We start from the raw sequence: 70,875 nt of genomic DNA on the forward strand, positions 1-70,875 counted from the left end.
TCCCGACTGCTCTGCATGGTATGTGTCTCAGTGCTCTCTGCTGCCACCTGGTGGAGGATGGGCTGGGTCACGCTCTCTGTGTTTCCTCCCATTGCGGTAACAGGAGCCAAGTTCCCCATCAAGTGGACGGCGCCGGAGGCCGCGCTGTACGGGCGCTTCTCCATCAAATCCGACGTCTGGTCCTTCGGCATCGTGCTCACTGAGCTGGTCACCAAGGGCATGTCGCCGTATCCAGGTAACGGGCGGCGCTGGGAAATGAGGGTGGAGCCTTGTGAGGTCACAGGTCACCCAATAATGCAGTCAACGCACGTGCTTGTTAACCAGATTTGTATAAATTCTTCGTAAATAGTAGTCGGTTGTACAATTGGCAGAGCCTTGTCCACAGCAGGAAGTTTCTGAATGGCACAATCTCTCTCCCCCTCCTTCTCTCTCTCTCTCTCTCTCTCTCTCTAGGCCTGGTGAACCGTGAGGTGCTGGAACAGGTGCATGGTGGGTATCGTATGTCGTGCCCCCAGGGTTGCCCGGACTCTTTGTACCAGCTGATGATGAACTGCTGGGGGAAGCAGCCAGATGAGAGGCCCACGTTTGCGTACATCCAGACTTTCCTGGAGGACTACTTCACTGCCACGGAGCCGCTCTACCAAGCAGAGGGCAACCTGTAGACTCTCATAGTGTGTGGACAACCTGTAGACTCTCATAGAATGTGAACAACCTGTAGACTGTCATAGTGTGTGGACAACCTGTAGACTCTTAGTGTGTGGACAACCTGTAGACTCTCATAGTGTGTGGACAACCTGTAGACTCTCATAGAATGTGAACAACCTGTAGACTCTCATAGTGTGTGGACAACCTGGTGGCCAGTGGTACCCAACACTGTTCCTGGAGATCTCCCGTCGTGTAGGCTTTCACTCCAACCCTAACAAAGCACACCTGCTTCAACAGCTTAAGTTGATCTGTATTGAGCAGCTAATTAGTAGAGTCAGAGGTGCCAAATTAGAGTTGGAGTGGAAACCTACAGGACGGTAGATCTCCAGGAACAGGGTTGGTTACCTCTGCTGTAGACCCAGAAAGCCCTGTGGAGAATCTATGGTCTCTCACTGCACTATGGACCTCTGTAGAGTTTAACTGCCACATGGATAACCAACCAACCTCTGCAGGCCTGTTGGCTACCTATAGACTCACACTGTCCTCTGAACAGCCTGTAGAGTGTCGTGCTCTTCAGCTACTTCTTCTCAGGGTGCCAGAAGCTTTTTCAAAAATGGTGCATGCAAGTAAAAACACCTGCCACAAACTATTTATAAACGTGTATGTATAGGGGTTAGATGCTTCTTGTTGTGTAGTCGTCTCTTATAAACTGTCAGGCGTGGGATTTTATGCTGACCCTGAGCAGATCTCAGCTGGTACATTGGCACAATGTTTTATGCCTCTGAATGAAAGAATTCTTTTCGGTGCTCGGGAGTGCCAGGAGTATGTCTGTGGAGGGCCACATTCGACCCCTGGGGTACCGGCTAAAAAGACCTGCCGTAGAATCTCACATCGCTGTAGAATTCCTTTAGGAACGGTGAAGGTGTGCCATGTTGAAAGAAGTAATTAGAGAAGCTCGGTTACTTCCAGTAAGGGGATGTGTCACCGTCTGCTTGGACTCTGTGGTTATGACCTCACTGGAGCGAGGGAAATGGGATCTTTTGAGGATGGATTCTGGGAACTTCAGGCGCACTCAAACGGGAGTGTACATCGCCTCCTTACAGTCTGGGTCCATCCAGCGGGGGGGGCGGGGGGGGAGAGAGGGAGAGGAGAGAATGTGTGCTGTGCTTTCTCTTTCTGCGGCGTCTTTGGAAAGACAGTTTCTGATGAACGTGCTTTCATTAATGCCATTTTATTGTTTGTGTATTTTTTACGTACCCTCAAATCCGATACAGGTGACATTGGGTTTCTGGATATCCGGTGTGCCTGTATGCAGTTGTGTTATGTATATATCAGGCCTTGTGTGCACTCAAATGTGACACAGGTAACAAATTGGGTTTCTGGATATCCGGTGTGTGCAGTGCGGTTATTATTATTTGCTCTGTTGGGGTTCTGTGCATTTAGTCTGCGGCTGCATTTCTCCTTGCTGTCGCGCTCAGTGTTCCAGCCGACCTGATGAGCAGCTCCGCTGCAGGTGTGTGGCGTGTCCCCCGCACGCTTATTATGGGATGTTGGTTGTCTGTGGAGCGTTGGTGACCGAGGACGACGCACGGTGGGAGGGACTGCGTTCAGATCCAGTTCAAAATCCAATCCCACCTCCCTCATGATATGATTCCGCTGAATTTCAAAAAAGGCCTATCCATGTCTGATCTTATCATTCTGCAGATCTCACATAGGTGTTGTCTTCATCGCTATGGTTACTAGTCAGGAAAGGCGTTTTTACACTTGTAAAAACAATCGTTTTTTTAAGGACAAAATGCTGTAATTCTCAACGGCTGCTAATTTTTAAACCCGTTTTTAAAAAATCGTATCTTGTAATAAGAGAGGACCAATTCTCAACACCATTTCTTTGCTGCTGTCATGTGGAGTGGGAAATGTTGCTCAGCATCCAGCAATGAACTGACTTTTTTTGGAACTATGTTTTGGGTTGCCATGACAGCATTGTCACAACAAATGCTAATGATCCAAGGCTAACTACGAGGAAACCACTATAATTCAGAAAGACTTATCGCTTCACATGAGATCTGGAGTTCATGTTGTGTTTTTTCAGTCCTTTCTCTCTGGTGCATCACTCAACTAACATTTTCACAGCACAGCAACCGAAGCCAGTCCCCAAACTGGCAAATAGACAAACTTTTTAATTTTATGTTAAATGAGTGAATTTACTCAAACCCATGGATATTTTTTTTTGTTTGTTTTGATCAGGGAAATTCTTGAATAAAAACAAAATGCTCCGTGATCAGTTGTAGTATAGTCCTTTGAAACTGAATGGTCACATTTAAGGATATTCAAAGTCCCTGTCATCTAATTTCATGATCCTTTTTGAAGTAGAATGACTCCAAACAGACATGATTATTTAGAATTCATGATTATCACTACCTCTGTTTACAGACAGCCTGCGGCATGCATGTTGCTCAACATTTGTGGTGAAGAAAGTGTCCCTTGTGCGTTGTTGTGTGTTTGTTCAGGAGATGGGTTACATCTAAAACATACGCACAAACATTCAGGGCGTTCGTGTGTCCGGCTGAGAGTGCACTTTCTCACAGAATCTGTATTTCAGTCTCAGGGCTGAACTCAATTTTACTCCGTATTTATAGTTTACACCAGGCCGTGGGGTGTACACTATAATGAATGTAACACCGTAAGAGATATTCATTCAGAAGAGAGAGCCATTTCCTGTGTTAGTAGAGGAGATCCTGTACGCAGGGCCGCTTCTCTGTAATGTCCGTGTTTTTACTTGCAGGCCGGGCTGTTGGCTCTGCAGTGGAATGAAGGCCAGCCTGTTTAGCAGAACAGGTTCTTCTCTCTCGCTTACAGCCCTGCCAGTGCTCTAAATACTAAATGTATTTTCTGGGAAAAAACATGTTTTTATCTAAATGTTTTTTCATTTTAAAAAAAAGGGTGTGTGTGTGTGTGGGGGGGGAAGAGGTTACAAGAAAATCCTCTCATCCACAAAAATGTATCAACCACAAAATAATTTATGGACAGAAATTGGTGACACGGCACCCTCTCGTGGCATGCTTTGAGTAGTTTTTTGTCTGATGCCTTTTTCCCACTTTGTTTTTCTAGTATAACCTAAAGAAAATACTGTTGTGACTGCAGGTTCCCAGGGGTGGAACAGGGAAGGTTCTAGAAGGCTAAAACTGTGCGGTCTGCACATGCTCAGAAACCCCGCCCTGGCTTTGATCCGCCTCCTGATTTATTCTCTCCGTTAGTACAGAATGTGGGGTAGTCCCAGAGTTTGTGTATCATTATATATTAGTACAGAATGTGCGGTAGCCACAGAGTTTGTGTATCATTATATATTAGTACAGAATGTGGGGTAGTCCCAGAGGTTGTGTATCATTACATATTAGTACAGAATGTGGGGTATTCTCAGAGGTTGTGTATCATTATATATTAGTACAGAATGTGGGGTATTCTCAGAGGTTGTGTATCACCGTTTTCAGACACAGAGCTACACAAATGGTCACACAAGACTGTTGTTCATGGTTTAATAATTTAATCAAAACACCAGGAATTGATACTCAATTGTATAGCACACATTAAATTAAGTTTACAAATATATAACACATTAACAACAAACTATCAATAGATAATGAATGTTTTGTTTACTTTTCACATTATGTAAATATAGTTTGTGTTTAGCTAGCACGCCGTGAACATGGTACTGTAGGAAACACAAGTGCCTTTATGTTGGGAAGTACAGTCTGAGGATTAGACAGAAGGGCTGCCGTTGGGATCTGTGCTGGAACGTGTCGACACAGGCAGGGTTTGAGTCAGCTCAGTCTTCATCGTGCCTGTAGGCGAGTAAAACACCATGTTTAAGACCACGCCCACATTGCACACCTGCTTTTATGCAGGTGTGCAATGTGCAGTGTGTACAGCTGGATAATGATACTATTATATTTACACTATGTATATACATATTACAATATAACTACATGGAACACCTTTCACAGAATCATGCAGCTCAAAGAAGGTTCTGCAGGTGTGTGTGTGCGTGCGTGCGTACGTGCGTGCGTGTGTGTATACACATCAAAAAATGCATTCCACCACAGTAAGCTTCCATTTATGAATGAAAGGACAGTGCTGTGACTCGGTCCAGTCCAGTGGTCCGTAAGAACCCATCCTCCTCCAGTACAGCACAGCACGCACCTGCATACTGTAGACCTGCGCTCACCTGAGCAGGAGCTTGTACCTGCCCAGCGCCTCCTGGGCCACGTACTGGATGAAGGCGGGGTCGTCCACCTGCAGCTCAGCAGGTACGCTCAGGGTGAGCAGGGGGGAGCTCAGGATGTTCACCTCCACCGTGCTGTCATCACCGGCCTCTGGCTGGGGAACCACCTGGGAACGAGTCATCAGTGATATCACTGTTCATTATCTCAACTGCATTATCACTACACCATTATCACCGTCCATTATCTCAACACCATTATCACTGTCCATTATCTCAACACCATCATCACTGTCCATTATCTCAATGCCATTATCACTGTCCATTATCTCAACATCATTATCACTGTCCATTATCTCAACACCATCATCACTGTCCATTATCTCAATGCCATCATCACTGTCCATTATCTCAACACCATCATCACTCCATTATCTCAATGCCATTATCACTGTCCATTATCTCAACACCGTTATCACCACCACCTCTTATCATTTTCATTATCCGCTCTCAAGTGCCATAGTTTACGGACTCCTTGTTGAATGAAACAGGAACTCAGTTTGGGAACCCCAGAAGCCAGAAACAGGACCTCACTGTGGAGATGCTGAATGAGAAACAGGAACTCACAGCTTAGAAGCCCCCCAATGGGAGGAACAGGAACTCACTGTGGAGATGCTGAATCAGAAACAGGAACTCACAGCTTAGAAGCCCCCCGATGGGAGGAACAGGAACTCACTGTGGAGATGCTGAAGAAGTTCTCCGGCTCCCCAGTGCTGTTGAGGGCGAGCTCTGCGACCCAGCCGAAGCTGGAGGCCATGTTGCTGAGCCAGCTGACGGTGTCCTCCGTGTGGTGCTTCACGATCTGCAGCACCTCCTCGTACTGCTGGCTGGCCACCTGGAGCAGCTGGGACACCTCGCTCAGCTCCACCTGCAGGTCGCGCACACTGGGGCACTCTGGGGGGGTTGGGGGGGGGGGGGGAGGAGATTATATAGTATATCTGTCACAGAGGTGGAAAGTACCGGGGTCAGAAAGTAAATATCATGGTGTGTTTCTTCTGCCCATGAACTCGTTAGTTCTGCCTCCAGGCTGAAGAATTGTGCTAATTAGCAAATCCAGGTGATTGGAGCAGGATACCTGGGAGGACTTTTACTTTCTGATCCTGGATTTGCCCCCTCTGGTACCCATCAAGATTACCTCAAACTCTATAATGCAGAAACGTCCATGACGATCACTGTGTTTTTAAACCTGGGTTTAGCCTGAGTACACGCAGATTTCAGCAGAAGTGGTGTGGAGGACTGTGCTGTGCTATGCTGCGCACACGGTAGGCTGGGTGATGTAAGCAGGCTTACCCTCCAGCAGTTTTCCCTGGCAGGGCACACACCGGCTGCTCAGCTGCCAGCACTCGGACGTCTGTCTGCGCAGATCTGCGCACAGCTGTCTGCTCCGGGACGGGACCCAGCGAGGGAACGCCTTTTTATCTAACGCCGAAGGGAGAAACACGTGAGACCTCCTGCTTAATTATTATTATTATTATTATTATTATTATAATTATTATTATTATTATTATTATTAATAATCATCATTATGACCATACCATTTTGCACGGCCGTTTCCTGGAAGGTCTGGTGAATGTCGTCGAACACCTGCGTGACGGCCGAGCTGAACTCCTGGAGCACGCTCCTGCTGAAATTGAAGAAGGTCTCCAGCACCTCGTCCAGCCCGACGCCCTGGAAGAAGTCCGAGGAATCCGGCTCTCCCCGTGCCTGAGCGAGGTGCTCAACGCTGCCCCCGCTGGTCTCCGGAGAGAAGACCGCACGGAACACCTAACGGTAACAACAACAATAACAATCACATCATTCATGTAATCATGTAATTATATATACTTTCTGGATCCAAAGGACACACTATTTTATTCAGGAACCGGAGAGTGCAGTAAACAGAAAGGCAGTACAGGCGGGGGTGACAGGGTAATTATACAGAGAACCGAACCGAGGGAGGAACACACACCACAGGAAAAAAATAAAGGAGGAGACACAAAGGGCTGTGTTGAGCTGGAGGCCGAAGGGAAATTATGGGTTGTTTTTAAAAGTCTGTGCAATCAAAATCATTTTTTTAAATGGTAAAGTACACAAAGAACCAAAGAAAATGTGCTGTGATATCAAGCCTATTTTATTCAGCTGTAATTTTAAATTCCTTTTTTTTTTCCTATGTTGAAAAGCAACAAAGTTCTTACATTGCCTGCTATGGAAGCTATTGGTATTGGTTGACAGGAGACAGGAGACTCAAAAAGTGTAGCCCAACATGCCATTTACATTTTAACCAATCCGCTGTTTGACCTTTTAGTAGGCTGCCAATCAGAAGTGAACTTGAAGAGAAGTGTGGAAATGAGACACTGAGTCACTTCCTATTTATACTTTTTTAAAAATTGGGTGCATATCTTTATCTTATGGCAAAATTAACCCTTAAAGAAAAGTTTTGGGAAGTCTCACTTCTGAACTAGATGTTTAATCTCAGTGAGACATTTACCTGGTTAGATAAAGGTGTTATATAGTGAGAGTGAGCGAGGTACCTGGGCGAACTCCTGATGCATGCTGGTCGCCAGCGCCACGCTCCGGTCGTACAGGCTGCCCACCCGACGCAGGAGCCTGCCGAAGGAGTCCTCCACCTGCAGCACCTCCACGTCCAGGTCCTCAGCGCTGCCGTTCACCAGCAGGACCTCCTGATTGGCCAGGGAGGTCATCTTCTGGAAAAACTGCTCCACCTGATTGGAGGAGAGGAGGTGTCGGGGGCTCCGTTAACCACTTTAATTGGCTGCAGTTTAATTAATTAGGCCTGCCCGCATGCATTGTGGATTTTATTTTCATCCAGTTCAGTTTTTACTACTTCTTATTTCTTGTGTTGTGTGTTAAATGCTCTTTATTTCACACTTATGACTTGTTTTATGACCTGTTTTATGACTTGACTTATTCTTCATAATTGTTATTATATGATCTTTTAAGCACATTGGACTATAGTTCTTTGTAAGAACAGAGCAATTAAAATTAATACCAGTCCCAGGGGCAATAGGCTTCACACAGTACTCTAATGCTCCCAAATTTTAATGCTTTCAAAAGAATTTCCTCCCAAATTTGGGTAAACTCTGATGTAACTCTCTAGTTAATGCCTCACAGCCTCCATGCATTGCAAAGCATGCTGTTACTGACGCACAGGTGATTATATTACCCCCATAACAGGATTGCCAGCCTTCCCTCGCTTGAATATGAGGCATGTCACATGCACAGGTTTGTCTGTGTATTTAATTACATTTGCAGCATAAGTCAGTAAATGTATCGCAACCTAATTTGGTTTTTCAGTTAGTAGCTTGGCCTTCCAGTCCCCTGCTTTGTCATGGAAATTCGTTAACAGTGGGGGCTGCTTTGTCATGCACCCTGGTGGAAATTCCAGTGTGGTTCCAGACTGGTTTTAAACTGGTCCAGCTGGTTTGAAGCTGATTTGGAGATGGCCATGCTGGCAACAATATGGTTGAGATAGCAATCATGCTGGCAAGACCATGTCCAGCTGGTGGGCCAGCTTGGTGCAGACAGCAGACCATCACTAAACTCTAGATGGTATCCAGCTGGAGCAGAAGCTGCTTCCAGCTAGATTTCATATGAGGCTGGTAGCTGGTCTGTCCACCAGGGAACCTTCTTCTACAGCTTACAAAGCCGCATTAATTAATCAAAGAATTATCTGTGTACATTTTGTCGGCATGGTAACAGGCGGGAGGTGCAGGAGGAGGTCCCGCACCTTGTAGGTGAAGGCGGAGAAGCCGCGTCTGCAGGTGGAGGTGTAGAAGGCCTTGCAGACTTCCTCCAGGCAGGGCCGACACTCCTCCCAGGAGGACTTCAGTGACTCCTGGCAGTGCTGCTCCGCCTCCCCCAGCTTCTGCTCCACCTCTTTGGCCAACTGTGCTGCCCCCTGGAGGATGGGAGGAACCAATGCATTGCCTCTTATAGGGATCCCACACGTTATCCAAAATTCAAAGGGCTTCTCAAGCCCTTTTAAGGTCACATTTCCCAAACAATACTAAAATGACTTGAGCACCTTTAAAAAGTGTAACAAACCACACAAAGAACAAGGGCATAACTTTAGTTTGAATATTGGGGGGAGGGGGGATGTTGAAATGCAAAGACCCTGAGAAATGCAACCCTCTAGGTGGAGTCTGGGGGCAATTTTTGAAAGAAATTCTGTGAAGACCAGCTGTAAATTATCACTTCTGGTGAATTCTAAAAATACTTCAAGCTGCAGATTAATACATCACCATCACATGAAATCCCCATCTTCAACATGTGAAATTATTTTCCTAATCATCATACTGTACTTGGGGGGGGGGGGGGGGGGGGGGGGGGTTGTAACCCCCAATGTCCCTCATTAATTGTGCCCTTGCTAAAGAATGAAGCAGAAGCAGAATGTTGATTCTGATCCAGGATCCGCTTCTGAGGATCAGCTGACCTTTTTCTTCTCGCTGCTGTGCTTCAGGGTCTTCATGAGGTGATCGTGCTTCTCCTCGTTCCTCTCCATGATCTCCTTCATCTGTTTCACTCCCATCAGCGCTCTCCTCATCTCCTCCTCCACGTACCTCCCACCCTCCAGAGACAGCTCTGTGTGGGAGGAGAGACCAACCAAGGGGGGGGAGTGTCAATGTCCCCTCTCACACTGATCAGAAATATCTTTCATTTACAGCAGGGGTCTCAATCTTCAGTTGTGGAGAGCTGCATTGTCTGGCTGGTTTTACAGTGTATTTCACCCCATAGGATAAAGGAGTTTGGATAAAGAGTCCACACACCTTGATCTCTAGGCATTAATTGGTTGCTGATTGAAAGGAAACCACAAATGCCTGCAGACACTGTGGCCCTCCAGGACTGAAGTTTGACACCCCTGATGGTTTGTCTATGGGAGGTGAAGTTCTGTCAGAGATGGGGCCTGGTGGTTTTTCTATGGGAGATTAGGTGCTGTCTGAAATGGGCCCTGGCAGTTTCTCTATGGGAGATTAAGTGCTGTCAGAGATGGGCTCTGGTGGTTTCTCTATAGGAGATAAAGTGCTGTCAGAGATGGGCCCTGGTGGTTTCTCTGTGGGAGATTTAAGTGCTGTCTGAAATGGCAGTTTCTCTATAGGAGATTAAGTGCTGTCAGAGATGGGCCCTGGTGGTTTCTCTGTGGGAGATTTAAGTGCTGTCTGAAACGGGCCCTGGCAGTTTCTCTATGGGAGATTGAGTGCTGTCTGAAACGGGCCCTGGCAGTTTCTCTATGGGAGATTAAGTGCTGTCTGAAATGGGCTCTGGCAGTTTCTCTGTGGGAGAGCTGGCTCACCTTTCAGGGTGTCCTGTGAAAGAGTCTGGCCATAGTCAGTCTCCTCGGCTCCATGCAGTACCCCCAAGGATGCCAGGAGCACCAGGCAGGCCAACGCAGTGTTCATCTTCACCTCTCTCTTCTCTCAAATGCTCAAGAAATCTTCAGGGAGCCAGAAACCTGGGTTCAAGAACCATGCAGAAAAGCATTTTTATTATTTTGCAATCACACAAGTACAGAACATGTATATGTATCATTATCAAATCGCAGTGATGATGAGTGATGAACAGTGTGTGTGTGTGTATGTGTGTTTGTGTGTGTGTGCATATGTGTGTGTGTGTGTGTGTGTACGTGCATGAAATAAGCTTAATCATGGTGTAACTTTTTTGACCTTATACAAAAAGTCAGAATTGAGTGCAGGTATATAATTACACAGTGAGGTCAAAAAAGAGATATTGGCTATTGATGTCAGATGGTTTACTATCATCCTATTAGCACCCGTGACAGCACTCTGTACCTAGTATTACACCATTTCAGGTTGCTTGTTTTCTGTTAGATGTTCTAACTAAATATTCTTCATAGGTATCTTGCTGATGTTAAATTCATCCAGTGGTAAGTACTTGATTTTATGCTTCCAAAAATAAGAAAGCTCCCAAAAATGTATATTTTTAAAGTATTATCAAAATGTGAAGGTGTATGCATTGCAGGTGATGCAGAGGTAGAAACCATATAAGAAATGAGGTGATGAAATACATAAATGCAAATATATATTTTGGATAGATGTATCTTAATTTCTGCACATCCCTGCCAGAAACCATGCTGTGTCTATGGCAACAGGCTGCTGTAGCATATGATCACTGATGTAACATGTTCATGTAACATTCATGTAACATTCAGGTGATCATGTTGTATTCATGTTGTGTATATTTTCAGACCTGGAGGCTGCAGATAAGGTGCTTTAGGATTCGGAGCAGATGATTGGCTGTGATTCAGGCCACCTGTGATCTGGTACACAAACAGGATGAGCACGTTTACGGCCATGTTCAAATCAGCACACTCGCCTACTACTGAGTATGCAACTTGTATACTCAATAGTAGGCAAGTGCACTGGTTCAAACACAGCCCAAATGAAGGTGATCATTCTCACACTGCAAAAACCAAAAAATAAGTCAGTCTTAACAAAGCACTTTAGTCTTATATTTAGACTTAAAAATCTTATCTCTATTTCGTTTTCTTTAAAAAAAAAAAAACTTAAAACAAGGTAATATTTGAGATAGATAAATAATGTTTTAAGTCTCATTACTAGACAAACACTTCTTAAAACAGACTTTTTTGCAGTGCAGACAGAGACCCTTGATGTTGTCACACCATTTTCAATGATACATTAACTGAAGCAATTTATGCTGAGCTTTGTTCAAACATACAATGGCAATCTCAGCTACCAACGTTTTGTTCTCAGAAAATTCTGGAGAGTTAAGGTAAATGCTCCCAGTGTATGCATTTGCACAGGTTCCTTGATGTCCTTGGAGCCGAGTCATTATGCCTCAATGAGAACTTGGAATGGTCTAACAACCAGTACTCAATTCTGTGTGTCTGATCACCTTCTGACCACAAGCCCAAATTGTTTGATAACACTGCACACAATTGGCTGTTATTTTGGTAACATACACCTGGTTTCCCATAGGTCAGACACAGCGGTGGCTGATTATACTGTAAAGTCCATGACATCAGTATGAGATAAACAGGATCTGCATGTTGCTCAATGAAACTACATCGACTTCAAAGGATGTTACAGTAGATATACAATACCTTTGTGTTGCTGACAAGTTTTACGATCACCATTAATCTCTCTTGTGAACAGCCCGACCGCATAGTTTTTTAATCCTTCTCAAACCAGTTTTAAATCAACAAAAGTGGCATAGATCCTTCTGCACTCTGTAGAAGGCTGAATGCATTGCATGAAAAGCCAGCGGTATTCTCTAATTGCAATGGAGCAGCTTCAACCTTTTCGGAACGATACACCTGTCTGCTGACCACCTGTGGCAGCAAACTGTAGGGCGCACCTTCTGTGCTAACTGAAATGGGTCTCAGATCCTCCTGTGGCAGTTATTGCTGGGCTAATTTTAAATGACCACCGGAGGTCGGCAGGTCGTTTTCCGGAGCACTCACCTGGAGCGGGAGAACTCGACGCGTTGACAGGAGAGACAGCCTGTGTGGGTTTGAGAGCGTCGAGCCCTTCGCCACAGAACGGCCTATTTATAGCCTGCAGTTCGGCGCTGATCCCATTAGCGCATTTGAGCTATTGTGACCATTAATCCGGCCGTCAACACACCCTGCCGCTTTTATCACTGCTTTAAATCACCGATCTATCACCTCAACTTGGCGTATGTATCGCAGATCACTGATTTATTCAAGTGTGTGTGTCTCTGTGTGTATGCGTGTGTGTGTGTGTGTGTGTGTATGTATGCGCGTGCACATACATTTGTTTCTGTGCTTGAGTGTGTGCGTGTGTGCGTGTGTGTATGTATGCGCGTGCACATACATTTGTTTCTGTGCTTGAGTGTGTGCGTGTGTGTGTGTGTGTATGTGAGTATTTGTGTCTGTCACTCAACCCATTTTTGGCGTTATGAGGTCTCTGTCACATGACGGTCTTCCCAGAGTGCCCTCTGAGCGACTCCGGCTTGACGGATAAATCTCTCAGTAAATATTCATTAAACAACTTTCATTCACTTCTGTGCCACAGTACGGAGTAGGGCACAGAAATGCCGTCCGCCGCAGTGAAGCTGTTATTTAGCGCACAGACACCGTCTGCTCTGGCCTGGCCTGCTGCAGCAGGTGACTCTACAATAAGCTTAATGTCAGCTGGCCCGACTCCTCCAGCCCAGCTGAGCCTCAAATTACCGTCCGTCTCGCCAGCCGCGGTCTGTGGTTCTGGAAACGCAGGAACCGGGGTCAGTGCTAACCTGCAGCCAGAGCAACCGGGGTCAGTGCTAACCTGGAGCCAGAGGAACCGGGGTCAGTGCTAACCTGGAGCCAGAGGAACCGGGGTCAGTGCTAACCTGGAGCCAGAGGAACCGGGGTCAGTGCTAACCTGGAGCCAGAGGAACCGGGGTCAGTGCTAACCTGGAGCCAGTGGAACTGGGGTCAGTGCCAATATCAGGTTAACTAGCTTGTGAGGCCCTCCATTGTGGGAAGTTGTGTCAAGCACCGTAAAGTTTTCTGTCTTTAGGATACTGCTCACACAAATAACATAACATAATGACGAGTACAGGCCATTCAGCCCAACGATGCTCGCCATTTTCCCGACTAAATTAGTGCTCTGACTACCTACAGACTAGATAGTATCTAACACTGTAAAAGACACGCCCATCTTTAACTGCAACTCAGACACGCCCATCTTCATGACGCTTGTATTATGTGAACAGATTAAAGTACTGAAACGTGTTTCTGCTGGTCTCAGGAGGATGTTCTGGTCTGAGAGAGTGACGTGGCAGCCTGTCTCTCACGCGGGGGGGGGGCTGCCCCACCCCAGCAGAAACAGCCAGAAGGGCAGTTAGCAGAAGGGCAGTTAGCGATGTCTGGCTGCTCCCCAGCCTCCTGCACTGCTCTACAGCTCTTTAGCCTAACAGGCTTGTTCACTAACAGGATTAAGATGCCCTGGCAGAGATGCGGCCATGAAAAAACACTCCGGAATTAGACGGCAGCCATTATTCACAGGGCTGTGAACGGATGCGGGTCATCCTGAGGAGAGGGCTCTGAGTCAGCACAGCGGGGCGGTGTGATGAGTTACTGGAGGGGATTGATGAGTGAGGAGAGGGGTTAGATGAGTAAGAGGATGGATTTGATTAGTTAGTGGAGGGGCTTGATGAGTAAGAGGATGGGTTTGATGAGTTGGTGTAGGGGTTTGATGAGTAAGGGGATGGCTTTGATTAGTTAGTGGAGGGGTTTGATTAGTTAGTGGAGGGGTTTTGATGAGTTGGTGTAGGGGTTTGATGAGTAAGGGGATGGGTTTGATGAGTTAGTGGAGGGGTTTGATGAGTAAGGAGATGGGTTTTGATGAGTTAGTGGAGGAGTTTGATGAGTAAGGGAATGGGTTTGATTAGTTAGAGGAGGGGCTTGATGAGTAAGGGAATGGGTTTGATTAGTTAGAGGAGGGGTTTGATGAGTAAGGGAATGGGTTTTGATGAGTTAGTGGAGGGGTTTGATGGGTAAGGGGATGGGTTTTATGAGTAAATGGAAGGGTGTTATGGGTAAGTGGAGAGGAGGTAAGGGATTTGGTTGCCAGATGCCTGAGATTGGATAAGAATTATTTGTATATTATAAAACTGTGTTTGCCAACAATTTTAATGACCTTTTTAAGGTATAACAATTTTGTCTGCAGTTTTAATAAATGACCACCACATGAAGCACTGAGACAGTCAGCCAAAAATGAGGTTGAGCTGCACTTCACACCAATGGCCAGAGGGTGGAGACAAATAACCAGCTCATGTCAGATCAGTGACATAAAGGCAACGTCAATACCAGGAAATCCAATCAATTAAAAAATCATTGAAGGCCAATTTCAGATATGGGTTTCATTAAAGACCTGATCGATCTGTAGCGGTCAAAAATGAATAATGGACAAAACGGCCAGGATCAGATTAGGACTGTGGACATGGATGACAAACAGGAATAACATAATCAGGTTATGGAAGAGAGTGGAGTTAAATTAGACAAAAGCATCTTTATTTCATATAATGCTATTTATAGCCAGGCTGGCAAAATAGCGTCATTGAGGACATTTTCCGGAGATTTTTTTTTTTTTTATAGTAAAAACCTTTAAAATGATTCCCCCTTAACTGGTGATACATTTTAAGTTGAAATGTTTAAAATATGGATGATAACAGAGATTACTAGCATGAACTGTAATTGTTTTTTTTTTTTTATCTCAATGGTATTCTACTAATGTGCTCTTGAAGAAGGAATTAAATCTGACATTCGATCAGCTGTGCTGGAGCGGGACAAATGACAGAGGTAACCTACCCTGTTCCTGGAAATCTACCTTCCTGTAAGTTTGCATTTCAACCCCAACAAAGCACACCTCATTCAACAGCTAGAGCAGGGCTGCCCAACTGTGTTCCTGAAAAACTACCATCCTGTAGGTTTTCACTTCAACCCTAATTTGGCACACCTGACACTGCTAATTAGCAGCTCAATAAAGATCTCTAGTTGTTGAATTGAAGTGTGCTTTCTTAGAGTTGAAGACCTACAGGACAGTAGATCTCCAGGAACGGGGTTGGTTACCGCTGGCATATGAGATGCCTATTTTGGGAGGGACCCTGAAGGGTTGAACAGTAAGTCACCACTCTTAAAGCTACAGGCTGAGCAAATCGTTTCTGGGTCTCTGTGTTCTACGGAACGTCATCCCCACCTGGTGGCCACTCAAAGTACTGCATCTCCACAGGCGATCTGTGGGTGTAGGGGGCTGCGTTGTCTCTTCGGCTCATGATTAAAAGAAAGTCATTTTGATGACTTCTCTGTGTGGAATTTTTTTTTCTTGACCTAGCTGATGTGAGCAACCACCGCAGAACCACCGTTCTGAGTGAATTTATCTCTCTGACCCTGCTGAAATTAAACTTTCAAAAGCGTCACTGTACAGAGTAGAAAACTGTAGACCAGTCTTTTTAAACTGCCTTTATCGAGAAGCCAGATTCTTTTAAATAAATGGTGCATATTGGCTGAAGATTTTCTACAAACTATTATTATAAAACCATGTATAAAAAAGGTGTGTGTGTAAAAGCTTGTGCTTTCTTAACACACAGGTCTTATCCTTCTGTCGCCAGTGGGATACCTCCCATTAAACCTGCTGACACTGCACAAATGCAGATTTGGACATAGTCATCATTTTTGATGCATTTGAATAACACTTCTGTTTTTTATTATTATTATTATTATTATTATTATTACTATTATTACTATTATTCTCAATTATCAAAGGGCCAAGAGTCACCCCTGGGGTCTGATGTACACTCAGCTTTTGTTAAATTATGATCTTATCAACGTTACATCTGACACTAGTGTTTTTGCTGGGTGAATGCTGTGTTTTGTTTATGCTGTGGGTTTAGCCAGGGAGAACAGGCTGATAAAGATGGAGTTCCAGGAGCCTATCATCGTTATGGTGACAGTGTAGTATAATGGGTGAAGGGTTGCTCTTGTAACCTAAAGGTCACAGGTTCAATTCCTGGTGTAGGACACTGTTGTTGTGCCCTTGAGAAAGGTACTTAACCTGCATTGCTCCAGTGTAGATCCAGCTGTATAAATGGATGCAGTGTAAATGCTGTGTGAAAAGTTGTGTAAGTCACTCTGAATAAGAACATCTGCTAAATGCCTGTAATGTAATTTACTAAACAGGCTTTTAATCAGAGGTTCCCGGACTGTGGACCAGGACCCACAGGGGTTTATTTCAGCTACATCCTGCATATTCCTGTGAAAACAAGACTAACTTACCATGTACGATTCACACCCAGCACTGCGTCCCTTACCGCGCACACATGCTCATTTCTCTCCATATTTGGACATACTTTAGGCTACATTTTTAATAAGGGTTGGGTCACAGAAAATGCCTTCTCACATTTGAGTGGGATGGCTGTTCAAGTTCAGGCTTGACAGAAAAAGGTTTTCTATACCTGCAGGCTGTCCACTGGGAACCTGTGTACAGATCACAAGCTCACCGGAGAACCTGTGTATAGATCACAAGCACACCTGGAAAGCTGTGTATAGATCATAAGCACCCCTCTCTAACAATGCAAATCATTATAGACATATTTGCCACATCATATTCACAGCTGGTAGGTAACTTTTCCAATTTATAGTCCTGGGAAGTACTTAGAGGATATCTGTTACATAAAGTTACAAAAGGTCTATTTCCTCCCACAAAAAAAGCATCCAGAAGTCTTGGGCCTGGATGATATATTGTTGTCAAACTCATGTGCTTGCTTTTTGGGGGTTCTTGATTTTTTGCTTTTTGCTCTTTTGCCCTGTTTCTTGCCTCTCTGTAAACAGTGCTATAGAAATAGAATTGATCAGATTTGTTTTCCTAAAACATTTTTAGAGAGTTGTAGTAATACATTCAATTATTATATATTTGACCATGAAGTGATTTAAATGTAATGTATTTATGAATCATTAACTTTTTTTATCCTGTTTAGCCTTGCACACAGTATGAACACAAGAAGCAATTTTAAACATTCCTTTTTGTACAATTGTTTTTATTAGTCTTTTGCATGTATACAAATTTGTTCAATCGCAAAAGATTTAGTTTCAGCACAATGGGCTGTTGTAGAAGTCAAACTGACTTCATTTAATTCAAAATATGGAGCCGGCTGTAGGCATGATCTCTCTGTGCAATCATTTAGGGCCACAACCAACCCAGGCTACAGAATTGAAGTTCTAAGATATTTTTGTGAGACATTCCAAACAGTAATATTACACGTTACTGTTTGGAGAAAAAATATATATTTATTGAAGACACATACTGACATTTACCCAAAGCTATATGAACTTATATGAACCTGAAACAAAATACATCCAACCCAGCACAAATACAGCTGAATCGCTTCTCCGCCAATATGAACAAGATGCATTGGAATGATGAGAACATATTAAGAACAGATGGGTGAGTTATTGGATTTTGGACATTATTAAGGTTACACGCCTTCTCTACTGAGTTGAATTAACGGTATCTGACCTAGTACATGTTATGACATCCTAATTTTACATGCTGCGTCATAGAAAAGTTCTCTTTCATCAACAGACACTGTCACGGCTCAGATGGTTTCTTGTGGGTATCCTCTCTGGACCAATTAGACTGGACTAATTTACTGAGTCAGCAGCCGTTTGAATTTGAGCCAGCCTTGACCGTAGGGCTGGGCGTCCATATTGATTTTATCTCCTGTTGCTTAGAAACCTGATTCTGCTGCGTTTGGAATAATGCTTGGTTCGCACTTCTAGAAACTGTTTGAAGTCTGGATTTGTACACTGATTATACACACATAAAATTAAAGACAGACCTAGGTTCCATACAAATTCAGTGATTACAGAAAAAAATAATTCAGATAATTAATTCTGTGAACTCACCCTGAATACCCTAATGTATTACCTTGGTTCTTCTGTTAATGATGTGTGCATATACAAGCTGAAAAGAAAATGTTTCTCAGTGAAAATAAATCCATGGAAAAGTATTCGTTGATCACACAAAGCATCTCTTAATTAGTTCTAAACTAACTAAGTTTCCAGGACATTTTCCTGGAAACTTCAAATAAAATTCAACCTATTATTAGATTAACCTTAAATATAATTGCAAGTTTAAATACTGTCCCTTTTATCACAGAGTTTACCACAAATATATAATTATACTTCATATCCTGATTAGAGTAACACCTTCTTCAGTCTTAATCTCTGGGCTGAAGTCAAAGCAGAATACTCAAAGATTTCTTCTACCTCAAAGGTGCAAGCAAGGGTGTTGTTGTTGGTGTTGTTACTGGTGTGATAAGTAGATGATGTAATTAATTTCCCTGCTACCCCCAACTATTGTACCCTACTTTTCACTCCAACAGTATCTGTGAATTTGAAGGTGTTCCTTCTCATTGAGGTTGTTTGCGTCTGAATGGCAACAAGGCTTATCTCAAACTGCTTTTAACTGAAATATGAAAATACCTTTTAAATTGTAATATTTTATTTTGTATTTTATAATGTAATACTTATATCTTATAACATAATACTTTTATCATTAATTAATTTTATTTATTTATTTGCTTATTAATACTCCCAGCTGCCTAACTGGTTTTCGATGTCACCCATTGGATTGCTGGATTAGTCACGTGATACCGTCAGAGTTGTCCTCTCTCACTCTCCCTCTCCCAACTTTGTGCCCCTCCCACCTCTCGTATTGGGAAGTGACGTCAAAATATCTAAGGAACAAACTAGAAATACGTGAAGAATTTCCGGAGACGCATACCGTCTGTTTCAAACGCACTAGAAAGATAGTGATAAGGGAAAAAAACACAGCGGTCATAGGAATACAAGCCCGTCAGACAAAGGAAAAACGAAATCGAGCTATTGGTAGCTCAAGTGGAGGTAAGACTATTATCTGAACGAAACTACGACTGACCTTTTTGCTGTTTATACTTAGCTGGTTGGCTACCAAACATTAGCGAGCTACTGTTTTGTATCGTAGCTAAGGTTGCTTGATGCCGCTAGTTAGCGCGATGGGCAGCGAACTAGCACTATCCAGCTAGCTAGCGAACGCTCCATAGCAGACACTGATGTAGCTAGCTTGTAATCCATTGAATGCGCATACATTGATTATGGGAGATGGACATAGACTACACCGCTGCTGTTATGTGTTTTAGTCAAAGCCAGCACTGATATGTGATCTAGCTATCTGGCTAGTTATCTACACCAGCCAATGCTACTGATTGTTTATGGTTAGTCGCTGTAGGCTATGTATGGCGCTTTGCCGTTAGCTACCGCATCATGCACATATCGTTAGACTAGCTCTTCTGTTGGATAACGTTGCATTAACGATAACGCACTAGGCCATCAAATGGCCTTAGACTATACTTGTCGTTTTTGTTAGCTAATTACCTAGGTTAGCATCGTTTGCTAGCCTTGCTGAAGCGGCTACCAGGCGAACTTACATAACGTTACCACATCATAGCTACACAATTGGTTGCAAATTAGATAAGTTAGCTAGGTCACGTTAAGCAAGCACTATTTGTTTGTTGAATAGTTGAATCGAAATTATTTCTTGACCTTTGTGTTGTGTCCCGTTTTAATCGCAGTTGGAAATAGTGTGACCACAGCGTTACTTAACTCACACGGTGAATCTTCATAACATATTGGGTATTACGCATCAACAGCTAGCGCTGGAAACGCGTTGAACCAGCTAGAATATTTATCAAAATTAATAGTCAAGCTTGAGTATATTCATAACCATTCATAATAATACACCACTGTTTTGACGGCAGTTCTTCTTGAGAGTTGAGTTAACATCTTTGTCTACCCACCACTCGCTATCGTGCCCTAAAATTGAGTAGTTGACTGATGTGGGACAGGGTTTTTCAGAATGTCTTCAATGTGCATGTTTGTCATCCACGCAACCAATTATAATCTTTTATTTTAAATGGCCGATAGCTGAATTAGATATGCTAAGTACTTTTTCTTACCTTCAAATCTGACTGAAATAGCATTATTAAATGTCATACAGGTGACTGCACAGAAAAGCAGCTTGCAGTCAAAATGGCTAGCCATAAATTTGCCATGTAGCTACCCCAGCGTGTGCCCTACCGAGTTGTAACTCCCTTTTATAATTTATTCAAATGTTATTCATATTTTATGTGCGAATTTGTTAATTTGGTTTTGAGCAGGTCTTTCCCCAACCCCCCTTCTATTGTATTTGTCCTAATGTATTTCTTATTTATCATTTGGTAGCCTATAAAGAGGCGCCAAACCAGAAACTTTAGATGGAAAAACTAGTGAAATGCATTAATCCGATAGTTCAGTTGGAATGGTCAGTGACTATTTTGCATCTGACAGGCAACACACATTACTCAGATAGGAAAGCAACACTGTTTATAAACTGTTTATTTACAGATCCATGTTTATGGTGATGTAAAAATGGATTACTAGGAAATCAAGGAGTGACACACTGTTTTGGCATCCATGTACCTGGTATTTATGGAACGCAATGAAGTGTGGCACAGCTGAATAATGTTTCCTGGCGTTTTCAGGAGGTGCGTGCGATGGGAAAGGTACTTGGTTTATGGGGCATTGTGAGACTTGAAGTCCAACCCAATCTGCATGGTTTTGGAAGTCAATACTCTTTTGTGCATGCCAAATGTGGAGCACTGCCATCTTTTTTTTTTTTTCCATGAGTTGAGTGATTTGGTGGCCATACTGTGTGTGATCTGTGACTTGAGGCAAAACAAACTGTATGCATATCAGGCCGTCCACTGAGTCACCACACGTCGCTGAGTTTTAGACCTTTGCCGAAGGGAAAGCAGCTACTTCTCCAGGAACAGGTACTTCTGATTGGTTCACAGGTGGTGTTTTTTCCCCCCGCTTTTGCGTTTTGGATACATGGTGGAGCGGCTGGGTGTTATTCTGGGCTGTAGAAAGTTAGCAGTGCTATTTTTACTCAGTCGAGTGGTAATCGGTGAAGAACGTCTCTGCGGTTGTGCTGATCGTTGCCAGGCCCAGCCGGCATTACAGTCAGCCCGTGGTTCTGTTGGTTCTTGGTTCTGCTGGGTCTCTGTTCCGCTTGGTCTCGCTTCTGCTGGGTCCCGGTTCTGCTGGTCCTTATTCTACTGAGTCCTGGTTCTGCTGGGTGCTGGGTCCTGGTTCTCTCTCTCTAGCAGGCCGTGCGGAGAGGTGGACCGTTCCGCTCTTCCTGGCCCATAGTTTATTACATGGATCGGAAATTCCATACTACTCAGCCCAGTTCCAAAATGATTTCAGCCGAAGCGATTGCAGACATGCAGGCAGCCAGCCAAAGGCAACATCCACTGAGGGAACATGTGCGAAACCCAGTGATGCCGAACGCTGTTTAGGCCTGTGTGTGCTTTTATATGCTTCAGAGTTCCACTGGCACATTCAGAACGACAGAATTACATGTGTGGGTGGGGGCGTTCAGCAAGCTTTGGTATGACACCAAGATGACCGGCCTGACACATTATGTTTGTTAAGACTTTACAGGGACCGTTAAAAACATTTTGGGGTTTCTCCCTGTGCCAGTTTGCCAAATATGTGTGCCCAAAATGGGTGTAGAAATGTCCACCGTAGACTGTTTAGTTTATTATTGCTTCCATGATAGGGCGGCAGTGTAGCACAGTGGGTAAGGAACTGGGCTTGTAACCGAAAGGTCGCAGGTACGATTCCCGGGTAGGACACTGCCGTTGTACCCTTGAGCATGGTACTTAACCGAAATTGCTTCAGTGTATATCCAGCTGTATAAATGGATACAATGTAAAATGCTATGTAAAAGTTGTGTAAGTCGCTCTGGATAAGAGCGTCTGCTAAATGCCTGTAATGTAGGCTAAATGTAATGATAACATGGTGTGGGTCACGGATCCCTGGTTAGATACAGTGGTTTCTGTTCTGGTTTCTTGAGAAGTCTCGGACCGGGGAAGGCCGGGATACACTGGCTTCTCCGTGGGAATGGGAGCAGGTTTGGTGGGAATGTTGTGAGGGCACAGGTTGGGGTTAGGGTCTGGATAAGAGCACCTGCTAAATGCTTGCAATAATAATGATGATGCTGTTAAAGAGAGGGGCTTCTACGCTGAACAGGAGTGGGTTTGGTGGGAACGTTGTGAGGACACGGTTAATGAGAGAGGGGCTTCTACACTGAACAGGAGTGGGTTTGGTGGTAACGTTGTGAGGACACGGTTAATGAGGGAGGGGCTTCTACGCTGAACGGGAGTGGGTTTGGTGGGAACGTTGTGAGGACACGGTTAATGAGGGAGGCTTCTACACTGGTCACAATGTGCTGTTCATACGGCCTCAGCCTCCCCCTCTCTGACCTTTACCAGGGACTGACCAGCAGCAGAGCGCCCTCTGGTGGAGGGCCCCGGCAGTCATTAGCAGACCTGTTATCCTGTTACAGCAAGTAGGTCAAACCATCACATGAGCAGCTGATGATGTGTTAGGTCTGAGCAGAATGCTGGGGGTCAGACTGAGTTAGTGTACTTCACAGAGCACGCAGAGTTAGTGTACTTCACACAGCACACAGAGTTAGTGTACTTCACAGAGCACGCAGAGTTAGTGTACATCACAGAGCACACAGAGTTAGTGTGCATCACAGTGCGTCCATTACTGTTGGATTCTGCATTTTTCAGGCTGAAAAAATGTGTGCTGTGTTTTGGAAAGTGCGGGTATGCCGATCGGTTCATATTTTGAGACGTGTCTGTATTGATTCACCAAACCGGTTAATGCATGAACACATTTGATGGGCTCTTGTGCTGGAATAACGATGTAATGCTGGTGTAACAGAATAATGCTGGAGTAACAGAGTGTAAAGCTTGAGTAACGGAGTGTAATGCTGGAGTAATGGAGTCTAATGCTGGAGTAACAGTGTAAAGCTGGAGTAACAGAGTGTAAAGCTGGAGTAACAGAGTGTAATGCTGGAGTAATGGAGTGTAGTGCTGGAGTAATTGAGTGTAATGCTGGGGTAACAGAGTGTAAAGCTGGAGTAACGTAGTGTAATGCTGTAGTAATGGAGTGTAGTGCTGGAGTAATGGAGTGTAATGCTGGGGTAACAGAGTGTAAAGCTTGAGTAACAGTGTAATGCTGGAGTAATGGAGTGTAATGCTGGGGTAACAGAGTCTAATGCTGGAGTAACAGAGTGTAAAGCTGGAGTAACAGAGTGTAATGCTGGGGTAACAGCGTATAAAGCTGGAGTAACAGAGTGTAATGCTGGAGTAATGGAGTGTAATGCTGGAGTGTAATTCTGGGGTAATGCTTGGCCTCATGGTTACTGTGTGAGTTGGTGCACTCGCTGTGGTGTGTAGCTGTAATGTGTGTGATGCCCCAGTCCTGCTCTCAGCTGATTGAGGGAATGTGTGTGGTTGATGGTTTCTGGGAGCCTGCGCTCAGCTGATTGAGGGAATGTGTGTGGTTGATGGTTTCTGGGAGAGGGAGCCCCTGTTCTTTGTCTTGCCCTTGTCAGGTATGATACGGTCGCTCTTTAGTGCTGATCTGCAGCTGATGTTTCTGGCGATGATGAGAAGGGAAGTGTTCGGGATATTCGATACGAATGTCGGTGCAAAAATGATGATCAGCTCGACGTTCTGTGCTCTTTTTGGGGGGTGAAATGCTAAAACGGACATCTTACCCACGAGTCCTAGCGGTCGGCTGGGTTCATTTCCTGTCGTAGCCACAGACGGGCCTCTAAGGTCAGCTGACCTACCTGTCTCAGGTGTGTCTGGGTGGCTGACAGGCTGAACATCTGTGAGTCAGTAACAGACCACACCATGAATGAGAAGCGGTTTACCATGTTCTTGGATTGCCACAAACAATCCAAGCCTACATCCATACAGCCTACATTTTTTAAGGTTTGAAAATGTGCATACAAATTTCAGAAAAGTCAAGTCAAAGCCCATTAATGTAATGGGACAGTGAGGAGAATTAATTTGTTTTACAAGATGCCCGTGGTGCATCTGTAGTGTTGGCTGGCTGTTTGCAAGCTCAGTACAGTTGTGACCGCAGTAGGTAGGGCCTAATCTTTCAACCATGAATGGAAACTGAAAGTTTTATGATTATCTCAAGAGAAGAAATGTAGGCCTTGTGTGCCAGAAAAGCCCTTTCTCAGGGATTGACCCTGTGGAGTCGGCCGTTTTGTAGTTCATGAATCGCCACCTGTTCTACAATAGTTTCACAAGATGGACAGATATTCAACAGAGCTTGTTCTTTTCAGAAAATTTGAACAGAACGAGGTCTGTTCAGTATTTTCTTAATTTGTCAAAGTTTCTTTTGGCAATCATTTTGGTCCCCATTGTATGAAAACTAACTCATTTGTTCAGGTTTAACACAGACTTCACAGAAGCAAAACTCATAACCAGATGGTCTGGCATGGTAGACTACACACACACAAATACTCTAGTGACTGTTAGCCTATGAAAGCTCAACTTAGTCACTTTTGTACTCAGTTTCTGGAAGACACAGTTTATTATGCTAGAACAGCCATTCTGTCGATACATTGTCTTTTCTTGGAGAAAGTGACAGCATTTGGTACTCGATGAAGCTTGCAAATATGAGATTTTATTTGTTTTTTTTTTTGTTTTTTTGCATGCTTTGTAAGCAAACACTAATTGTACGGTTAGCTGTCAGTTTTTTGTATCTAAACTAATTAATGAGTGTCCTAACAACAAAAGATATATGTGAATGTGTATTTCTGTGAACCTAGCTGTCCAAACTGTAGAGAAGCCTGACAGAAGCACATGCATGCCTAGAAACTGTTGGGGAAAGACAAACAAAAAAAAGTAAAAAAAAACCCAGCCTCTCAGTGAAAGTGCTGTGGGCCCCAGTGTGGTGTAAACCACAACCACAGCCACAGCCATGAAGCATCCTGTAGCCCCACATCCTTAACGGCTCTGCAGGAGGTGCTTATGTTTCAGAGTCATCACTGTGAGACCTCCGTTAAGGTCTGAGTTAATAACCTCATTGCTCTTAGCTTGTTGGAGTTAGCTCTTAGCTTGTTGGAGTTAGCTCTTAGCTCGTTGGAGTTAGCTCTTAGCTCGTTGGAGTTAGCACTTAGCTTGTTGGAGTTAGCTCTTAGCTCGTTGGAGTTAGCTCTTAGCTCGTTGGAGTTAGCTCTTAGCTTGTTGGAGTTAGCTCTTAGCTTGTTGGAGTTAGCACTTAGCTCGTTGGAGTTAGCTCTTAGCTCGTTGGAGTTAGCTCTTAGCTCGTTGGAGTTAACTCTTAGCTTGTTGGAGTTAGCACTTAGCGTGTGTGGCGTGAAATGTGTGGAGATGAGTGGGAAGCAGTCGAGGCTGATCCCAGCTCTCTCATTGGCCGATTCAGAGCCATTTCTGAACTGTTCACCACAGGTACATACTCCCTCATAATGTTAGTATAGGCCTAATGTTTTGTCACATTGGTGTCGGCTTGCTGTAATTGCATGTTGTAGTCCCTTTGATTATGTCGCCTTGTACTGCTGCAGAATTAGATTTTAAGGTTAAAATTAGGGTTGGAAAATGGTAAGTGTTGGGGTTGAGGCAAGGTTAGGATCATGTTTAGGAGCTTAGGAAAGGGTTGGGGGGGAGGGGCTAGTCTTTGGTTTTGGATGCTCCCAAATGTTTTGCCAAAAAAAAGGGATGGGGGGTCAGAGCTGAGCAAGAGGGAGTGACCCCTGCGGCTCGATGGGGGGCCTGCAGGTGCACCTGGTGGGCTGCCCGAAAAGTGTCTGTCTGTCTGTCAGTTTGTCTGTCCGTCCGACCGCGGTGGGGGGATTTGGAGTTGAGCGCATGCTTGTCTTGTCCGTCTTCCTGGTCAATTGCCAGCCAAAAATAAGTCTTAAACTGAGCCTGACTCACTCTGGAGAAAGGTGAGAAGCTGAGGAAAGCGGGAAGGTAAAAAGGTGCGTTTCCTGTGTGCGTGCTGCAGTGATAGTCCCTCTGGCCTGCGGGGTATGAGCAGAATGTGAGTTTTATGGGTGGAGTTGTCTCCAGGGCATCACCACAGGACTGCAGAGGATTCTGGGAAATTACACACATCAGGTGTGGCTCCATTCCTGGAGGGCAAATGTGTACCTGGTTTCTTTTATTTTAGGTCTCTCTTTCTAAATGGCTGTATGTACTAATGCTGATCCACTCCTGTAATCAGTCCACTGTGAAAAATACATACATAAGTAAATAAAAATATTTACCAAGGATAGTGTCTACATGTGTAGTCAGCAGCTTGGCTTTATCCAAAAACTGTGGGATTGTGTGAATGGTTTGGGCTTATGAAATATTTAGGAGCAGACGTTGGCTTATCATCCCGAAATGGAGTGGCCCTCATTGTGTACCCCTGGGATACTTGCGGTTGGGATGGAAATGAACTGGGACACTTATCAAACTTGACATGCTTTCCGTTTGAGGTTTGCATTTTTTTCCCAGTATGTAAATGTTCATGTACCTGTCTAGTAAAAGAAAAAACTCCTCTCTTTCTCATGCTGACTTGCCTGTGAGCCCTTCTGCGTGCTTCAGCCAATATTTCCATAGTGCAGTATGTATGCAGGAATCTTGTATGAAGGGATTGGGCAGTTTTGAAGCGTGCAGCGCTCATTCGTTAGCTAGCTCCTTTGAATGACGCGCAGCACGATTTGACTTTTGTCGTTCTCAGTGTAACAAGCTGCTTTGGCGGCCCTAAAGCTTTGCTGTATGATATCTTTGCTATTTGCTGTTCTTGATGGAAAGTGTCGTTCCTGTTGCCCGATAGATTAGGAGAAGCGTTAGCGCCCGTGCTGTACGCTAACGTGCTCTATGCTAACGTGCTAACCGCGGAGGCCTGGTTCCGCTTCTCCCTGGCTATGCACAGGCATTGACTTTGAGTGCATTAGGGGTTGGGGGGTGAGGAGGCACAGTTGGCCCACTTAACCCCCCCCCGCCCCCCCCCCCCGGCACTCACTTATCAGCTGAGCCTTGAGCCTCTTACATGCCCCCCCTGACCACTCCTCCTCCCAGGCGATTGGCCCGGGAGCAGACTCCCGCCCCCACAGGAACGCTTAGGGGCAGCGGTATGTCCCGCCGACCCGCGACCATCGCCATCGACACCTCGGCAGGCCCCCCGGTGTCATTGCCGTGACGATGAGCGCCCCGCCGGTATCTATGGCAACGGGACGGCCCATGTGGGGGTCCCCTCTGGATCCGGTAACTCCACTCCTGGTTTATTAACCTGACGGTTCTGTGTCTTTTTTTTTTGGCTGAGTCAGCTTAACCCCCGACCCCCGCTGGTCTTTAAGAAAATTAGCCGGGGAATTTGCCTTCTTGGAAGTGGTTTTACTGGAAGTCGGTCCTTCTGCGTGGGTGTGCTGTAGATTTTCCCACCTTTGCATGTCCTGTCAGAATGGAAGGTTCTGGATCTCCGCATCAGTGTGAGAGATGCGGGTCTGTCTTGCCTTTTGAATTTCAGCGTTTTTTCCCTCTTCTCCAGCGGTCACGTTTTGCTGGAAAGGTGAGAGAGAACACCACTCTCGCGTTCAGTGTTTCCAGCACCCAGGAGGCCCGGAGGTTGTCTGTTGCAGTTTAGCTTCCTGTCAGGGCAGGAAGTGGACAAAGTGCGAGCAGGAAGCTGAATTCAGGTATGGCACAGTGAAGTGCGGTTGCCGGGTGACGGGTTTCCGTGGTAATGGTGCTGTCCAGGCCCAAGCCTATCAGGCCAATGAGAAGGATGTAGTGTGTCACTGAATTGTCAGTTCTGCTGCCACCTGCTGGTTTAGGTGCAGCACTGCTGCCTCCTGCTGGTTGAGGTGCGGCACTGCTGCCTCCTGCTGGTTGAGGTGCGGCAGTGCCCCACACTGTTAAATACCTGCTGTGTGAGGTGTGTAGAATGCTCCTGTCTGCTGTCTGTGCTTTTTGCCTTTTTATGGACACCGGAGGGTGAGGTCTGGCCTCTTTTCTCTTTTCGGTTTGTGTATATAATTAGCTGAGGTGCTTTTTGGCTATTTACAGCGTGATCAGGAGCTGGTCACATTGCCACAGCAAGACTGCAGTACAGTAGGAGTTCCTGTTTTGTTTGTTCCTCTTTGAGTGCCAAATAAAAGTGTAAAAAAAGGAATTCATGTATTTGTTAAAGTCTTACAGTATCAGGGGCTGCTCCACTTACAAATTGTGGTCATCGTTAGCCTGATGAACAGTGTGTGTGTGTGCAGATACACACTCGTGCGCAGGGCACACACACACACACGCTTATGCGTGAGCGTACGTGCATGCGCATAGGCGCGCGTGTATATGCGCACGCGCATTGCACACACTCACACTTGCATCCACACGCTAGCTGTCCTGGCCTAAGTTTGTGGTGGAGTTGTGAGCTACTGCTTGAGCTGGCTGTGGCCTGTCTGCCGGTTTGTGGCTCTTGGCCGTCTCTGTTCTGTATGGAGAAGCGCGCTGAGTAGCCTGAGTCTCCTCAACTGCTTTACACTTCAGAGTGTTTGGAAAATCTCTGGCTGTTTACAGTTCTCGGGTAAATGCCTGTGGCTTTCTTTGTCTTTGTCTTTGAAATGGTTCCCTCCGCCTGGGAACCGGTTCTAGAGCTTTTCAAGTTTAACGGAAATGCAAACTCAAATTCAAACGTTTCCGTGTGTGAGTTTGAGAGGGAGCCTCCGCTGTGGAGCTCGGGACGGGGCAGTGGCGGCGGCCATGTTGATTCACGGAGTTCAGTTTGTGGGTCAGAACAGTGTTCGGGTTCTGAATCGGACCGTGTTCGGGTTATAAATCAAGGGTAAAATACTGAGGGTAAAGCCACACCTCCTCAGACGAGAATCGACTTTGTAATCACCTCCATTCATTTCAATGGGAGCTGAGTTTTTGCCTGCGCAAGGCATGCTGGGATAGCTGGCGATGCGAGGCAATTGGGTGGAATGATGGGTAAGACTGGGAGCATGGTATAACCAATCAGATTAAAGATCCGATGTGTAAACGTGTCTCAGATTTCACATTTTAATTTCCCCTTTCTCCATTCCACATAGTTCTGTTAAGGAGGACTCGTTAATTAGCCTATTGCTGGGTGGGGATTTCCAAAATGTACGATCGATATGCATGGTGAGGAACACCGTTTGAAAAACCGAACACGCCCACGAGCAGCCGATTGTGGGAGGGGAGAGCGATGCCAGGCAGACTCATGGGAGGATATGTGGCTTCACCTTCGTGCAATAAGCTTCTGAGTCTATATTTAGTCGTTGCATATTCAGTCTGGCCTTGAAGGACCCCCAGGGTGCCCGGGAACCCCGGGTGAAAGCCCCATATTTAAACTAAATTTGGAGTACCTGGGAGAGCACTCCTGAGACACAGGCTGGTCTGTGTGAGGGTCTGACTGTGTTAGGAAGCATTTCACTGGTGCCTGTGCTGACTGAGACACAGGCTGGTCTGTGTGAGGGTCTGACTGTGTTAGGAAGCTTTTCACTGGTGCCTGTGCTGACTGAGACACAGGCTGGTCTGTGTGAGGGTCTGACTGTGTTAGGAAGCTTTTCACTGGTGCCTGTGCTGACTGAGACACAGGCTGGTCTGTGTGAGGACCCCGTTTCTGTGATCATTACAGGATTACATTATTTTGATTTGGCAGATGCTTTTATCCAAAGCTACGTACAATAAACGTGTACCAAAGGTCATTGGAACAACTACTAAACACAGGTCAATAAGGTGCAATAGGTGCAATTGTACAGTTATTCATAGCCATAAACACATTAAGGCCAGTTCACACCGGAAACATTACTCAGACCTCACATATGCTAAGTCATAAGGAGGATGGGTTTCCACAAGCTGATTTTTTAATTTTTGAATTGTTTTAATGATGGGCTCGTACGGTCCCTGCCTTGCTTCTCACACTGTGTCTTGTTTGTTTTGCAGGTTTGCAGCGTGGTTATCGAAGGATCGGGACAGCCATGGTGGAGTATTACCACATTTTAGGAGTGCAAAGAAACGCCTCTCAGGAAGACATCAAAAAAGCGTGAGAACCGTCTCCCAGCTACTCTGCCACGCTTACGGTTTTCAACCAGGCCTGGAAAACAAATATTATCATTTAAAGCCCTCAGTCTCAGCGAAACACAAGACTGAGATAAACCTTGTATTCTTTAATGACTTTATATGGCGGAGTTGCCTTTGGACAGCTCAGTTATGTGCTTGTGCAGTCATATGGGTGGGGTTGTGTGTGGTAAATTACTTACTGTTTGTCTCTAAGGGTACTATAAAGGCTTATCTTTAAAGTGTCTGTGGATATACACCTTCACGTGTACCACACACACACACCTGCACCTCTGCCAGTGTCTGTTACCCAGCATGCACTGCAGTCCCCACCCCAGTCTGTTACCCAGAATGGCTCAGCCACCACCCCATTGTCTGTTACCCAGCATACCCCCCACCCTATTGTCTGTGCTTCCCAGCATCCCTTGCAGTACTGGGCCTCTCTGTCCTGCTGATTCAGCTCTTCTGTTGAGCTGAAACTGCATGCTTCACTCTTCACAGACCTGTGGAAAAGCAGGCTGATTTGACCTCTGTACATCATGCAGTACGCAGAGGTCAGAGGTCACAGGTCACTCACAGACTGTGTGCTCAGCAGAGCTTAACTAAAGCTCATTTCAGGCTGAGGTCTGTCTGTAGAACAGGGGGACTTTTCAGTGGAAATGAGTAAAAGGGCAAAATTTATTACTCACGTCAGGAAGGGTTTCTCCTGAGTCAGATACCTGTAGGGTATTCACACCCAGGCTTAATACAGCACTGGATACTGGCCAGGCTGGATGGGCTGAGTGGCCTGTTCTTCCTATTGTATATTATGTCAGGGCTGCCCAACCTTCTTCCTGGAGATCTGCCATCCTGTAGGTTTTCGCTCCAACCCTAATGAAGGACTCTTCACTCTTTCAACAGCTAGAGATCTTGTTGAGCTGCTGATTAGTAGAATCAGGTGAGCCAAATTACAGTTGGAGCGAAAACCTGCAGGACAGTAGATCTCCAGAAGCAGGGCTGGGCGGCCTGTATCAGTGGTATGACCTCCTCTGTGATGCTCCTCTCTCTCTCTCTCTCTCTCTCTCCCTCCCTCCCTCCCTCCCTCCACCTCTCCCCCTCTCTCTCTCACTCCTTTGCTCTCTCTTTCTCTCTCAGGTACAGAAAACTGGCTCTAAAATGGCATCCAGACAAGAACCCGGAGAATAAAGAGGAGGCTGAGAGGAAGTTTAAAGAGCTGTCCGAAGCATATGAAGTCCTGTCAGATGGTACGCCCCGCCCACTGTTTCCCATGCTAATGAAAGCCCCGCCCACTGTTCCCCATGCGAATGAAAGCCCCGCCCACTGTTCCCCATGCGAATGAAAGCCCCGCCCACTGTTCCCCATGCGAATGAAAGCCCCGCCCACTGTTCCCCATGCGAATGAAAGCCCCGCCCGTTGTCCCCCATGCGAATGAAAGCCCCGCCCACTGTTCCCCATGCGAATGAAAGCCCCGCCCACTGTTCCCCATGCGAATGAAAGCCCTGCCCACTGTTCCCCATGCGAATGAAAGCCCCGCCCACTGTTCCCCATGCGAATGAAAGCCCCGCCCACTGTTTCTCATGCTAATTAAAGCCCCGCCCACTGTCCCCCATGCTAAGGAAAGTCCTGCCCCCCCCCCCCCCCCCCCCCCCGTGCTAAACCAGGCCTCTCAAACTGAACTCCTGTCCCAGCATTTAAGTGCTTAAAGGTCATAGTTTGGGTAAAGAGACCCAAATGCTTTTCTTTTCTCTTTTGAATTGGTAAGGAAATCACCTGCAGATGCTGCGGCCCTCCAGGACTGGAGTTTGAGATTCCTGGCTTAAGTCCTCTGGGCAACACTAAACACACTTCCTGCTTTAAAGGACCCTAAAAAGCCCCTCTCTGTGCACTTATGTATTCGGGTGTCTAGTTAGCTGCCTGTGCTTTGCTCATGAATTGGTCTGCTCTGATGCGGATTAGATTGTGGAATGAGATTTTTCCTCCGATACACTTAATCCTTTCTTATCTGTATACTTTCATAATGAACTGCAAGATAAAGAAGACCTTAAAAACAGAATCACAGAGAAGCTATTCATTAAATATTTATAAGTTGTGCATGACTTTTTTTTTGCGTGAAAAAATGCTTAGAGTGGGAGAACAACGTCTGTCCTTTCAGACTGAGAGAGAGAGGGGGGGTGTCTGTAAGATGAAATTCTTACTTGTGGTATTTCCTCAGGTCATGAGATCTCTTAGCAACCGAAGCTAGCCAGGCGCTGGAATGTTGGGGTCGTGTGTAATAAGTGTGAGTCTCTAAGGTTCACTGCTCTGTTTGCTTAAAACCCCAGACTGTGTGAGTGAAACTGGGGAAAGGATTAGTCAGTTTAAGGTGACTGAATTAGTTTCCCCGTTTTAGCCTCTGCAGGGGGGGTGGGGGGGCTGTGTGTAAATCCCCCTGACTGTCTGCTAACGATTCAGCGCTCAGACGTGTTTCTACAAAATACCCACAAATCCCTGCTCCAGCTGCCGCGGGGTTAAACCCGCGCGGTGGCTGCCGTCCGCGTCCCTGTCGAACCGGCGTCGGGGTGATGGGGCAGCTCTTAAATGCTTACTGCGCGATCCGAGCTGACCTGTGTGCTGCACTGAAACCGTCGGAGTGGTGAAAGATAATAACCGCGCTGAGAGGCGCTTCGCTTGCTCTGATGCGGCCGCACCGCCCGCCGGTGGAATTTACCGGAACAATGTGCCGCTTCAGCCTTGGAGAAACCGAGAGTCTCGCGTCTGTCTGTGTATCTCATTTTTCTCTCTCTCTTTCTGTCTCTCTCTCCTCTCTTTCTCTCCTTAGTCTCTCTCCCTCCCTCTCTTTTTCTTTCTTTCCCTCTCTCTCTCTCTCCCACACTCTCCCTCCCACTCTGTCTCTCTCTCTCTCTCTCTCGTGTGGTATGTAGTTCTGCTTTTGCTAAAGGGATCCTCTCATTCTCTTCTTCGCTCCAAACTGCTCACTTTTTCTGTTACTAGCATTATGTATAAGATCTGAGGGGTTTACCGGCGCGTTGGAGCAGTGCATTATGGGATTTCCGTCTCTCCCATTCAGTTGGGGTGCTGATTGTTCTGTGAGTCCGGAGGTTAGGGTTAGAGGCTGCTGACTGGCACTGCTGTGTGTTTGGATGTGCCTTTGTGCCTTTGGGGGGTTGGGGGGGGGGGTGGGGGGGGCGGGGGTGGGTGACCTGGACTACTGAGTGCAGAATAGTTTTGTTTTTTTCTTTCTCAGCATTTTGAATTCATCATAACGCCCCCCTCCCCAGTGAAGGTGTCCCCTGAAGTGCGTGTGCTCCTGCTGGCGGGCTGCGTGGGCGCTGTGTGTCTCTGATGCGTTGGGCTTTCTGCTGAGTCGTCAGAGCTCTGATCTCTCTTTGTCTTCTGCCCCTCTGCAGCCCAGAAGCGGGACGTGTACGACCGATACGGCAAAGAGGGCCTCAGCGAGGGAGGGGGAGGTGAGCGCTCGGCCTTTACACTGTCCATTACGTGTATTACATCAGCACGCACCTACACACACGTGTATTACATCAGCACGCACGCGCACACACCTACACACGTGTATTACATCAGCACGCACACGCACACACCTACACACACGTGTATTACATCAGCACGCACGCGCACACACCTACACACACGTGTATTACATCAGCACGCACGCGCACACACCTACACACACGTGTATTACATCAGCACGCACCTACACACACGTGTATTACATCAGCACGCACGCGCACACACCTACACACATGTATTACATCAGCACGCACGCGCACACACCTACACACACGTGTATTACATCAGCACGCACGCGCACGCACCTACACACGTGTGTTACATCAGCACACACGCGCACGCACCTACACACACACACGTATTACATCAGCACGCACGCGCACACACCTACACACACGTGTATTACATCAGCACGCACGCGCTCACACCTACACACACGTGTATTACATCAGCACGCACGCGCACACACCTACACACACGTGTATTACATCAGCACGCACGCGCACACACCTACACACACGTGTGTTACATCAGCACGCACGCGCACACACCTACACACATACACAAACTCACATCTGCGTCAGGATACTGCCCACTTCGTAGGGGACTTTGAAGACTAATATAGTTTATTGAAAGTTCGTAAATAAACGGTTTAGAATTTCTAAACCGTTCTGGTGGTGTGCAGATCCATGTAAGGCTTTTAACAGTTTGCTGTGTTTGCCTGCTTACCTGCCAGCTCGCACACCTGTCTTAATGGGCTGATAAGTATAAACTCTCCTCAGAAATACTGCTGGCCAGCACTGCCCTGTATCAGTGCCCCAGTGAGCACAGTCCTGTGTTACAGGAACAGTTAGAGCCATACATTTTAGCAGAGAATATTACAGCTCATATTCCAAATTATCCACAGGGCTACAGGAACTGTTAGAGCCATACATTTGAAACGGGAATATTCCAGAGTACCCAGGAGAGATGACACAGAAAAGTCAGGACTTTGTTTTCACTGTAAACCTTGTTTTATGCAGGATTGTGTTTTTTGTTTCTGGTTAATTGGCATTTTCAGTTTTGCGCTGTATCCAGTAGAGAGGTATGCTCGGCCACTGAGGCTGCTGGTTGATGAAATTCCTCAGATCACAGCCTGATCTCCAGGCACCTGAGAATGACTCTGATTGGCTGCTGCTGCAGAATCCCGTTCGGTGTGATGCAGCGTGGGTATGGGAGAGTTGGGTTTTCGGACGGAGGGGTGAACTCACGCTTTTCTTCCTCGATGTTTTGCTTTTTCAGGCGGGCATTACGACGGCCACTTTGGCGGAGTCTTCACATTCCGCAATCCCGAGGACGTCTTCAGGGAATTCTTCGGGGGACGAGACCCATTCGCTGAGTTCTTTGGTAAGTGTCTCCAAGTGCTGCACAGCCTGCTTTACAGCAGGAATGCTGAACTCCGGTCCTGGAGGGCCGCAGTGCCTGCAGGTTTAACTCCAGTCCTGGAGGGCCGCAGTGTCTGCAGGTTTAACTCCAGTCCTGGAGGGCCGCAGCATTTGCAGGTTTAACTCCAGTCCTGGAGGGGGCGCTGTGTCTGCAGGTTTAACTCCAGTCCTGGAGGGCCGCAGCGTTTGCAGGTTTAACTCCAGTCCTGGAGGGGGCGCTGTGTCTGCAGGTTTAACTCCAGTCCTGGAGGGGGCGCAGTGTCTACAAGTTTAACTCCAGTCCTGGAGGGCCGCAGCGTTTGCAGGTTTAACTCCAGTCCTGGAGGGGGCGCTGTGTCTGCAGGTTTAACTCCAGTCCTGGAGGGCCGCAGTGTCTGCAGGTTTAACTCCAGTCCTGGAGGGCCGCAGTGTTTGCAGGTTTAACTCCAGTCCTGGAGGGCCGCAGTGTCTGCAGGTTTAACTCCAGTCCTGGATGGGGCGCTGTGTTCATTTTCGTTGAAGGACAGAATGCTGTTTTACAGACAGCTCTGTACAGTGCTGCACATTAAACACCCAAATCCGTGCGCATAAACCCCTGGGATGAAGAGACATGCAGTTGGGAGCTTTGAGAACGTCCTCTAAGCCTTAAACTTGTGATGTTTTCCTCTGAACGTGGAAAGGCAAATGGCTGCTAACTGGAGCGGGGAGTTAAACAGAGCGGATTTAGAGGCTTTTAGACGGAGAAGTTTCCCCAGGAGAGGCTGAGCAGGAGAAGTAGGAGGAGGTGGTGAACACAGCCCTTTCTTCAGTGCTTTGACTCTGTTCTTTCCTTCCTCAGTTCTGGGATGAACCAATTTTTTATCTTTTTTTTGCCTTTTTTCCTGTCTTTTTTCCCCGATTTGAAACATGAAGTCTGGGAGAGTCAGGGGTACTGCTCAGTCTGTCTCAGTCTAAACCATCAGGGAAAATTACCCGGATTAAAAAAATTAAAAAAAAATTTTTTTTAAATTAATGCACTACGCATGCTGTCATTTATCTCATTAGCTGTACAATACCAGCTGGAATATCAGAAGGCACAAGCTTTAGCTCAAAGTAGCCCAAAATGAAGGCACCAGAAATATTATTAAAATTATTATAAAAATGTTTTTGTATTATTATTACGAAACAGTAGCTCCAGCAATAAATCCTTACAGAATTAATTGTTTAAAAAGTCACCATGGGAGTGAGTGACTGAGCCAGGCTGTTTTTGGGTCTGGACCCTCAGTCAGAGCGCTGGGGTGTAGAGTGACTGAGCCGGGCTGTTTTGGGTTCTCGACCCTCAGTCAGAGCGCTGGGGTGTAGAGTGACTGAGCTGGGCTGTTTTTGGGTCTGGACCCTCAGTCAGAGCGCTGGGGTGTAGAGTGACTGAGTCGGGCTGTTTTTGGGTCTGGACCCTCAGTCAGAGCGCTGGGGTGTAGAGTATCGCCCCTGGGTGACTCATCTCCTTGTGATCTCCTGTGAGACGCTCCTGTGGGCGGCAGGCCCGTCACGGGCTCTGTTTTTAACCGCCTCTCTCCCCACACGGCAAAGGTCTGGAACCGGCGCAAAGGCTGGCTGTCCGTGTTTGTGTGGAGAGCTTGTGAGTCCTGCGTTTAAGGACATTTAGCGATTGAATTCAGATCCTCCTCTTAATCTGCGTTGGGTCCAGCCTGGGGACTTGGGCGTGGTCAGTGATGACAGGCAAGCGTTCTCTCCTCCATTTCTGACGGAAAGGTCGGAGTCCGCCAGCTCTGTGCCGTTTCCCAGCCGGGCCGGGGTTTAAGGAGGTGGGGGTTGGGGGGGGGGGGGGTAGTAGTTGGCGGTGCTGGTGTTGTTTATACGGCCGGGAGGGTACACAGCACAAAAACGCTTTCTATATTTACCCTGTATAATGTGCAGCTGCCGTGTGTCAGTCTGGGGTCTCCCACGGTTACGCGTTGCCGGGGGCGCTGACGGACAGCTGCCAGCGTGTGTGCCACATCTGATGCCAGTGCCAGGGTTCTGAAAAGGGCGGGATTTAGGTCTGGGCTTCTCTAATCTGATTGGACGGCCCAGTGCAGGTGCACTGATGTTCAGCTACCGAGTTTTTTCCAGCAGTGAAATCCTGTCACAGACAGTAAGGATAGGAGAAGAGAGGGCTTTTCACTGGGGGAGATACAGTAACATACTGGACTGGGCTGGGCTGGATTGGACTGGGCTGGACTGGCTCGGCTGGCTGGCTAAGTTTTGATGGCGGTCTCTGTTTAGAGGAAAACTGAGTTTATTTTCTGTTTTGAGGCCCCACCTACCCTCCTGTGATTCGCTGATTGGAAAGATAGCTGGTTCTTGGGTTCGGCAGAAGCCGGGAGCTTGGAGGTGCTGGCTAACCACTGTCAGGAGGGCTCCAGAGAAGGGCTGTTTGACTGCTTCTCTTGGAGCTGCAGGGATAAATAACAGGGTTGGAACAGTAACAGTGTCCCTTTACACATAGAAAACAGAGTTCCTCCAAGCACTGAACACACTGTCAATGACCAATAGGACAACGGCGATGGTGATTAGTGGATACTTTCTGACTGTACTTCCTGGATCCTTGGTAGAGTTAACAGGGGAAATTAAATTGGGGCAAGACAGTAGTGATTGCAAATTACTTTTGGAAAGCACTGAGTGGAGCTCCACGAATCTTTGAGTATGTTCATAACTGCCCTGTGGGAAATACCAGGAAGCAGAAAGTATCCACACAAACTTGGAAGCCTTCCTGAATGAGCTCAGCTGCTCAGCTATTGGTTGCTATTCTATTGGTGGAAACCTATGAGTGGAAACTCCTGACCTGGTACCTGATCAGGTCTGAAGGTTTTTATAATTCATGGTTGTGAAACTAAACAATTCCCTTCATTTTATTCTGACAGCATTGGGTGTCTTTTAAAATGACAGGACTGCTTAGGAAGTTCTGTCTCTCTCTGTCACACACTCATATTCTCTCCCTCTCGCTCTCTCTCTCTCTCTCTCTCTCTCTCTCTCTCTCTCTCTCTCTCAGGCGGGGGGGGCGACCCCTTTGAGGACCCCTTCTTTGGCGGTGGGCGGCGGCACCATCACCAGCGGGGCGTGAGCCGGAACCGGGTGCCGGGGACTTTCTTCCCCGGGTTCGGCGGCTTCCCGCCGTTCGGCGCGGGGTTTGGCGGGTTCGACACAGGTCAGAGTGCTTACCCGAGTCCAGGCCCTCCTCGGCCTAGTCTGCAGTCACGGTTAGCTTGTCTCGCTTAGCGTGTCTGTGGTCTACATTAGCCATGGTTAGCGTGGCGTATCTGTGGTCTACATTAGCCATGCTTAGCGTGGCGTGTCTGTGGTCTGCGTTAGCAATGCTTAGCTTAGCGTGTCTGTGGTCTACATTAGCAATGCCTAGCGTAGCGTATCTGTGGTGTACATTAGCAGTGCTTAGCGTAGCGTATCTGTGCTCTCTATTAGCAATGCTTAGCTTAGCGTGTCTGTGGTCTACATTAGCAGTGCTTAGCGTAGCGTACCTGTGGTCTGCATTAGCAGTGCCTAGCGTAGCGTATCTGTGGTCTGCATTAGCAATGCTTAGCTTAGCGTGTCTGTGGTCTACATTAGCAATGCCTAGCGTAGCATATCTGTGGTCTACATTAGCAGTGCTTAGCGTAGCGTATCTGTGCTCTCTATTAGCAATGCTTAGCTTAGCGTATCTGTGGTCTACATTAGCAATGCTTAGCTTAGCGTGTCTGTGGTCTACATTAGCAATGCCTAGCGTAGCGTATCTGTGGTCTACATTAGCCATGCTTAGCGTGGCGTGTCTGTGGTCTGCGTTAGCAATGCTTAGCTTAGCGTGTCTGTGGTCTACATTAGCAATGCCTAGCGTAACGTATCTGTGGTCTACATTAGCAGTGCTTAGCGTAGCGTATCTGTGCTCTTTATTAGCAATGCTTAGCTTGGCGTGTCTGTGGTCTACATTAGCAGTGCTTAGCTTGGCGTGTCTGATTAGCGACTGAAGCTATGGTGAACACTCTTCCCCGCACAGGATTCCCCAGCTTTGGTCACATGGGAGGGATGGGCCAGTTGGGGGGCGGCGGCTTTACCTCGTTCTCCTCCACGTCATTCGGGGGCGGCGGCGGCGGCGGCGGGGGTGGGATGGGGAACTTCCGCTCCGTCTCCACCTCCACCAAAATTATAAACGGCAGGAAGATCACCACAAAAAGGTACTTCTTCCCCGTTCTGTAAGGGTTGTATTTATTTATTTTTAATGGCAGTGGGGCGGGGGGATTGGTGCCTGGTTATATAATAAAAAAATTTTCTTTTTTATTTGGTTGACAGGGACAATACGCATTGATCAGAATCACTGTTCTGTGAATTTAAATGTGCCAGATTTAGCCACATGGCTAAGTAGCATCTGCTGTTTCTGAGCAGCCTGATGTTAACTAAATAACGTGTCTTTGCTCTTAAATAACGTGTCTTAGCTCTTAAATAACGTGTCTTAGCTCTTAAATAACGTGTCTTAGCTCTTAAATAACGTGTCTTGGCTCTTAAATAACGTGTCTTTGCTCTTAAATAACGTGTCTTTGCTCTTAAATAACGTGTCTTAGCTCTTAAATAACGTGTCTTTGCTCTTAAATAACGTGTCTTAGCTCTTAAATAACGTGTCTTAGCTCTTAAATAACGTGTCTTTGCTCTTAAATAACGTGTCTTTGCTCTTAAATAACGTGTCGTAGCTCTTAAATAACGTGTCTTAGCTCTTAAATAACGTGTCTTAGCTCTTAAATAACGTGTCTTTGCTCTTAAATAACGTGTCTTAGCTCTTAAATAACGTGTCTTTGCTCTGTTTGTCTTCTTCCTCGGCAGAATCATCGAGAACGGACAGGAACGCGTGGAAGTGGAAGAAGACGGACAGTTAAAATCTTTAACCGTTAATGGTAAGGAGCAGCTGCTCAGACTGGACAACAAGTAAAAAAACAAAAAAACAAACAAAAAAATTCAAAAACAAAATGGCGGCCCAAAACAAGTGTTGGAAAAAAAAACAGATGTTGAGATGTTTCTTGTGTCCAAATTTCTCTTTCCTCTACACATTCGTAGGTCAAGTTATTTTCCGACATTTTCATTTTGTTGTATTTATGAACGGGAGCAGGGCGATCGTCGTAGGCGCTGGCGTTTTTTTAGTCTTGTTTACTTCAGTTTCGGGACCATTATGTTGGTAGGACCAGAGAAGTTGTTGTCTGTGTTTGTAAAAGGAGCAAAAAAAACATTCTTTTGTCTGTTAGCACTTTGCTGTACTGCATTCTGCCCAGATGCACATGGCCTTTCTTTGTTTTTTCTTTTTTCTTTCTTTTTTTTGCAAAACCAGACTGTACACTTAAATAAAGCATGGAATTGCTTTGTCACTTGGATTTTAAATTGCCAGACTGGAATACTCTAACCCTTGCTTAATATTCAGTTCACCAGTTTCTAACCTTTGCCATTTTTTTTGTTTTGTTTTTGTAAATGCCAGTACCTAATAGAATAATAGTATTAATATGCATTTTCCCGTTTTTTTTGTTGTTTTTGTGTGTTATTTTTCCATTCTGCATGAATGCCAATAATAGCTGTTTATATTCTTAATGTTGTTGCGTTAGACTTAAAAATAAATTAAAAAAAACGAAAAAACAAAACAACAACAGAAATATAAAAAAAAAATGAAAATGAGATCTATTGCCAGGGGGAGTTTTTGTGTACTTTGTAAAATGATTTGGGGGTAACAATAAATCTGAGATTTCATCCTGTTTTTTGGGGATGTTGGAGTCTTGGCGTCTGTGTGGTGATTCTGGGTGGCGGGTTTGTTGCCGGTGGCGCACCGTTAATGCACCGCCGCGCTCGGGGCTCGCGTCTGCACACGCTCACCTCATCGCTATGGAAACACGCTTGCAAGCATCACCAGCGGCCGCACCTTTGACCTTCCCGTCGACCTTGAGCCCGCTCAAGGTCGTCCGCGCCTGCTCACCCGCGCAGCCTCGCTCCCGCTTGGCGGATAATCCTCCATCTTCAGCGTCTGAGTCGCCCCTTCACTCCGCACTATAACCCTCCGGTCTGCTCCGGGCTAAACATAGCATTCACCGCTAAGCTAACAGCGTGTGTGTGTGTGTGTGTGTGTGACCATGTGTGTGTGTGTGTGTCTGTGTGAGTGAGTGTGTGTGTGTGTGTGTGTGTGTGTGTGTGTGTGTGTGTGTGTGTGTGTGTGTGAGTGTGTGTGTGTGTGTGTGTGTGTGTGTGTGACCGTGTGAGTGTGTGTGTGTGTGTGTGTGTGTGTGTGTGTGTGAGTGTGAGTGTGAGTGTGAGTGTGAGTGTGAGTGTGAGTGTGAGTGTGAGTGTGAGTGTGAGTGTGAGTGTGTGTGTGTGTGAGTGTGAGTGTGAGTGTGAGTGTGAGTGTGAGTGTGAGTGTGAGTGTGAGTGTGAGTGTGAGTGTGTGTGAGTGTGTGTGTGAGTGAGTGAGAGTGTGTGTGTGAGTGTGTGAGTGTGTGTGTGTGTGAGTGTGTGTGAGTGTGAGTGTGAGAGTGTGTGAGTGTGAGTGAGTGAGTGAGTGAGTGAGTGTGAGTGTGTGAGTGTGAGTGTGTGTGTGTGTGTGTGTGTGTGAGAGTGTGAGTGTGTGTGTGTGAGAGTGTGTGTGTGTGTGACCGTGTGTGTGTGTGTGAGTGTGTGTGACCGTGTGTGTGCGTGAGTGACCGTGTGTGAGTGTGTGTGTGTGTGTGTGTGTGTGACCGTGTGTGTGTGACCGTGTGTGTGTGACCGTGTGTGTGTGTGAGTGACTGAGTGTGAGTGTGAGTGTGAGTGTGAGTGTGAGTGTGAGTGTGAGTGACCGTGTGCGTGAGTGTGTGTGCGTGAGTGTGTGTGTGTGTGTGTGAGAGTGTGTGTGAGAGTGTGTGTGAGAGTGTGTGTGAAAGGGTTGGTCCCTACTGGGTCATCGTTAAAGGTGTCTCTCTCTCTCTAATTGTCAGAGCGGGTCTGTGTGAGACAGGCAGATGTGAGGTTGACACGGTAAATCTTAGCAGTCCTTTGTGTCATTTTGCTGCAGGTTTTACCAAAACTGTCATTGGGTTTTGTTGTCACGTTTACAAATGGTGTAAAGTGTGTTCGGACATCTCGATTGCAGCTGTCCTCAGTCGTTATTTATATCTGAACTCTTCTTGTCCAGTGCTTCTGAGCGATCGGGGAACGTGGGAAACCCACTGAGCCAGTGTGATTTGAGAAATGTGAAAATGAGTTTTTTTGCCAGCAGAATCCAGGCTGACCCTTGCTTTGGTGAAAGGGCCACATTCCTGGTCCTGTGGGGATCGGTCTAGTGTTCCAGGTTCTCCCTGAAAATCATGGATAATATTTACATCCTTGAAAGTAACAGAAAGAGCCCAAATATCAATTGTCCTTGAAGAGACAAAAATGAGCGAAACAATACAAAATTCACTTCCCTCAAACTCACAAGCCCTTCTCAGAAACTATCGTGCGTATGAAGCGCTTGGTGAGAGATAATTTCTTAAATATTGCCACTTAATTTTGATATTCTATATGCCGCCATGTAGAAATTTACGTGTGCCTCAAACAGTGCGTCTCACCCCCCTGTCCTGAATACAGCTGCAGTGGTTCCTGTTTGTGTCTGCATGTGTGAGGATGTGGTGGGTTTTTTTCTTCTTTTTTCTGTAGACCATTTCTGTGGTCTCTGCACATGTGTGTGTGTGTGTGTGTGTCAGTGGACCACTATCTGCTACAGAGGAAGTTTTTATCCGATTTGTGGATCTCCCAGATAATCCAGCAGAGAGATCTGATTGGTCCACAACTCCACATCCAGCCAGCGGTCTCCTCCAGTCCGCTCCCGCTACGCGCTAAACCTTCGTCGCCCTCTCGCTGAGAACGGCCTTCCTTCCTCATCGTCACCAAATCATCTGATCTGCCGCATGCCGCGGGAATTCGGCCTAATGGTTCCGTATGCTTTTAATTCCTCTGCTCTCTTTACGTATGCGCTGCTAATTCAGCACTAGTCCTACAGAGAGGTTAATTAATGACAATAGAGCCTTTAGACCACTTTATTATAACCATAACCCAGTCAAACAGGATAAATATGGAACAAAATATTTATCAAAAATGTTTATTAATGTCTATGCAATGCATGGATAACTAAATTATAGAAGCACCTTTTATATTAAATATTTAAGGGAGAGTATGCTGAAGTCCCCTTACTTTCACGCGCGAGTTCTAAACGTTTTCCCGTAGTACAATGGCCCCCTCTTCTGGCCACTGTGTGCTCTTGCATTAGTAGGTAATGTGTTCATTTATTTGACGCTCCAGTTGTCAGGTCGGTTGGAGCAAAGAAACGGGAAAACGAATGTTTTGGTTTGAACATAATTGTATAAGCAATACGTTAAAAATTAAGTGTTGAAAACGTGGCCTCATACATCGGGTGTATAGAAATCTGACTTGTCAAAAGTAGTGCTTATGCGCATTAACAAGGCCCAAGATATCCACTGATGGTTCGTTCAGTGGTGGTGTAGAGCAGGGGCTAGAATCAGTAGTGACCAGAGAGCCCCAGCTTTAGAACTCAGTCACCTCACTGAATCCAACAAGAAAAACAAATACCTCCAAAAGATGTTAATCTACACATGATTATAGTTACCAGTCATGTTTAAAAAAAAAAAAAAAAAAAATCTAAGAATATCATTTATATAGAAAATTATTTTTATTACTTTTATTCTTAAATACAGATGCTCTGACTTGTATTGCAGTCCTGTCTGCATTCTCTAGTTCAAGTGAATCGTTTCTGCATCCCGGCACTTATTCATTTATTTATTTATTTATTTATTTATTTTTGTTTGTGCTGAATTAGTCTTTATTGCTCAGGTAATTGCTTTGTAATTATAAATCAAATATTCATGGGCGAAACGAAGGTCCTCTGACAACGCGAGCGCAGCCGAGACTGTTCTCGTCAAGGTTGAACTGAGAATAAATTGCTCGTACGTTTCTTTTTTTTCCGTTCGAAGACTTGATCTTCTCTCCCTCTGCTTTCAGTCCTGAATAAATGCCGTTATAGAACCTCTTAAAAAGACTCCCGCGTAAGAGCGAGCGCAAAGGTGGCGCGTGTTTCTCAGCGAGTGAAAGAGCCGAACAGCCCGTTCCGTTTGCGTTCCGCTGCGTTTTTTTAAAATTCCAAGGCCAGTGTGTTCGGCTGCCGCGTCCTTGATAACGACCTGCGTGTTCGCTCCATTGTCCCCGCTCGTGCAGCGAAGTGAGAACCGTATCAATTCACCCGGCCAATCGAGACGACCCCTGGTAACCACAGCTAAATCCCTAAATCCCAGCATTGCTGCAATGTTATTTATTTTATTTTTATTTTGAAGAGTTGTGGGACTTTGTGTCCCTTCTGGTCCATTTAGTTTAGCGAGCCCCTTCTGTCATTTTTAGAAAATTCTTGTCGCATTTATTTGTGAAAAAACTTGTAGCTGGAGAAGTGACAACCTTGTCAGCTGCCCACGCTGAGCCTTATAAAAATGTACCACACAGTGGAAATGACTCCAGTCCCCTCTCCCTGCTTGCTCTAATGATAATTTAAGAGGCGTTTAGTTTAAAGCCCTTCAAACTGCGCATTAAATAAAAAATTTTTAAACTCACAAAAATCAGCTGAAATCAGATTTGCATGCCACCATAGCTGTTTGCTATCTGCTAACTAATACAAATGAGCCTGTGAGTAGAGCAGTTTGTTGGTAAAGCGGACAGGGATTCTCTATGGCAAAGGTGTTGCACAGAGATTCAAAGAGGCAGTTTTGGTGGGAGAGAATTCTTCTATTTGCCTCATACTATGGAAGGAGACGATGAGACTAAAACATTTATTGGATATTATGTCAGGTTCTTTATGACATCATGAAGGACCTGGACCCAATAGCTCAGAGCCTGGTTATAAATTGACTTCCACACACAGGAACTGATGGAAATGCTTTTCCTGATATAAACAAATTAGCCTTTACAGTGACTTTACATGTGCCCCATTGGTCTTAGTGAAAATTCATGCATGATACTTTGAATCATAGCAATGATTTATTCTCCTCACCAGCCATATACATATATAAAGTAGCCAAGAGAATCAGAATTAATATAAAAATTTTAAAAATGTTTAATTCAACACGTTTACAGTATACGTTATGTTTTACTTTGACTTCCCTGGCGTTTTTATATCAAACACAGCTTACACATCACACTGTAAATTGCATATTGCAATGTACCATTTTTAAGCAGTCAAATACTCTAAACAATATAGAGACACGGGGAAAGAAATAAGAAATTGTACAATACAAACAGAAGTGTGGATCTGAAATGAGATTTCCTGTCATATGCAGTCCTTAGGAAAAAGGAGTTGAGCATAATTCTAAATATTCTAAATATATTGAATATAGGATCCAGGAAATCAGAAAAATGGGGGAGGGCCTTTTAAATCGAACGGCTTCAGCCGGAAAGCATCTGGACCCCCTCTTTCTGCTCTGCTACTTTAATTACTGCACACAACGCCCCCCCCCCCCCCATCACCCCCCCCCCCCCTCCATAACCACCCCCCCCCCCCCCCCACACACACACATACTCGGCTCTAATTCAATATAAATGTAAATGCCTGAGTGAGAGAGAAGAAAGAAAAATCTCATGTTTATTTACATGACTAACCACAATAAAGCACGGCGTATGAAATATGAATGGAATATGAATTTAAGACGCGACATGTAAAGGACGACGGCAGCTCGAGAACACACGCTCAAGAAACAAAGCTATTGTTATTATTATTATTATTATAATTATTATAATTATTATTATTATTATTATTATTTATCATTACTACTATTATTATTATTATTAGTAGTAGTAGTAGTAGTAGTATTGTTATTATTATTATTTATTCCTGTTATTGTTATTATTTTTAGTATTTATTTAGTATTTAGTATTTATAATCATTATTATTATTATTATTGCTATTGTCATTATTATTGTGTGCAGGCGCACAACACCATTTTCACATTAGCGCACTTAGTGTCTAAAGGAGGTCTAATTTCAGCGCACAACTAATCCAAAGAACTATGCTCCTCTCATTCAGCAAGTAGCTGCTTTCAGTGATTCAATTGCTGCGTTTACTGTCTATTTTAACAAGCGCTAGTGAACACATTCCTCTTTTTAGAAGTTGCTCATCCTGCACTAACAAACTGTTCGTGTTTGACATGCTTTCTATGCACATTTCTGGAGACAAATTTTCTAATAAAGGTATGGTATTGAAATCATTTATGAATTTTGTTATTGTAATATTTTCATAGGTTAACACAATTAATTCCCCGTGGGCATCGTTTATGGCGAAAAAAAAACAAAACCCATGCTTTAACATTCTCTTGAAAATGTGGCCATGTTGTATGTTTTCAGAGTAACAAAAAACAAAACTTCCCCTGAACCATTTGGCACGTGCGAGGTAAGTCTGAGATTCGGACGATGTTCCTGAGCCTCTATGGCAGCGCTTGCTGGTGGTGGCAGTTTCATAAAGTCGAAAATTGGTATAGCGATTAGACTGTTATGCACAACTCACCGTTTTGAATCGATCAGAGTGTCTTTCTACCCAGCGCAAATTATTGTAAGTGGTGCACATAAGTGGGTGATTGACAAGGCACGGTAGCGTCAGCATTACGGGTTTTCAGGGGTCATCCGTAGAGGGGTCACTCTCAAACCCTCGAAAGGACGGCAGTCCCGCCAGCAGCCTCATCTCCTGCCAGGACGTAAATAGATTACATTTGGTCAAATCCTCCAAACGACCCATTTTTTAAGGTTTGTCAGACAAGAAACATCTGGTGATTGTGTGAATTTATTTCGCCGCTGATACTAAGAATAAGAGAAATTAGGAAAAAGAATAGAAAGATTGGTCTCGCCCAAACTCTCGATTTTTGTGTTTCATCTGTCTGGCTCAGTGCTGGGCGGGACTTCTGTCCTTTCCAAAGTGGCCTTCGCGAGGCGACTGTTTTTCATGACTTCCCACTCTCTCATTTCTAGTCTCCGCCTTTCCTCCATCTCCATGGTTTCATTGTTACCTCGCCCCTCCCCTCCCTCCCCCCCCCCCCCCCCCAGGCGTGGAGCGTAGAGAAGCCCTGGAGGACGAAGAGGGCCGGAACCGCAGGCTGAACACCCAGCCTGGCCCCGCCTCCTCCCTCACGCCCCGCCCACAGAGCCCCGCCCACAACCCCACAGAGGAAGAGGAGGAGCCGGCCCAAGCCAGAGGTGTGAACTCTCACCTTTGCAGTGCAGAGGAGCGAAAGGACAGGAGAAACGGAAAAGAAGGAGAAAAAAGAGAAGTGGGTGAAGGAGAGAGAGGGAACAGGAATGAAAGCAGGAAGAGAGGGATAGTGGAGGAAGCAGGTAAAGAGAGAGATAGTAGGTCCAGTAGGAGCAGGGCCAAACACACATGCATACACATACATACACAGTGCAGTCCATAAGTATTTGGACACTGACACTATTTATAATGTTTTGACTCTGTACTTAAGCTGTATGAAGTGAAACAATAAATATGAGGTTAAAGTGCAGACTGTCAGATTTGCCTTAAGGGCTTTTACATCCATATTGGTTTATCTGAGTAGGAATTGCAGCCCTATGTATTGCTTGCATAAAATTATTATTATTTGATGAAACTAAGGTGAGAATTTTCTGACTGTACATTATAGCGCACAGTAAGTTCATTCTCATCTCAGGTGCGTTGTAAAATGTGTTATTTCTGCTGTGGCAGAGTCTATGCAGATCTACACCAGATAAAAGGCAGTTGTATCGGAGTTGATTATTATTATGTTTTTTTTTTTTACGCTGAGCATTTTGTTGCTTGTTGTCGCTAGGACACAGCGACACCAAGAGGAAGAAGTCCAGGCCGAAGCTGGAGTCCAAAAAGAAGAGGTCCCCCAGAGTGCCGCAGTGGAGCGGGTCAAGGTTTTAATAGCCAATCACGGGCAGCGAGCTGAGGAACGGGAGGTTTAAATATTAATAAAGATACAGCTTTTAGTGGAATCACTCTCGGTGTGCAGTTTCTCTCCACAGCCACTCTTCTCTGCGGTGCCATCTCTCTACAGTGTGGATCTTTCTTTTCAGAAATCCTACAGACATTGCATCAGGATTATCACAAAGTATTTGGAACACGCAACTGTCAAGCGTGCACACACACACACACTCTGTCCCTGGTGCATAGGCTAAATAATAAAAAATATTAAGTACCTATATTAGAAGGTTGTGGGTTCAAATCTCGGCTTGGTGCCTTTCTGTGTGGAGTTTGCCTGTTCTCCCTGTGTCCGCGTGGGTTTCCTCCAGGTACTCCGGTTTCCTCCCACACTATAAAGACATGCTTATTGGAGACTCTAAGTTGCCCATAGGTATGAGTGTGTGAGTGTGTGGGTGTGTGTGCCCTGTGATAGATTGGTGGCCTGTCCAGGGTGTTTTCCTGCCTCTCGCCCAATGCATTCTGGGATAGGCTCCAACACACCCCGTGACCCTGCTCAGGATAAGCGGGTATAGATAATGGATGGATTGATGGAAGTACATATATTAACAAAAGATAGACTTATATAGATAAGCCAAGAATAAAAAATAAACAGCATCAAGCTCATCTACTGAAGCAGTTTCAGGTGTCTCCGCTTGTGGCCATTGCTGCAGCTTTCTACCTGCCAGGGCTTGGCAGATCAGCACTACAGAGCTCCCCTTGTGGACAGCTGAAGTGAGGTGAGGATTAGCTGTTAAGCAAATGCAACAAAATTGGTGAACGGTGAATTTTGTGTAGGAACAAAGTCAGGTAAAAGTCACCCTTTAAATTAATAGTAAATGTTTATTTGCAGCATTTCAGCTTTAACTTGGTGACTTAAAAAAAAAACGTACATGACAAAGGTCTCCTTGGAGACTGTTGTAGATGTTTTCAGTCGTACCTGACAATGACAGGCATGTTTTTTTTAAAAATCTTTCATTCCCAAAACGAGCCCGTCTCCAGAGGCCAGGGCTAGACGGTGGTAAACAGTTTCCTTCTGAAAGTGCTATTTCTGTAGAACAGAACACAACAAGTTCAAAGAGCGCTGGAGTGGGAGTTTGAACAGTCTGAAATGAAAGAGCTCTGTCTCGTGAGCTTTTTCTGCAGCTGGGGGTTGATGCGAGGTGTGAGAATTTTGACAATGCCTTCACAGTACAAAAAAAAAGAAAAAACACGAAACAGTCAAATGACTGTCTGTGCAATCTTCCCATACCCCTGCCCTCAAAATCCGCAGTCTCTGCACACGATTCATTTTCCCTGTCCCCTATGGTGAGTGCAGAGGACCTGGGTTTCATCTCAGGATTAAATGAAGTTATCCTCTTTAAGCGAGGACCACCATCTCATTAAAACTGGTGATTTTTTAAACCCGTTTCCAACAGCATCAACAAGCTTTATTTGAGAGACTTGTAAACACTGAAATAAACACAGGAATGTTTTTAAATCTGGATGTAATTTTTAGCGTGGGTTTCACCAGGGACTGCTCATTTGTGCGTGAGCCCCAATCTGTCAGAAGAGTTAGAAGCTGCGCAAGTTTAAGAGATGTCACGCTAAAACTTCAGTGATTGAACATACGACGTGCCACGATGACTTCTCAAATATGGTGCAATTTATTCCGTTATCTAAAATTGTGAGCTTGTGTTCTGAGATCACATGAGGCAGGCTGAGTGTGTTTGAATCCAGAGAGAAATTAATGAGCTATCCCATGGTTGGCAGGGCAGGCAGGATTGTGTGTCAGAGAGAACTCCGCCCACACAGCCATTCGCTTGGATGGTTTCGGAGAGAGCGGTTCTTAATTATAAAATATAACCCAAAATAACTTTTAATATCTTAACTGCTGTAAATCAGATTCCATCCATCTGAATAAAAATAAAAAAAAGACACTGAAAATGTGTGCTTTCTTCCCACGTTGACACAAGACCATTTTGCTGTCTGAAACACGTTTTTCATCATAAATTTCTTTAAAAAGATTTCTGTTTGTGTATTTCACCATGATTGCTACGTAAACACAATCTCCTATCTGAATAGGAATAAATAAAGGTCATTTGAACTTTGTTGATTTAAACTGAAATGCATTTGATCATACATTTCTACAAACACATTTTTTTATTTTACTATTGCTAATACATAAACATAATTTGCTCACCATTTCAATCAAAATAGATTAAATGGATTTCATACATTTCTTTAAACGAATTTCTTTTTATTTATTCTGAATTAATTGTTATAAAAACATGATTTCTTATGCATCTGAATCAAATGAATACTTAAAAAAACAATTGCACTTCTTTCACTTTTTAGACATGAGACTATAGTCTTATATATTTAAAAAAAATTTATTGAATCACATTTTTCATCATAAACTCCTTCAAACACATTTATTTTTATTTATTATGAATGAATTGTTATAATACAATGAATGTTTATGCACATGAATCTAAATATTTAATTAAAAAAAATATTGCAATTTTTTCACCTTTTGGCCATAAGACTATAGTCTTATGTATTTCATCTATTTTTCTGTGAATTACATTTTTCATAACAAATTTCTTCAAACACATTTGTATTCGTTCATTTTGCATTAATTATAAAAATATGATTTTCTATCCATCTGAATCAAATTAAGACTTGAAATAAATGACTACACGTTTTTCACGTTTTGGACATAAGACTATAGTCTTATATATTTCATATATTTTGTATTGAATCACATTTTTCATCATAAATTACTTTAAACACATTCATTTTTATATATTCTGCATTAATTATTATAATACAATGGATTTCTATGCACTAGAATCAAAATATTTCATTTATTCAATTGTTGCAATTTTTTACTTTTTGGACATAAGAATATAGTCTTATGTATTGCTACTATTTTGTAACGAATCACATTTTTCATCACCTGCTTCTTCAAAGACATTTGTATTAGTTCATTTTGCATTAATTATGATAAAAACATGATTTACTATCCATCTGAATCAAATTAATACTTTAAAATAATTATTAATTTTTCACTTTTTGGACATAAGACTATATAATGATATGTATTTTTTCAACTATTTTGCACTGAATGACATTTTTCATTATAAATGTCTTCAAACACATTTTTATTAGTTCATTTCGCATTAATTATTACTAAAACATGATTTCCAAACCATCTGAATCAAACGAATACTTGAAATAAATGATTGTACTTTTTTCACTTTTTGGACATAAGACTACAGTCATATATTTCAGTTATTTTGCATTGAATCACATTTTTCATCACAAGTTTCTTCAAAAACATTTTTATAAGTTGATTTCGCATTAATTGTTATAAAAACATGATTTCATATCCATCTGAATCAAATTAATACTTGAAAAAAATGATTGCATTTTTTTTTACTTTTTAGACATAAGATTATAATCTTATGTATTTCAACTATTTTGCACTGAATGACATTTTTCATTATAAATGTCTTCAAACACATTTTTATTAGTTCATTTCGCATTAATTATGATAAAAACATGATTTCCTATCCATCTGTATGAAATTAATACTTTTAAAAAATTGTAATTTTTTCACTTTTTGGAGATAAGACTATAGTCTTATGTATTTCATCTATTTTAAACTGAATCACATTTTTCATCATAAATTTCTTCAAACACATTTTTATTAGTTCATTTCGCATTAATTATGATAAAAACATGATTTCCTATCCATCTGTATGAAATTAATACTTTTTAAAAATTGTTGTAATTTTTTCACTTTTTGGAGATAAGACTATAGTCTTATGTATTTCATCTATTTTACACTGAATCACATTTTTCATCATAAATTACTTCAAACACATTTTTATTAGTTCATTTCGCATTAATTATTACTAAAACATGATTTCCAAACCATCTGAATCAAACGAATACTTGAAATAAATGATTGCACTTTTTTCACTTTTTGGACATAAGACTACAGTCATATATTTCAGTTATTTTGCATTGAATCACATTTTTCATCACAAGTTTCTTCAAAAACATTTTTATAAGTTGATTTCGCATTAATTGTTATAAAAACATGATTTCCTATCCATCTGAATCAAATTAATACTTGAGAAAAATGATTGCATTTTTTTTTTACTTTTTAGACAAAAGATTATAATCTTATGTATTTCAACTATTTTGCATTGAATGACATTTTTCATCATAAATTTCTTCAAACACATTTTTATTAGTTCATTTTGCATTAATTATGATAAAAACATGATTTCCTATCCATCTGTATGAAATTAATACTTTTAAAAAATTGTTGTAATTTTTTCACTTTTTGGAGATAAGACTATAATAGTCTTATGTATTTCATCTATTTTACACTGAATCACATTTTTCATTATAAATTACTTCAAACACATTTTTATTAGTTAATTTCGCATTAATTATGATAAAAACATGATTTCCTATCCATCTGTATGAAATTAATACTTTTAAAAAATTGTTGTAATTTTTTCACTTTTTGGAGATAAGACTATAGTCTTATGTATTTCATTTATTTTACACTGAATCACATTTTTCATCATAAATTACTTCAAACACATTTATTTTTATTTATTTTCCATGAATTATTATAATACAATGAATTTCTTTGCACTCAAATAAAAACATTTCATTTATTAAATTATTGCAATTTTTCACCTTTTGGACATAAGACTATAGTCTTATGTCTTTTGGTTGTTTTGCATTTAATACCTATGTATTTTTTTTTTTTTTTTTTATGGAATCACATTTTTCATCATCACCAAACTACGAATTCCACACATTTTACCTCTCAGATAAGCACACATGAACACCTGTTGTAATATCTTGTCAAATAGTTCAATATTTTAGAGTCACTGTAACTGTAACAAATTTCTTTCACTGCATGTTCCACATAAATGTCACAGCCATAAAAAACCAATAACGGAAGTGGTACATTGAAAAAAAAAACCAAAAAAAAAACCGTGCAGTGTTAAATCAACACTGAGAGAGTACATTTGAATGTGATAAAATAACGTGATCTTTTCCCATTAGACATTACATTACATTTATTTGGCAGATGCTTTTATCCAAAGCAACATACAATAACTGTGTACCGAAGATCAGTGGGACACAGGACTGACCCGAACATTTAAAAAAAAAAAAAAACTTTGTTATGAGTGGCAGGGACAGCACTCTGTAGCGGTTCGTTCGTTTTGGAGGGAAACCTCTTTTTCCTTCTTTCCATATTTAAACCTTTAATTGAGTTTAATTGGGATCGGACTTCCTTGAGTCTGCCCGGGACAATAAATTTGGGATGGGACTCTGGGGGCATCAACATAGACTGCACCGTTTGATTTGAAAACAGGGAGGAGCTCCACCAATCATTAGGTGTGTTAGTATAAGAACAGAGAAAAATTCAAACTGTGATTGGTCAATACTCACTTCCCAGGTGCCTGCAGGTTAAAGTGACATCACTTTCTGTCCCCCCCCCCCCCCCCGCCCCCCCCCACGCCCGCCCGCCCGCCTTTTATTATCCGTGGTGCCTGACAGGGTGGGGGGGGGGTGTTGTTGTTGCTGTTGCTAGGATCCTGTTGCTAGGATCACCGCCGTCTCTAAGCTCCACGGGAAAAGATGTAATGAATTATGGATGGTTGATTTTCTCTGAGAGCCCTAATCTGTAATGTAGATGAGCTCGATGCGCTCTCTCCTTCTCCCGAATTTTAAATCCGGGGGTGGGGGGTGGGGTGGGGGGGGGGACACTGGCATTTGTGCCGTCCCCTGTCACCACAGCCGTGACTCCCGAATGCTGATGTCAATTCTTATGCAAAGATGAGGGGTCAAAGGTCGATATCTGTTATTTCTTGGGGGAGAGAATGGAGGATTCACAATGAGCGCCTCGCCCATGGGAGTCCTTTCAGCCGGACAGCCCAGCACAGCCCCAGAAACAAGAGCCATTATCTCACAAATATTCAGAAAGCAGAAGACACTTCAGAGCATTGTGTGATTTTCTGAACAAGGACAAAGCCTGCAATCATTTTTGTTTTCTAACTGAAAAGATAAGATATGGGTGATGAAAAAAAATGTATCTGTTTGGGGGATTCATTCCAGTACAGCAGAGTTCTCAAACGGGTCTTTGGATGCCATGTTTAAATTCCATATGTACATGTATATTACATTACATTTACTTAGCACATGCTTTTATCCAAAGCGACGTACAATAATGCATTTCATATATAGAGGCACTCTCTATATCAGTCTTGGATAAAAGAAGTAATGTCCACATTGTGGTTGTCTCAGTACCTTGGGAGGTAATCCGTATGAGCAGTCTTGCCTGCATTCAGAAATCCTCTCAGGGTTTTGTCATGGATGTCATCTGTATATATTCTGGAACTGTATTTTGGTTCTTGGTTAGCATGGTTTGTTTGCATTGTTGCTTTGGTGATATCACGAGTATGAAAATGGGTGAGGGGGCGGGGCTCTGGGTGAGAAGGCGGAGCCCTGGGTGAGAAGGCGGGGTCCTGGGCACAGGGTTCTTTGCTGCAGAGAATAGTAGGTATTTTGGAATGACTAGCATATTTACCACCATATTTACTCAGAGTTCTTTAGCAGGGGGAAGGGAGCAAAATCTGTGGAAATGTATTTAGTCATTAGCCACTGCCCTTTGATAAAGGAAATGAATGTTTATAATTGCATGCTTACACCCAGCACATCGCACTCGTATCGCTTGCACAGGTCCTTGACACCCTATGACCAGGCTCAGGAGAAATGCCGTAAACATCAACCAAAAGGTCAGGAGCTTTCTCTCATGCCGTGGAGGTGAATTTCTTTTCTGTGGTTCCTTTTCTTAAAGGTTTCTCACCTGTAGAAAGATTCACAGTACAGCAGAATTATGTATGGCATTCTTTAAAGCATACACAGTGCATTTTAAAATTCTTTGACACGATCGTGAAAGCCTGTATTCTATCTGTACGATTTGGAGGAAAGTAACTTTCTCGCACGTAAATGTGAAAAATAGCACTGTGACATTTAGTCATGACCTTTGACCTCTGCCCTTCAGTGGCGAGAACAGCGCCGCAGGACCGCACTGAAACCCCGCAGGTAAAGGTCAGGAGGACAGCTTCCCTCACACACCTGTGTCAGGTGGAAAGGTGGCCGTGTCTGAATCAGTGCACTCGCCTGCTACTGAGCACAGCTGTCGAGTACACCGGATGAGAAAGTTAACTAGGTGAAATTTGATACACTTATTTCTGGGGGTTCTGCAGAGTATATTTGGGAGCACGCTTTTCAGGAAGTAAACAACCATTTTGGTCCTAAAACAATATGACGCACAGCTTCCTCCTCCTCCTCACATGGCACTCACAGGGATTCCATCCTACATCTTCTCTGATGTCTGCACTTCACTCTCTGTGCCCCCCCCCCCCCCCAATCACCCCCCACTTTAATCTCTAATAATATTTTCATCCAAATTTCCAATGACAGGTTTGTCAGCAATCTCCTTATCATCAGTGATTATGCAAAACAGGCTTTCTTCGCCACGCAGCGAGAGAAAGCAATTTTTGTATGCAAAGCGGTTCAAATCCCAGCGGTCGAACAGCGCGTTAATAAAAAGCGGATGATGATTGACAGCCCGTAATAACCGGGGGTCAGAGTGACCACTCCACGGGTGCGACATGACGGATAAACGATTAGCGAAGCGCGCGCCCACGTTCCAAAGCCCGGATGAAGCGGTTAAATGGCGGTGTCTCGCCGCGACCCGTTATATTACCGCATCTGGAGCTGCTGCGACGAGAACAGCGCATAACCCGGAATGAAATGGAGGCGTCTTTTACCATTCTACCTCTCAGATAACTGTGAATTGCGCAGAAATTCACGGCCTGCTCTGTCACAGATAAATTCGCGATAACCTTTCCGAAGATCCTTATCCCTTATTTCACAGCTGGTACAGTAGCTAGGACCAGATTCACCCCGCGTATACAGTCTCACCCAGAGCTCGGGTATACAGTGCGATTTCCTGGCAGATTGCAGATCTGTAACACAGTACATGTACAGCAAAAATCTTAAAGTTGAAAAAGAAAACAGAAGTTTTTACTATGCACCTATAATACACTTCCAATGCACTGCAATATGCGCGTCAATATGTGGGTCAACATGAGTCATTTTATCCTTTTCACTGATGCCACAATGCATGCTGGGTACTCTTTGATTCAAAGCTAATATAAGGAATCAAAAGTTCCTCCTGTGGTGTAGTTTTTTGACACTGATTGATGTGTGCACAACAACACCAGAGTGTTTAGACAGATGAGATGCTCCTTGGGACATTTCATAACCAGATAATATGCTAGGAGTCCTGCAGTTTCAGGTTCACATTAAAGGAGTTTCATATGGTAGCTATGGTAACAGCAGTGACAGAATCTGTGGCCTCCTAATATGGTGTATGGTGTCAAAAAAATAAAAGAAAGTCTTAAAAATACAACACACAAAATGTGGTAACATACTGAAAAAAATCATCAGAACAGCCATTGTCAGAAAAAAGACAAACCAAGAATGGAAATATATTGGATCTCCATTTATGCAGAAAATGTACGTTTACTGCACAAGGGTTCCCAGACCAGCAGGTTTACTTCCAGGGGATAAATGGGCAGGACTGCGGTCCCCAGACATTAAGAGTGAGTGAGCAGATCAGTTATTCTCAAACTTTCATTAACACCAGTCGCACCCTTCACCTGTCTTTCCCGGAAGATCAGACTCTCTCTCCTCTCCCTCCATTCCCAGGGAACGCCCATGTCTCGTCTTCATCCCCCTTAGAAGCAGCAACCTGACCCTGAGAAAAGGGCACGGAAATGAGTCTCCTGTTTTCACACATTCTCCTCTCCTCCCCCCCCCGCCCACCCCCAAGCTGACCCAGGATCAGTTTAACATGGTGGCCTCATCAGAACAGGTGACTCTCTCAGAGGTGCTGGGCATATTGTAGCGCACCTGGACCAAAACACTTCAGTTTTTTTTTTTTTTTTTACTTGCCAATTAATAAATGTACTTTGTTCAGCACAGAAGCCTTGCCTTGGTACTTGTTAAATCACTCACTAGGACCCCACAGCAAAGAGCAAAATCATTTGCCATTTTGATAGCGCGCCCAGGCAGAGCATAGCACTCCTAGTGGCATACAGTGATATACAGAACAGTAACTCTTGTTCTTCGTGATATACAGTAGTACTGTACATCTTGTTCTAAGTGATATACAGTACTGTAACTTTTCCTGACTGATACACAGTACTGTAAATCTTCCTCAGTGATATGCAGTACTGTAAATCATCCTTAGAGATAAACAGTACTGTAACTCCTCCTGACTGATAAGCAGTACTGTAACTCTTCCTTAGTGATGTACAGTACTGTAACTCTTCCTTAGTGATGTATAGTACTGTAACTCTTCCTTAGTAATGTACAGTACTGTAATTATTTCCTAGTGATATAAAACACCCTCTTCCTAAGTGTTGGAGTGGAAACTCACCTGATCAAACAGAGCAATGTCGATCTCCAAACAGGGCCCTGTTTCATGAAGCAGGATTACAAGTTAGCTGGTTAACTGAACCGAGTAAAACCCAGAACAGCTTTTTACTTCAGCCCATGACCCAGGTAAAAGTGCTGAGAGAGATTTAACCCACACAGTACATAAAACCTTTGGACTATCTAAGTTCAGTCAGAGACAGTCTTACTGTATTGATTTATTTATGGCCTCCACATAATGTAGCGAAATGAGCATTATGTAAATAATATGACTGGTTTATAGCAAACACACTTAACAGCAGATTCATTTAACTGGTTGAAAGCGGCATATTTGTGTGTGTATGTGTGTGAGTGTGTGCATGTGTGAACTTGTAATACTATATTTGTGGAAACCAAATGTCCTCACAAGGATAGAAAGGTGAGGAAAATGTATCTATGTGGGGAACTTTTGCTGGTCCACACAAGGTCAAGAGTCTGTTTTAGGGTTAGGACTTAGGGTTAGAATTAACAAAGGTTAAGGTTAGGGTTAAGGTTAGGCATGTAGTGGTTGGGGTTAACGTCAGGGTTAGGGTTAGAGGTTACGGAATGAATGTAGTCAATGGGAAGTCCTCATAAGGATAGCAGTATGGGACTGTGTGTGTGTGTGTGTGTGTGTGTGTGTGTGTGTGTGTGTGTGTGTGTGATAAAAAAGGCAACAAGACATTGTTGCAGTATTCACAATACTCCACAGACAATAGGACTTTATTCACATGTATCTTTTTTTTTTTTTACAGAAATAGAGCAAAATATTTTCTGTTACTTTAGATATTATATACAAATAACTCATAACACGAACAAAGAGGGCATGAGATGCCATGGTCAAAAAAAAAAAAGAAAAAAAACAAAATAAAGACAGTTTGGTGTGGTTGAAGTGTCACAAAAATTATGCTGCTAGAATATACTGTAATGTCCTAAACAGTGTTACCTTCAGACCACAGATAAAGAGGGTTACACATCACAATATATATATATTACCACTTTAAGCAATGAATGTCCAGTCAGTTGTCACAAAAAAACTAAAAAATAAAGATAAAAAAAAAAACATCTTCAAATAATGTCAATGGCATCCTTGGTCTGCAGTGTAGTAACATGCAGTGAGCTCTATATATTTGTCTACATATATGTCTCTATATATGTCTATATATTTACGTTGTGGCATAAAATTGTATTCATTTCAGTATTAGAATATTCTTTAAATAATCACTTATGATGTTTATGACAGGCTGTCGATGCAGGGTTTTTTTTTTTGTAAACACCCAGACAGAGAACTATTTCCGGAGGACGGAAGTGCTAACCGAGTCGGGCTTTGATGTGACACACACTTGGTTCTGTCATTTGCATGTCAAAAGACGGATAAGCTCCAGCGCCTTGGCACGGCCCGGGAATTCTCTGGATGCCATCACAGGAGCGCCTGGACGTTATTTTGCACTTCAAAACAGGTCCGTTTAATAAAATACCACAGCGTGTGAGAAATAAAGGAAAAACAAGCCTGAATGCGTCTGAGGAAGTCTTCGCACTTCAGTCTGCGGTGTCGACATTTCGCTCCTTTCTCGTGACCAGAACTCGGGTCCCAACAGGAGCTGGTTCGGTGTGCTCGTTTTAAATTCCTGCTTGGACACTTGGACCGTTACATAGATCAAAACCTACCTGCACACAGACATTCTATATCCACGCTTTACACAGAGAGCCCACAAGGCACTATAAATTACAAAAAATTACAAATTGAATTTGAATCAAACCATAGTATAATTTTGTTGCTTTCCAGTATGATTAAACTCTACAGTTTACAATAAATTACACAAACATATTTGGTGTACGGTAATGCAGAAGTAACTAGGCCTACTGCACATCGATAACTTTAATGGCTAACTACTACTCGCCATTAAGATTTCATACTTTTAAGAAAAACGCCATCAGTCTCCAACTTCAGTGGAGGTCAGTGTGATGCCATCAGAAATAATTGCATGTGCAGGAAATAAGAAAATTTTGCCTCGTTTTACTAGTGTTTCATTTTATTTTTTTGTAACCTTCAAAATGACCTATTTTCTTTCCCCTGCGCCACAGCGAGGCTTCGACGCGTAATCAGGTTACGCAAACCTCCCGGTGACAACGCCGAAGGATCGTTTCCATGGAAACGCAAACTCCCCGCAGCCCCTGCCCGCCGATGATATTTTCTGGCTGATATCAAAGCCGGCTAAGAGAGGAAGATGAAGACGAAGGCTCGACAGGGACACACCGTAGGCCGAGGGGGCTCTGAGGAGGCGTGACCTACATGGTCTCAAAAAATAAAATAAATAAAAAAGTACAGAGAGTGCAGGCGGTGGTTTAATGTTCGCAGAAGTGCCGAGCCCAAAGCGTGGTTCTGATCTGCCAGTCAGTCACGGCTCTGTTCACACACACACATTTATTCTTCTTCGTCTTTTTTTTTTTTTCCCAGTCGCTCTGGATAAGAGCTTCTGCCAAACGCCAGCAATGTACTCTTGTTTTGTTTTGCGAACGTCCATCTCTCTACGCGGACCTTTCTTGAGTATTTGGGTAATTTTTTTTATTACACCGATGTAAATATGAATATTTTGACAGGGTCAACCAGTTAAAATAATGAGTTGTCAAACCATCAGAAGATATGCATATTGCTTAAGTATTCATTATTACTGAGATTTATCCATACATTATTGGATTCAAACAAGTGCAGAAATTACACAATATTCATATCACGTTAAACCCCCAAAGTACCGTCCACATAAAACACAGATATTTTCAACACTGTCATGATACAGTTCCACCCAACTTTCCATGAATGTAACAGCCAATATTTATGAGGCATAAATTCACAACAAGTACAGCAAAGAAGGCCATGGCATTTGAAAAACAAAAGCAAAACTTAAAACATTTTTTTTTCAAGTAAGTGGAACTTTCCTGAATCTAAGAAGGGTCTCAACATGATAGTACACTGACACACCCCCCATCCAAAAAACAAAACAAAATAAAACCAAATAAAACAAAAAAATGACAGACATACACATAAAAAAACATGGAGGCTGTACACATTTCATTGCATCCCCTTTAGACGAACACAGATTACTGTAATGCGAGTATTTTTGAAGTGTTTGTTGTTCACACTGCAGAGGTGTTCAGAGTGGAAAATAAGGGGGCGCAGGGGGTGGAACTCAGGGTGACGTTTGGGGAGGACAGGGGGGGTTTACCATTGTAACGGATGGGGGCGAAGGTGAGAGGGGCGAGGGGGCGGGGGGGGGGGTCTCTGGGGAGAGCGGCTCATTGGGGAAGGGCCTTGAGAATGGCATTCACCTCCTCTGCCACAGCTGTCAGTGCAAACTCAAACTGCTCCTGCAGGGAGAGAGGGAGGGGGAGAGAGAGAGAGAGAGAGAGAAGGAGAAAGGGGGAGAAGGAGGGAGAAAAAGAGAGAGCAAGGGGGTAGGACAGATGAGAGAGGGAGAGGGACAGAGAGAGTTGGGGCCAGAGAGAGAGGGAGAGAGGGGGAAGGGAGAAGAGGGAGGGAGAGAGCAAGAGAGACTGTCAGTGTCACATGAACTTTTTGAAAAAGCATTAACTTACAAGCTACTTCTATGATTGACAGCACCATATAATTTCACCACTGTAACAACGACCAATTCCAAATGCAGTGACATTTCAGGAAAAAAAAAGGAACAGCTGATCCTATAATCAACCTGCCACACAGCACTCATGGCAAAAATACACACATGTAATCATCAGCTCACAATCACACCTGTTTCAGAGCAGCTACCTGCCTCCGCTGCTACGTGATGTAAAATCCTCTGCATCATTTAAACGATTCTACACGCCTACCACTAGGAGGAGTTAAATGATCGTGTTCGATTTGTGCCCTGAAATATTCAAGAAAAATATTCTGTGCAGGGCAACGGGACATAATGAGAAACCCTTTGTCAAATGAGCATCAGCATCAGAGTTTCAATAAAACCTTCAAATCACAGGGTTTTCCAACCCTGGTCCTAGAGAGCAGCAGGGTCTGCTGGTTTTTTCCTTTTCCTTTTGAAAATGAAAGTAAACAATTCAGACCCCAGGAACTAGGTGAGTTTGTGTATCAGCACTTGCTCTAAATGATCACAAAAAAAAAAAAACTAAAACTAAAACCAGCTCCAGGACCAGGGCTGGGGACCCCAGCAGACCCTGCGGCTCTCCAGGACCAGGGCTGGGGACCCCAGCAGACCCTGCGGCTCTCCAGGACCAGGGCAGGGGACCCCAGCAGACCCTGCGGCTCTCCAGGACCAGGGAAGCAGACCCCTGATCCATACACTACACCTGATCTGGCTCCTGCCAGTTTGTCTACATTCACCAGCGTACAGAAGTACACGGTCCTCTGGGAGAACCAGTCTCCTGTTACTTTAGAGGGGTTTTTCTGTAAGAGCCCACTACATGATATGTAATTAGAGCTGACTGACACCTGGCCTGGCCCTTCTGACCCGCGTTAGTGGCAGTCTGCCACGCTTCAGTCTGACCGGCAGTGTAGTATGGCGGTTGGGGGGGGGTGGACTCGCAGGTCAGAGGTTGCAGGTTTGATTCCCAGGTGAGGCTCTGTCACAACCTCGAGCCACGAAACCAGAATTACTGCAGAAAAACCTCCTGCTGTATAAATGGATTACATGGTTTTTTTTTTTTTAAACTAAACAAAGTAAAGGTCCCTCTGGATACGCTGGTCTGCTAAATGCCTGAAATGTAAGATCTCCCTCTGCGTTTGAAGGATTCGCTGCGACTGAGGCAGCTTGTGTGCCAGGTTTCATTCACTCTCCTCGGTGGGGGGGGGGGGGGGGGTGCTATCCTTGTAGCTGCAAGATCTGAGGACACGCCCCCCCCGAACCCCCAAAACCCAACCAGGCAGACAGTGCCCCATCCCCCGCCCCCGCCCCCACTTTGACTCACAATCAAAAATGTGAAATTTACAACACGTCAGGATAAACTTTCAGCCAAACCTAAAAAACAGAGTAAAAGGAAACTATGATGAGGCAGACAAAAGGAGGTTGCAGAGAAAGGGAAGATCGAGTAGTTTGAGAGAAGAGAAAGAGGCAGTAGGATTCTCTCTTCTTCCGTCACACAGAGCAGAATCACAGAGCACAGCAAGGCATAATCACACAAAGCAGACTCTATCTAAGTGCTTTAATTTAATAGCCCTTCATAATTAAAGTCTCGTCCTTGTGCAGAGGAGCAGGAGACGCTAGGAATGCAGTCTATGTGAAGTTTCCCAGCCAGCCTTGCTGCCTACCTGTGAGGTTGATTTTAATTTACATTTTCCACAGTGCTAGAAAGTGCCTCCCAAATATCAGAGATAAGCAGGTAGGCAAGGTGGACCTGAATACCTGCTTATGAATCTGGGTCTGAACAGGGCCCATGGAACACACTCCCATAGTACACACAGGGAGGGTGCACCTGTGGTGCCACCGTTACTGCTCTGTTCTGTTGCCATGGGGAATTTCACTGTTTATGATTGGCCGGGCTGGGCTGTGCTGACTTGGGTTAGGGCGCAATTACTCCAGTGTGAAATGTTTTCCTTCATAAACCCCACCCCCAGAGGAAAAAAAGAATAAAAAACACAGAAAAACTAAATAAATAAATAAAATCACAAAACAGAAACTCATCTAAAAAAATATCAGAAAAACAGTAAAATCCAGACACCACAACCCTGCAGGACTGCAATTTAAAATCCCTGGTGTGAACTCATGAATGTGTGATTGGAACGTTCTTAACTGAACATTCTAATGAAGATGATGTCACAATCACTGCTGGTAAGTGAAAGCAGTGGGGTTCTAGAACACCCCATTACCCTTTGAACCTACTCTTCAAAGTGTTTAACAGAAGGAGACCCCCCCCCCCACACACACCCCCCCTCAGAAGAATCATTCAGGCTCCAGTACCTTGGTCTGCACCATGCCAGGTCGCTGGTCCCTCAGGTGCTCCAGCGTAGCTGCGATATCAATCTCTTTAGCACCTGCAATGGACGGGAAAACAGAACCAGCTCAGAACAACACAGATCATCCTAACAGACATCAGTCAATCCTCCTGCTCGAACTGCCCCTGAGAATAAGGGCGGGGGGGGGGGGGGGGGGGGCATGGCGGGGCTTATCTGCAAAAATGGAAATGTGACTTCACGCTTGTCAGTTGGGGAATTTTGAAGCAAGGAAAATGAAGACAATATGGGGAACGCTGAGAGAGAAGGAGCTTCAGCAAAGAAAAAAATAAAAATAAAAATAAAAAGAAATAGGAAATGGTCACAAAAAAACATTTATAATGGATCACGGCTTCACTTTAGCTGGGATCCTGGAGGGCTGCAGTGTCCACAGGTTTTCAGTCTCAATGTTTAACTCAATGATTGGCTGAAGGATTCCTGGCACCTGTTTTCCAAAGTCTAAACTGGCTGCTGACTGAAAGGATACCACGAAAACCAGCAGACACTGTGGCCCTCCAGGACTGGAGTTAAACCTGCAGACACAGTGCCCCCTCCAGGACTGGAGTCAAACCTGCACACACAGCGCCCCCTCCAGGACTGGGGTTAAACCTGCAGACACTGTGGCCCTCCAGGACTGGAGTTAAACCTGCAGGCACTGCAGCCCTCCAGGACTGGGGTTAAACCTGCAGACACAGCGCCCCCTCCAGGACTGGAGCTAAACCCACCGACACTGCAGCCCTCTGGGATTTGGAGTTCCAAATCCCCACTTCGGCGCGGAGGTGGGTGGGGCTTAAGGCCTGTCAGACTGGGACAGGGCTGGACAGAAGAGCCCAGCTGGGCCGCCGTGCTCCGGCCAGCAGGCCCGGTTGGCCCGGCTCCAAGGCCCGGCGTGTTTTGGCAGAGGCCCACAAAGAGCCCGTTTACCAGCTAACCGCTAACCGCGCCAAACCCAGACTGTCAGAGCTAACCTGCCCCCCCCCCCCGGGCTCGGAATGCTCGCGGCCAAACCGCACAAACGGAAAGCTCGGTTCCTGAAAGGGTCAGTAAATCGGACCGCCTCTCCTTCCCCATTCAGCCCAGTTATTTTCCCCTTTTTCTTTACCATCGATAACTCCATTCTGGTGAAAATAATAAACGTTTTATTCGTACGCTCTCAATCCTCACAGCTCTTTCACACTTGATTTATGTTTCAAACAATAATTCATTATTGTTTCAACGCGTTTATTCAAGTCAGTTCTCAGTGTGGAGAAGTTAATTACAAAGTTGGATCAACAGCAGAGAGTAGATCTGACGTTCGGTGATGAATTCTCGCAGTCCACTTCAGGCCTTTCTCCTGATTAAAGTTATTTTCACCCGAATCTGCTAAAAAACGAACCCCTGTCTGCTTTTGAAACCCCGCCCTCTTCCAGTTTACTGATTGGCTAACGAAAATTCCATTTTCTCGGGAAAGGCGGGAGGTCCCCACACACATGACAGGGCTCAGTCCAAAAAGAGCTCTAACACACACACACACATGCAAACACACACATAGAGACACACACACACATGCACAAATGTACACACACATACATACACATTACACACGCACACAAACGCACACACACACACACACACACACACACACATACACACACTTTGAGAGTTAAGATTCTCAAGTTCTTTTTCTGTTTGGAAGGAACTATAGGAAAAAAGAAGAGGAAAAAAAGACCAAAAAAAACGAGTCTTTGTGATGGAGGAAAAAAAATGGCATTCTTTCTTGGGGCACTTTACAATTCATGGAGGGGAGAAAAGAGAAGGAGTGAGTTTGTGTCCGGGGCCCTGCATGGGGAGTGAGAGAGAGAGAGAGAGGACAGAAAGAGAGAGAGAGAGGGAGGAGAGAAAGAGAGAGAGAGGGAGAGTGAGAGAGAGAAAGAGAAAGAGAGAGAAGGCGTGAGAGAGAGAGAGGCCGAGAGAGAGAGAGCGAGAGCGAGAGAGGGAGAGGGAGAGTGTGAGAGAGAGAGGGAGGAGAGAAAGAGGGAGAGAGAGAGAGAGAGAGGGAGAGAGAGAGAGAGAGAGGGAGAGTGAGAGAGAGAGAGAGAGAGAGAGAAGGCGTGAGAGAGAGAGAGGCCGAGAGAGCGAGAGCGAGAGAGGGAGAGTGTGAGAGAGAGAGGGAGGAGAGAAAGAGGGAGAGAGAGAGAGAGAGAGGGAGGAGAGAAAGGGAGAGAGAGAGACCTTTGATCATGCGTGTGAACACCGCGTCCCCAACCTGCGCCCCACCTCCCCCCTTTCCCAGAGGGGACAAAGAGAGCCTGGGGCAGGATGAGCCCGGACGGGACAGGCCCCGGATCTTCCCTGTGGGGGCCACCTCTGAGCCTGACAGCCTGGGACACACACACACACACACACACACACACACATGTGCGTGCATGTGCGTGTGTGCATGTGGGCATTTGTGCGTGTGTGTGTGTGACTCTAATATTCACAGCCCTCTAATAATGGAGGCCACCAGCAGAAAATGAAGGCTTCAGTGTTACCATGGTAACATCTCCAGACAAGGAGACGGGGAGCGAGACAGAGAGAGAGAGAGAGAGAGAGAGAAAAAGAGAGGGGGAGAGAGGGAGACAGAGAGAGAGACGGGAGAGAGAGAGAGAGGGAGACAGAGAGAGAGACACAGAGAGAGAGAGAGACACGTGACCGTCACCTTTAGCCATCTTGTTGAGGACCATGTCGATCAGAATGTATGTTCCACTTCTCCCAGCCCCATCACTATCCAGGAGACAGACAGAGAGCTGCTAATTAGCGTCACTACAAAAACAATTATTTAATTAACCTTTTCATCTTTAATGAAAACAAATAGCTTATTACAATCTGAGCATTGGTCTTCATGTTTGGGTGCTATCCAGATCTCTGCTCTTTGCTTGATCTCAGGAGATTTTTAGATTTAATTGAATTTGTTCAGCCATTTATGAATAGCCACAAGCACCAGAAATAATACTTCATCTTATTTTGTTTATTACAAAAAGAAAAACACAAAACATAATATAACAGCATTTCTCTGCATAGCTTTTAGGGGTTTGAGAAAGCAGTGGAATATTTATGGATTCAGAAAACATCATTATTCTCTAGCGAGGAAGCGCTTTAATTGGGACTTCTGCACCTGCAGAACACTAGCTGTGCAAAACAAACAGAACTACAGTAAATAGAAATAACTTTTCCTCATTATAACACATTAAGGTTGCTGTACCACTAAAATGCAGAGAAAAGCATTTAGAGAAAGGAGCTCCACACAGATATTTGCCAAGAGAAATATGGTTGTGAACCTTTCAATACTTCCACAAAAACATTTCATAGTTCACTGAAAATGAGAACAACCTATTTACCAAAAACTATGCAGTGTATTTAAGCTAAATAATTTAGAATCCTCCTTGCCATTATGGTTTTGAAATTCACTGGGCATGTATTGCAGCTTTCGACAAATCAAGAGACAAACACTCCCATACAAATAGCATGGTTAAGATACCTTTTTTCTGGGTAATAACAGAGACTTTGGACACACAAAACAGGCTGCATATTTACAAATACATGAATAATTATCCATGCAGTATTATGAGAATTTCATTATGAGCAAGCAGTTTGAAATTAAACTGAATAATTTCATTCTGAGGAACATGTCTACTGATACTTCCCAGCAGTGAATGATGATTGGACAGGAACATACCTGCAGTGAATGATGATTGGACAGGTACATGTCTGCTGATACTTACCTGTCAGTGAAAGATGACTGGACCGGAACATGTCTGCTGATACTTACCTGCAGTGACCAATGATTGGACAGGAGCATTCACTGATACTTACCTGCAGTGAACAACGATTGGACAGAAACATGTCTGCTGATACCTGCAGTGAATGATGATTGGACAGGAACTTTGCTGATACTTGCCTGCAGTGAACGATGATTGGACAGGACCGCCCCCTGTAGCACTTGTTAACTTTCCTGCAACAACACAGAGGAACAATAAATCATCATAAGAATTCTGCCTCACAAACATGGAAATTAAATTTTAATATTAAAATGAATGTGCTCAACTAGTGTCACTATCATGAGCTGTTCTCATGTCTTTCCCTTAAACAGAATTGCGTATTTTCACACACAGTAACCCTGGTGCTATGGACAGACGCCTACGATACACACGGACAGCTTACGGACAGTCACGCATTTATGAATCACACGCTTTTTATTAATTAGAGGTCTCTGAGCTTAAACGGAACATTTACCAAACTGACCAAACATGATTCTTAGCTCCCTTACGAGTCAGGCTGACTGATTTCAATTATAACACAAACAAACGCAGGCTAAATTCAGACTAAGGGGATTCAGCTAGGGGATGATTTCTTATATCTATGCAATGAATGTTGGGTGGATTAAATGCGCTCAGTTACTAGAGGACACAGCAGTGCACAGTCTTACTCCATCAGATCTACGCTTCCAGGTTTAAATGGCTGGTGGAGGGACCCTGAATTACACTGAAACTACACCACTGCCCTTTCTGGGAGAATTAGGCAATTCCCCACGTTCCCCACAGAGACATACAAATAAACATATTTAACATGTCTGTGCTAAAACATGAAAGAGTGGAACAGGGTACATAAACATACTGAGTACAAGATGGGGAAATTACCAATTTAAAAACACCTCTTCTGTGAAACACTTTGGGCTACAAATATTTTCTAAGAAAGGTGTGATATAATAAAGTTTATTATTATCATTAATCCAAAGACATGTAGCCCGGGGACTACTGCAGATGAGAATTAGCCTCCCTGGATAACTCGGGCACAGTTACAGAAACGTTATTAATGTGCATCGTCCCTGTCAAGTAAACTGACAAATAAAGTGATTCATTAAAAACACGGAGGGGGAAAATACCATGGGGATTAAAAACCATCAATCAAACGGGGGGGGGGGGGGGGTATTACAAAAGAATTTAAAAATCAGACATTTATTTCACTGGACAAAGGAAAAGTGAGCGCCACCCACCCCATCCCACATGCAGATCGACAGCAAGCAAAGGTCAAAGGTCAAAGGTGAGAGAGGCGGTTAGAGGCTTTGGAAAGGGAAAATTTCCCAGAAGCCCCTGCAGCAGAGTCACAGTTTCCAATGATCACTTTTGTGACTATGCAACTGGGATCATATTACTAGCTGCAACATCACAAAAATGACACTGGCAACTGCTAAATTAGCTGGCAACACATCATAAAAAAAAGTCTGCTCAGTCCGGTGTGAGTCGTGTTAGTGCGCAAAAGGACGCAAAAAAAAGAAGAAAAAAAGACACTGGCGATCACAGATTAAACCGGCAGACACATAACGAGTACGTTCAGTCTCGTGGGCGTCCGGTTAGCGAGGAGAGTAAGTGCAGAGTTGCGTGAGCACGTTCAGTCCGCGCTGAGCGGCGCTAGCACAAAGACGCTAAAATGACGCCCGCAGCCGCTAATTAGCCGGCTAATCGTCACGACGAGTACAGAGCTCACTCTGCTCTGAGCGGCGCTAGCACAGGAGACGCAGGACGCCGCTTGGAAGCTGCTAATTAGCCGCTGGAAGATCGTAATAAGAACGCTTATTCGGGTGCGAGTTCTGAGCGTTAGTGCTGAGGTACAGAGAGAGAGAGAGATCAGGGCATCTCGGTTTAAAACAGCTTTCTGACGGCTGTGCATTTCCAAATCGCAAATCGAGCCTGTGTGCTGTAGGCGACGGTTCAAAGCCAGACCAGCATTATTCTCACCTCTGTTATGAGCGGATATTACCTCACGAAGCCGAAGAGGAAAAGAGGAAGAGCCCCGTAGCAAAGCACACTCACACACTCACACACACACACACACACACACACACACACACACACACACAGCCCGCTGCGACACGAGTCTCGTTAGCACGGAGAAGTGCGGAGAGAAATTAGCATGTAGCTCGCAGTTCTTTTTAGCTTCCGTATAACACCTGATTATTTTCAATCCTAGTGTGTGTGTGTGGTGTGTGTGTGTGCGCGCGCGTCTGTTTTTGACTGATAAATCCTATTCAGCGGTGCGTTTCAAAAGGCCTAAATACCTTCAGCAGGAGAGGGTATTCGAGCGCCCCTTCACTTTTATAATTCTGAATATTCTAGAAATTTCCAAAATCATCTACTGTTCCCCCCCCCCCCCAGACCAGTTCCCCCACGAGCGTCCCCCAGGCAGACAATCACTTTCCGCTTCATTTCATAATCGGGCGTTCGGTTTGCTGTGTGTCCCATAACTTTAGACAGTGACTCGCTTTGAGTGACAGGAAAGCAAGATGGCCAGCGAACAGAATAACTACAGTATTAGAACAACGGCACACGCTTGAGTGAAGGAGAGGAACAGGGAGGAAGGAAAGAAAGGAGGAATAAAGAACAGCACAAAGGATTTGATTTAAGTCCACACTGAGCACACCCCCCCCCCCCTCGACCCCCCCCCCCCCCCCCCCGTGACGGAGCCGGTCCCAAACGGACGCAGCAGCGGGCCGCGGCGCCCGTGCGCTACCTGCGGAAGTCCAGCAGGGTGCGGCTGGACTCCGGAACGTTCTGGTTGAGCCAGGTGAGGAAGTGGAACTGCGTGACGGTGCGCGTCTCGTTGGTCTGCATGTTCTTCAGGTAGAAGCTGCGCACCAGGAAGTCCTCGCACCAGATGTGCTCCGACACCAGGTTCACCTGCACCGGGGAGAGAGGGCGGGGTCACCACGTGTCACCTGAGCACCTGCGTCTCTTATCACATGACCCCCAGCAGAGCGGGAGCGTCAGGCTCTCTGGCAACACAACTGACGCCTGCCGTTGGCCAGATTAACGCTCCAGGTCTATTCCACTGTACTCAGCCGGAGTTCAAACCTCAGCTTTAAACCTGAACTGCGTTACTGCTAATCCTCATTCCACAGATCCGGATAGCCGTTCCAGGTGTGATGCAGTTCTGTGGACTAGGGGTTTAAATTGGCGCATAAGTGCACAGCACTTGGCCCTTCTATTATATGACAGGTTAAAGTTCACTTACTAACCAATCTGTAAAAAAAAATGCCTATAATGAC

General features: G+C 44.5%; 4 protein-coding genes across 7 annotated transcripts in view; 2 read left to right on the forward strand and 2 right to left on the reverse strand.

The window, feature by feature from the left end:
• LOC118234741 (tyrosine-protein kinase Yes-like) overlaps positions 1 to 3,057 on the forward strand; it is a 13,212-nt gene extending 10,155 nt beyond the window's left edge. Inside the window, exons 11-12 of the mRNA XM_035431533.1 lie at positions 104 to 235; positions 454 to 3,057. Coding sequence (XP_035287424.1) covers positions 104 to 235; positions 454 to 662 — 341 coding nt within the window. The 3' untranslated portion in view covers positions 663 to 3,057. The remainder of the gene's footprint in view (positions 1 to 103; positions 236 to 453) is intronic.
• A 218-nt stretch (positions 3,058 to 3,275) lies between these two features.
• LOC118234740 (clusterin-like protein 1) lies at positions 3,276 to 12,476 on the reverse strand. The gene is made up of 11 exons (XM_035431532.1): positions 12,360 to 12,476; positions 11,126 to 11,195; positions 10,212 to 10,370; positions 9,354 to 9,502; positions 8,649 to 8,819; positions 7,432 to 7,623; positions 6,457 to 6,685; positions 6,212 to 6,340; positions 5,598 to 5,815; positions 4,868 to 5,031; positions 3,276 to 4,484 (listed from the first exon to the last, which is right to left on the reverse strand). Exons 3-11 carry the CDS (start codon positions 10,315 to 10,317, stop codon positions 4,469 to 4,471), a joined length of 1,374 nt encoding a protein of 457 aa, XP_035287423.1. The 5' UTR covers positions 10,318 to 10,370; positions 11,126 to 11,195; positions 12,360 to 12,476; the 3' UTR covers positions 3,276 to 4,468.
• Positions 12,477 to 19,136: 6,660 nt separating this feature from the next.
• dnajb6a (DnaJ heat shock protein family (Hsp40) member B6a) lies at positions 19,137 to 48,342 on the forward strand. Of its 4 annotated transcripts, XM_035429493.1 has the most exons (11): positions 19,137 to 19,304; positions 27,858 to 28,005; positions 30,269 to 30,368; positions 31,517 to 31,626; positions 33,790 to 33,849; positions 35,192 to 35,296; positions 38,345 to 38,500; positions 39,341 to 39,518; positions 40,159 to 40,229; positions 47,416 to 47,703; positions 48,174 to 48,342. In XM_035429493.1, the coding sequence occupies exons 3-11, from the start codon at positions 30,304 to 30,306 to the stop codon at positions 48,269 to 48,271; spliced, it is 1,131 nt and encodes a 376-aa protein (XP_035285384.1). In that variant the 5' UTR covers positions 19,137 to 19,304; positions 27,858 to 28,005; positions 30,269 to 30,303; the 3' UTR covers positions 48,272 to 48,342. The 4 variants fall into 4 exon arrangements, with proteins under 4 accessions (XP_035285384.1, XP_035285383.1, XP_035285385.1 ...); XM_035429492.1 differs by lacking the exon at positions 27,858 to 28,005; XM_035429494.1 differs by lacking the exon at positions 27,858 to 28,005 and having other exon boundaries at positions 19,138 to 19,304; positions 47,416 to 47,565.
• A 10,206-nt stretch (positions 48,343 to 58,548) lies between these two features.
• Positions 58,549 to 70,875, reverse strand: part of LOC118233668 (receptor-type tyrosine-protein phosphatase N2-like) — a 134,130-nt gene continuing 121,803 nt past the window's right edge. Inside the window, exons 19-23 of the mRNA XM_035429491.1 lie at positions 70,341 to 70,507; positions 67,732 to 67,785; positions 66,493 to 66,557; positions 63,781 to 63,854; positions 58,549 to 61,219 (exon numbers count right to left, since the gene is read on the reverse strand). Of these exons, the coding sequence (XP_035285382.1) occupies positions 61,148 to 61,219; positions 63,781 to 63,854; positions 66,493 to 66,557; positions 67,732 to 67,785; positions 70,341 to 70,507 (432 nt within the window). The 3' untranslated portion in view covers positions 58,549 to 61,147. The remainder of the gene's footprint in view (positions 61,220 to 63,780; positions 63,855 to 66,492; positions 66,558 to 67,731; positions 67,786 to 70,340; positions 70,508 to 70,875) is intronic.

Source organism: Anguilla anguilla, chromosome 8 (genome assembly GCF_013347855.1).
Source record: "Anguilla anguilla isolate fAngAng1 chromosome 8, fAngAng1.pri, whole genome shotgun sequence".
NCBI lineage: Eukaryota > Metazoa > Chordata > Actinopteri > Anguilliformes > Anguillidae > Anguilla > Anguilla anguilla.

Excerpts from the sequence above, each read along its gene's own strand:
- dnajb6a (XM_035429493.1), top strand. The coding sequence starts at position 30,304 with ATGGTGGAGTATTACCACATTTTAGGAGTGCAAAGAAACGCCTCTCAG. Across the intron at positions 30,369-31,516 it reads CAGGAAGACATCAAAAAAGC|GTACAGAAAACTGGCTCTAA; the intron begins GTGAGAACCGTC and ends TTTCTCTCTCAG. Across the intron at positions 38,501-39,340 it reads GTTTGGCGGGTTCGACACAG|GATTCCCCAGCTTTGGTCAC; the intron begins GTCAGAGTGCTT and ends TTCCCCGCACAG.
- LOC118234740 (XM_035431532.1), bottom strand. The coding sequence starts at position 10,317 with ATGAACACTGCGTTGGCCTGCCTGGTGCTCCTGGCATCCTTGGGGGTA. Across the intron at positions 7,624-8,648 it reads TCTCCGCCTTCACCTACAAG|GTGGAGCAGTTTTTCCAGAA; the intron begins GTGCGGGACCTC and ends TCCTCCAATCAG. Across the intron at positions 5,032-5,597 it reads ACTTCTTCAGCATCTCCACA|GTGGTTCCCCAGCCAGAGGC; the intron begins GTGAGTTCCTGT and ends ACTCGTTCCCAG.